The 72,089-nt window shown below is 47.4% G+C and overlaps 1 protein-coding gene across 1 annotated transcript; it reads left to right on the top strand.

The window, feature by feature from the left end:
- Positions 1–22,049: 22,049 nt before the first annotated feature.
- Positions 22,050–60,998, top strand: LOC138504281 (surfactant protein C-like). The gene is made up of 6 exons (XM_069624668.1): positions 22,050–22,312; positions 23,075–23,218; positions 36,558–36,695; positions 52,220–52,327; positions 56,885–57,032; positions 60,556–60,998. The coding sequence occupies exons 1-6, from the start codon at positions 22,271–22,273 to the stop codon at positions 60,663–60,665; spliced, it is 690 nt and encodes a 229-aa protein (XP_069480769.1). The 5' UTR covers positions 22,050–22,270; the 3' UTR covers positions 60,666–60,998.
- The last annotated feature ends 11,091 nt before the right edge of the window (positions 60,999–72,089 follow it).

The following is a 72,089-nucleotide window of genomic DNA, read 5'->3' as shown; positions in this document are numbered from 1 at the left end:
TCAAGATAATTCATGTGGGGTTTAATTGCTGCAGTTGCACGGAAGTCATGAAATTTGGCTAGAATGTCTCTCGAAAAGGGACCAGCCTAATTGCAATTTACAATTCCAGCCGACTCTAAGCTCTCACGCTACCCTAAAATGGTTTATGGTAGATTTCCAATGATTGCTGTAAACTGCACCTGCATTCATCCTCCAATGTCATTGAGTTTCTCTCTTCGGGACTGGTTATCTAGGACTCCACACTTCTATGCCCATTCTGCAAGGGGGATTCTTGCAACGTCTCAATTTCGGAGCCAGTGGATTTCATGCCACCTGCACATGATTCTATACGACAGTGGATGTACAAAATGGCACCCCTGCTCTGACAGTGAGGCAACCACTGATTGGTTAGCATTCTGGAAGGTCTTTACCTTACGTGCATGCAGTCCCATATAAAAGGGATGTTTAAAATGGCACCGCTGGCCCGACAGACAGGTGTCCGCTGCGCATAGCTAGCACACCACACAGCGCATCACGATGGTGTCTAAAATGGTAAGTATGCACATAGATCCACAGAAATGGACTCGGCTAATAAGAGAATGCTCATTGTAAATAAGGGACATATCACAAAGGTATTAGAACAGAACACAATAAATATATTGAACAATGAATGTAGAGAGCATTAGGCTCATCGTTGCTTCTCCATTCTGTTTTAGAACACTGTGCATGACAAACAGAACTTCACCAAAGAAGTTGGATATTTAAAAGTACGGGGAAGGGGGGGGCGGCATGGCCTGGGAGGACCCGAGAGAAGATGCCCCTCTGAGAGCCTCTGCACTCTGGTGGAGTTTTTCCATATATTCAGTAGTTTACAAGGCTATCAGTTACCCATATGACAGATAGCAACGCCACTGACTCAGGTAACATGGATCAAATGCAGCAGCTAATGCAGGCCATGCAATCGCTCACTCATGAGGTCCAGAATTTGAAACAAGAAAACACGAACCTCAGACAACAGGTAGCCCGGCTCACGCTGGTCCAGAACTCCCCACTTCCAGCTACATTTCGAAGACCGAATCATCCAGAATATACCAGCTCTGGTCGACTGCAATGCAGCCGGCAATTTTATTGATGACCAATGGGCCCAGGAGAAGGGCCTAGGTCGTATTGCCAAACCAGTGTCTATCCCCGTCCAAGGAGTGGACAGAAGCCCTTTAGTGTCAAGACCTATTAAGGAACAGACTTGCATGTTATTTTGTAAGATTTTGTCTCATACAGAGCAGATCAGCTCTGACATAATGACAGACCATTTTCCTATAATCTTGGGTTTGCCTTGGCTCCGCTTACACAACTTACACAATCCCTATGTGAATTGTACAGCAGGCACTATTTTCCTAGGTTCCAAACAGTGTATCACCCATTGTATAACACAAGGTTCCATTGGGATTAGTTTCATTCCGTCCTGTCCTCATGACACCTCCCCTGTGATTTTCCGCCAAATGTGTGGAAACCCTTCTTGGTATTCCGAATTCACTGAGATTTTCTCTTCACCACAATTTGCGGTGCTACCCTCTCATCGAAGGGATGATTGTCATATCGAGTTGGTACCTGATCAACACATTCCTTTCGGGCGCATGTACTTCCTTTCTCAAAAGGAGAAGCAGATCTTGAAGGAATACCTCCAGACAAATCTTCAGAATTGATTGATTGCTGAATGCACCTTACCAGCGGGTGCCTCATTATTTTTTATCCCCAAGAAAAACATTGACGAACTTCGTCCATTTCTGGATTATCGAGGCCTCAATAAAATCACAGTACCAGATCAACATCCGATGCCTCTTATCCTGGACATATTGGAGGCGGTGAATGGAGCAAATATATACCAAGCTTGATCCAAGGGGAGCTTACCACCTGATACGGATTGCAGAAGGGGACGAGTGGAGGAAAGCCTTCTGCACTCCGTTCGGACAATATGAGTACCAGGTGATGCCGTTTGGGCTCTCTAATGCACCGGCAATATTTCAAAGGTTCATGGACCATTTGTTCTCTGATGTATTAATACACTGTGTAGTCATATACTTAGGCGATATTCTGGTGTTTTCCCCCACAGAAGAGGAGAATGTCAAGCATGTACAATTAGTTCTAGGACGACTTCAGTCAAATCACCTCTATTGTAAAATGGAGAAGTGTGAATTCCATAGTTCCCAAGTATCTTATCAGCTCAAGGTATTTTGCATGGATCCGTCCAAAGTCTCAGCGGTTCTTGACTGGCCACCACCTACCTCAGTCAAGGAAATCTACCGTTTTGTGGGATTTGCTAACTTTTATAGAAAATTCATCCCAGACTTCTCTTAAACCATTTTGCCCCTCACAAGACTGCTGAAGAAGGATGTTCCATTTCTATGGGATTCTCACGTTCAGTCCTCATTTGAACGTTTAAAACAAGCCTTTTCGATGGAACCCATACTCATCACACCAGACCAGAACAAGAAGTTCATCCTAGAGACGGACGCTTCCCATCATACCATTGGAGCGGTCTTATTGCAAGAAAACGACATTGGACTAGAATCTCCTGTAGCATATCTTTCTAGAACCTTAAACCTGTCAGAACTAAATTATTCGGTGCTTGAAAAAGAACTACTGGGCATCAAGAAGGCCTTCGAAGAGTGGAGGCACATCTTGTTAGGGTCTAAACACCCCATTGAGGTTTGAACCGACCACCAAAATCTAAAGGTACTACAGTACACCCAGACCACCAAGAGCAGACAGGCCCGGTGGGCTCATTTCTTCTCACCTTACAATATACTGTTTACCTTCCTTCCGGGCAGACAAAATCTGCGGGCCGATGCGTTGTCCCATAAAAATCATCCTACAGTCAAGTTCCAGTCTGAGAAAATCTTCCCCAAGTCAGTGTTTGTACACGTCATCACAGATTTTCTACACTCAGTTAAACAGGAAACCCTGGCTCATGCAAGGGAATGTCAAACCATGGCCCGACTACATGACTTAACCTCAGAGGGAGGCTACTACTTTGGCAATCACCAATTGTTGACTCCAACTCCCACACTCCAAGTTGAGATAATGCACATGTGTCATGACTCCCTGGCCGCTGGACATAGAGGGGTTTCCAACACCTTAGCCCTAATAAAAAGACACTTTTGGTGGCCCACCATGACTACGGATGTACGAGATTATGTCTCATCTTGCTCCGTTTGCCTACAGACCAAGACTCCTTTACATCATTCATCTGCACTCTTATCCCGTATGCCCATTCCTGATAAACCATTTCAGATCATATCTTCTTATTTTATCGTAGACCTCCCTCCTTCAGAACAACACACCGCCATTCTGGTCGTCATCGATTATTTCAGTAAGGTGGCTCATTTTGTTTCATTACCAGGGGTCCCAACAGCTTCTCACATGGCTAGGATCTTCATCCAAACCATTTTTGCTAGACATGGGTTTCATGACATGATAGTGTCCGATCGGGCACTCAGTTCACTTCCCAATACTGGCAGAAGGTTTGTTCTCTTCTCAATATCCTCTGTGCCCTTATTTCAGGATACCAACCACAGACCAATGGTCAGACTGAGCATCTGAACCAAACTCTAGAAGGCTACCAGCGTTGCTTTATCTCTGTTGCTCAAGACAACTGGGTTAGCCTTCTACCATTGGCAGAGTTTGCATATAATAACTTGCCTCATACGACTCTGAAAGCTAGCCCCTTTTTCTGCACATATGGTATCCATCCTGCCTGTTTTCTGACTGCGATTCTGTCCACCTCTCACATGACCGATGTGGATGCCTTGTCATGGACATTCATCAAGGTCACAAATTGGCTCGCAAGGCCCTCCAGGATTCTCAGGATCACATTAAATGGTATGCAGATTGGATTAGGCAGCCTGCTCCGAAGTACTTGGTCGGGACTTTGCGTGGTTGGCCTCCCGTTTCTTACCTCGACATCTGGTTCCATCCAAATTGTCCCCATGTTATTTCGGCCCATTCAAGTCTTCAGCTGATTGGTCCTGCGCAGGTGCGCCTCCATTTGCCTCCCTCAGGGACTCGTATCCATCCGGTTTTTCATCTGTCTCAGGTCAATCCTGCTCCTCCGGATTGCTTCCAACGTGGGGCCTCATCTCATCCCCCTTCTGTGTCCACCGCTACCGGCCCGGAGTTCAAAGTATCAGGCATTTGTGACTCCTGTTACTACCCGGGTCGTCTCCAGTACTTGGTGGACTGGAAGGGGTACTCTCCTGCGGACAGGTCTTGGGAGCCGGCGGCTGGGGTTCATGCACCCCGATTGGTTCGTTGTTTCCATCGACTGCATCCGGGCAAGCCTGGCGAGATGCCTCTGAAGGGGGGGCATACTGTCAAGACCCGTTGCCGGCACAGGTTGTGGCCATTCCGTCAGAGTACAAGCCCTGTATCTTCTTTGCTGTTTCTTTCTCCCAACATGGCCACCCGTTCACTCAATTTATTCAGGGCATTGCACGCAATAGTCACTGATAGTGCTTTGTCCCGGTCAACCTGCGCATCCGACATATCTGCAGTGGATGCCCGCGGCTGGACGTGTCGCTACTCCTTTTCCAGACGCTACATGAGTTCGCTACTGGTCTTAGACTATGTCTGTCTTAATCTATCGTGCTTCCTTGCTTCGAGTAACTCTATCTTTTTGCATTATAGTGTCTCTGAGCCCTTTGTTGACAGCTTAGTTTGGGCTCCTATGCTATCGGTGTTCAGACTGCCACCCACTCTGCTCGGAGCTTGACCGGCATTACGCTATCAGTATTCTACCCCGAAGAAGTCTACGCCTTCGAATTGCAGGCGGGATCACTCTCACCAGTGATATGGTAAGCGCGAGCCATAACACTTTCCTGCTAAACTCCGCTCTTCACGCGATCCGTATTCATGTATCCTGTCATTTCAGTCTGCACACAATCCATGGTAGAGCACTTGCGAGCACGATACCCTCGGCTCCAGGATCGATCTTCTACTCACGTCCTTTCAGTAGCAAAGGGACTTATACACAGCACATGGTCACAGCCCATCCAGATTGTCCCGTCCTGAGAACCTTTGCACCGCTCCACCATTTGAAGCACAGGGGAGACTCCAGACTGCACGCAACTCACCTGTGAAACCTTAACCTCAAGCTACATCCAACCCCAATCCAGATACCAGGGTTTTTTACCCCAGAGGGTTTCCCTGGCTCCTCTGCGCTGCTCAAATTCCAGTCACACAGGCTGGGGGCCACAGAGGGGGCGGGGATTTCTTGCTCTCAGCTGCTTCATTGGATCCAGGTTGGTGGAGTTTTCCATACATTCAGTTGTTTACAAGGCTATCAATTACCTATATGACAACCCCTTGCAAGGATACCCGCTGCTTCCGTGGCTGATGACCTCTCTGAGGAATCCCCATACGCAGGAGATGGCATACAACAGGGTGCATTGAGGACCAGGGTTACCATTAAGTGGACCTTTGGGCTCTTTTGAAGGCACAATTCCTAGTCTGGGGTGCTTTAATGTACAGGCCAGAGAACGTGGGGCAGATAGTCCTGGCCTGTGCAATGTTGCATGCTAGCTGTGTCAGATGGAACATACCCCTGCCACCAGATCTGGACATTCCTCTGCCAGAGGATGATGCTAATGATGCAGCATGAGCTGGGCCCATGCATGTGCACATGGAGGCCAGGGAGGGGCACATGGCCCATCGAGAACTCATAGATAACTTTTTCTGAGTACCCCTTTCACTCTGCACTTCCCTAGCACCTTAGTGCATATGATGCACAGATGCAAAATCAAACACCCTGTGCAACCCCCTCCCCTCCCCACACACACCCCCTCTCTCCCCATACCCCCTCCCAAAATAACCCCCTCCCCACACACCCCTTCTCCACACACCCACCTCCCCATCCCATGCCCCATCTCCACCTCCCCACACCCCCCTCCCAGCACAAACCCCTCCCCTAATACCCCAAACACCCCATAGTCACAAAGTGAACCAAAATGTTACACCAACTGTCATTTGTGCTGCCTCTTCGTCACAGGGCTCTTGGCTGGACTAGGTGTCGAAGAAATCCGCTGGGAGTGGCGCTTTGGGCTGCCCTGATGCGAGTTCCCTGGGGTAGTGATGGTCGATGGCGGGTGAGACGTCTGGGCCCGCAAGTGCCCAAGAGTGACTTGCAGGGTGTGCGAGAGGGACTGAGCCATGGCTGAGATCCCCTCATTCCCCTCGCGGATCCTTTGTGCTAGGATGAGTAGGGCAGTGGTGGTATGCCTTGTGCCTGTTCACTCCTGTAGCTGCTGGCCTGGATGCACTCACACAGCAGGCTCAACCCATTAAGCTGCTCCTGGGCAAGTGTCGTCATGGCCCCATGGCTGTCCTCCATTGCACGTAACCACGCATCCATGTCCTGGATGCTGGGCATGGGTAGAGGAGGGGGCAGTGGCGTAACACAAAATGTGGGGGCCCCCCTGCGAGCCATGCTGAGGGGGCCCCCCAACTCGGCAACAAATCACAGGTTGCGCCACACTCTGGGCCGGCCTAGACTGTCACGCTTGCACAATACGCATGAACGTGCTGCTGAAGGGGTATGCCGCACACTGCACTAGGAAAAAGATACAAATATGTGTTTTAATGCAATATACAGCACACTTTCTGAGATAAATTGGCTATAAAGCCAGAGTGTTTGCAATTGTTTTGTAGGGTAACACAATCCAATACATGCAAGTCACCAACAGTGCACAGGAACATTAATGCTTCCAACTGGCTGCACAATGTAGACCAGTGTAAACACGTAATAACATTATAGTACAGAATGCCAGGCCACATTTAGACATACCTAGACTGTTTTCAGCAAAATGCCAGTCAAAGCAATAACACTCATCAAGAAGAGAGCACACAATAAAGCATGTGTCTCCATGGCCTCGAACAACACGGCCAAACTCTTTAAAATCTGCAAGGAACTGGTCAATCCGGTTGTGGTCTATACCTCTTCTGTTCCCTCCCATGCCCTCTGTACAGCTCTGGCCTCTCATTTCTCTGCTAAATCTCAGGACATCCTGTCCTCTATGTCCTCTTCCTCTCTCGGCCCATTTTGGCCATCTCTTCTCTCCTCCTCCTTTTTCCTCTTTCTCTCTGACAACACCTGACGAGGTTTCTAGACAAGTCCGATCTATGAAAGTGTCGTCCAAACAGGTGCTCCGCTGCTCCTCCAGAACCATCAAAGCCCATATTGACACCCTCGCTCCAGCCTTGGCCGATTTCTGTAATCACTCTTTCGCCACTGCAATGTTCCCCTCTCCCTTTGAGCACTCCCTTGTGCACCCACTCCTCAAGAAGCAGTCTGCTGATCCTACCTGCCCGGAAAACTATCGCTCAATCTCCACCTTTCCTGAGCAAACTCTTGGAAAAGCTTGCTATCTCCCAGCTTACTCTCCACACTGAATCTGTTGGTTGTCTCCATGACCATCAGTCTGGCTTCAGAGCTGCCAGAGGCATGGAAACTGCTCTCCTTAACACCTCTGCTGCTCTCTAACCTTGACTCCAGCATTCCTTCTATTCTCATCCTTCATCTTTCCTCTGCTTTCGACAGGGTCAACATCGCCATCCTGATCAATCGACTCTGTGAGAACCTGGGCATCACAGATCAGACCCTAGAGTGACTGACCTACTTCCACTTGGACCGCCACTCCGCTCCCAGGTCGATCGTGGTCCCATTCTCTCCGCCACCTCTCTCTACCTGTGGCATTCCCCAGGGCTCTATCCTCTCACGCTGGTTTTTCAACCTCTACTTGGCCACTTTGGCCTCCCTGATCTCTACCTTATCCTCTAAATTTCAGTGTTGTGCGGATGACTCAGCTTTCCTTCAGGCTCCCCTCATCCTCCTCTCCTCTCTTGCTCATTCCTGACTGTCTATCCACGATTCAGGATTGGTGTGCCTCCAATGATCTCTGCCTTAATGCCAGTAAGACAGAGATCCTTCTCATTGGGACCCTTGCCACTGCGTTTCCTCTCTCACTATAGCAGACCACCTTGGGCCCTCTTCCTTTGCCTTCCTGCGAGGCAAAAAACCTTGGTGTCATCTTCAACGCCACACTCTCTTTCTCTCCTAACATCTCGGACATCACCAAGAAGTCCCACTACCAGCTGCTCCTCCTCAAAGGGACTCTTCCCTTTCTCACTCTCCACCAGAAGCTCACTGTCTCTAGGCTGGACTACTGCAACAGCCACTTTCTCAATCTGTCTTCTTCTAGTCTCCGTCATCTGCAAATAATCCAGAACAGGACTGCAAGACTTAGCCTTGGCCTCAAGCCCTGGGATTGTATTTCTCCAGCCCTGAAATCTCTCCACTGGCTGCAAGGATCAAGTTTAAGAACCTTTGCATTGCCCACAAGGCTTTCTGGGGCCAGTGCCCACACTAAATCCAATGCTCTCTTCCAAAATACCTTCTTTCTCTAACCCTTCACTCAGCTACCTCCAACTCTCTAAGGCTTAGACATTTCTCCAGGCAGAGAGTGGGGGTAGACCTCTCTCCTCTGCTGGTGCCTCCAACTGGAATGGCCTCCCTGCCCCTCTCAAACTTGAGGCGGACAACCTGAAGTTTCGGAAGCAGCTAAAAGCTTTCCTGTTCTCTGCTGCTTTCGCTCTCTCTCCCCCCCCTGCTGACCTACCTGACCTACCTGTCTGCTGTACTGACTGGCTGCTTGGCTACCCTCAGAGTCTCTCTGAGTTCAGGCTCTTTCTTGATTGGTCACCCTTGCACTGCCTCCGGGCCTACCATGCACTTAGGGGCTGTAACTGTAACCCTGCAGTCCATTGTTCTCCTTGCACAACCAATAGCTGCTCTGCCCTGGCTGCACTTACTGAGAGCATTGCTGCCCTGTTTCCCCCTCCCCTCTCACTTGCACTTCCCTGCTCCCTTTTCCCTTGCACTTCTCGTTCTCGCAATGACACAAGGCCTAGTGAGATCGTTTGTCTTGTCCTCCCTCTATCATCCCTCCCTTATGTACACTTGTGTACAGGCGCGTTATAAATGACTTAAATTACATCATATCATTGTATCACAGATGCCCAGAAAAATATACAATGCCGCAGTAAGAAATGGCTAGAATGGCAGCACCCAAATGCCAATCTAGCCAGGTAATTAAAGTTAGCAGGACTACTTTATCAGAAATGTCCAGTTAAAAGAAAGTCATACCAAACTGAGGAATGACTAGACTGGCTGCATCAAAATGCCTCTCTAGCCACTAATACCACATATAATGCCTGCTTAGCCTGGACATGGACAACCATTATGATTTATCACACAATCCTGCCCCCCCACACATCCACTCTCCCTCCCACCCACTACCCCAACCTCCACAATCAGCTCCTTGGCCCAGAATTACCTCTGCATCCCTCTTCCTTGTCCCAGAGCTTACGTATGAGGCTCCTTGCCTCATAGGTAAGTACTGGGATGAGGAACAGTGGGACTAGGAGTGATGAAGATTACAGGTAGCTAAATCAGGCATTACCTCCATGTACCTCTACCTCTTCCCAGTACTTTTGTATGAGGCAGAGTGCCTCAAACACACGTACTGCCTCGTATATAAGTACTGGGACGAGGAAGAATAGGGCTAGGAGTAAGCAAGGCATTAAACACAAGTAGTAGCGCAACACCATTGAGTTAACTGGGCTTCAGCACTACCCCCCTGACATTTTGGGCTATATTGACTCAACTTGGCTAACCTTTAGAGCAGTTGCCAGACCGAACAGGACACAGATTTTAAACGGCACCTGGTTTTTGCTGTTAACAAGAACCCAGCAATTACCAACGTAAAGCATTTCACTGTTAGTACCTGCATTCAAATGCCACATTGTTTAGGCAATTGAAATCGTGATGTGGGTTTAGTACTTGCATGCCAGGGGAGTGATTGGAAGGGTAGAGAGGGAACAGGAGACTTATAAGAGAGAGTTAACTGCTTGTAACATTGAATCTGCACTAGAATAGTCTCATTAAAATGCTTAAATAATTTGGATGCGCCCACACAAATAAGTTTCCCCCTCCCCACCGCATGTGAAGTTAGCGCCTCTCCCAACATTTGAAGAGTTAGCCCCCCCGAAATGAAGGTTTTCTTGTGCCCCTGTACACAAGCACACACACCATTCACCTTATACACACCCAGTCATCCACACATTTAAGTGTGCACCCTTTCACCATACACTCACACAGGTAGCCACCTATACATTTAAGTGTACACCCTTTCACCATGCAGGCACACCCACACAGCCACCCATACATTTAAGTGTGCACCCTTTCACCATACACACACAGGCAGCCAGCTATACATTTGAGTGTGCACCCTTTCACCATAGACTAATACACGCACACCTCATGGAGTTGAGGGGGGCCCTATTACTTAAAAAAGAAATTGGGGCTCATTACGGGTCCAGCGGTAACCGTGCCGGTGCTACCGGCAGGTTGCCGCCGGACCCATAAAAAATTACTATGGCCTGACTTCCCGGTGCCACCGTCCGGCGGCTGGGAAATCAGGTGCTGGTAATTTCATTAAACCCCAGACTCCACGGGAATGGGGACACAGAAGCACCTGCACCATTGTTAACGGTGCCGGTGCTTCCATGACAGGTCTGCCTACCGTGGCTGCTGTGCCTGGCAGGGTCAGACCTGTCGGTCACGGCAGCCCCACCAGGCAGACCTGTAATATGCTGGTCCGGAAACAACAGTGCCTGTAAGCTTACCAGCACCGTTGTTTCCGGACCGGCATGGTCAGAATGAGCCCCATTGTTTCTTTTTTAAGTCACTATAACTTCATTAAGAAATTATTTCAGTTAAGGACCGAACCATAATCAAAATAATTTCTTTATGATGGCTGAGTGGCTTCAAAAACAAACAATTTCTTTTTGAAGGCATAGGGCTCCTCCCCCACCCCATGACATGGAGGCCTCCAGCCTAGGGTCTTCCATGTCATGGGGTACGGGGGCCCTCAGACTTCAAAAAGAAAGTTTCTTTTTGTAGTCACTCTGCCTTCATAAAGAAATTATTTATGTTACAGAAATGTTCTTTATGAATGCAGAGTGAATTTCAAAAGAAACTTTTTTTTTTTTTAGAAAAAAATATATATATATTTTTTTTTTTACTGGGGCCCCCTCCCAGCCATGTGCTGGTGGGGCCCCCCACACCGCGGGCCCCCCCGCACCGCGGGGGCTGCGGGGGCCCCTGTTACGCCAGTGGGAGGGGGGCTGTGCAGTGTTACAAGGCTGAAAGACGGGGTCGGTAGGGGGTGTGGTTGTTGTCATCCTCTTTCTCCGTGCTGTACCAGCCACGATGGTGTGCAGGGTAGAGAAGGGATGCTGGGGCTACTGACCACAGGTGTGGTTCTGGTGGCAGCTGGCGGAAGTGGTGGCACAGCTGACGGTGGTGGTGGCACAACTGGCACTTGTGGCGGCACAGCTGGTGGTGGTGCTGGCACAGCAGGTGGTGGGGGTGTTGGTGCAGCAGGTGGTGGTGCTGGCACAGGAGGTGGTGGTGCAGCCGTCCCAGGTCTGCCTGCACATGCTGGGCCTGACAATGATCTAGGCACGTCGCTGTCAGAGGATGTACCCGTTTGGAGGAGATGAGCATGCTGTTAGTCTTCTGGGAGTCACAACTACATGCTTGCATTACACTCATGCTACATTGTGTGTGTTCTGCTCTTGTCATGCTGTTTCTTTGGTCTATTTGCTCCGATGTGTGCTTCTACATGTGTGCGGTGGGAGTGCACATTGACTTTTGGTCTGCCAAGGTCACTTGTTGTTCTGTGTGCGGTGGGCCTATGATTCCTGTCCTGTTCTCCCGTGGCATACATGTCCGCTCGTCATGTGTCCATTGTGGGGCTGTGCATTTTTGCTATTGTGCTTGTGCATGGCTACATCTGCCTGCATCCCCTGGCATGTGTGTGTGATTGGTCGATTTGGCGTGGCTGACACGTATTAAACTTGTCCCGTTGCCCAGTTGGTGTTTCTCTGGGTGGGGATGCATGTATTTTGACTCAACATTTGCATTTACATGGTGTTTTTTGTACTTACCACCATCGCCTCGTGTCCATCCTCTGCTGCCCTGAATTCCTCAATTACCTTCATGTGAAAGATGGAGCTGCACTCATCCTCCCAGGGCATGAGGGTAAGGGATGCCACTATCCCTCCTCCTGTGGCAACAGATTCCCTCCTAAGGGTGGCCAGGATGTTTCGGACCCTCAGCCGCAAATCGTACAATGGGCGTAATTATAGGGTGGTACAGTGTTTATGTGTCCCCCAACTTTTGTGTCATGCCAATTTGTCCCCCCCCATCTTTTGGCAGCAGGGCCGGGGGGCCGCATTGTGACCGCCAACCTGAGTTGACCACACGCTGACACAGAAGCAGAAAACGAAACCAGCCTGAGTTTCATTTTCTGCTTCTGTGTGTGCGCTGTAGCGGGCCGGGTCAGTTTGTAGGCGTTCCGCAATCCGGATGGCAACATGACTATATAATATTTCATTGGCTGTTTGTCAGCCAATGAGATTCGTTATAGCGGGTGTCGGTGATGACGGGCACGCTGCTGCTGCGCGCATGCATGCGCGTCGGTGGCAACCACCTTTTGGAGTTTTCCAACCTAGGCGAGCTCTGAAGGCACCCTGGTCCCTGACGAGGCACGTGCGCACAGTTTCCCAATGCGGTGATGGTCGGTGCCTTCTGCCCAAGCTTGCAAGAAGTTGCGCCCTTGTTGCGGGCACCCGAAGAAGATTTGTCGAGTCGATTCAAAGCACAGCAGGTAAGACTCGAGTTTATTAATTTCTCACCCATTGCAGTGTGTTTTTCTCTGCCTCCTGTCCCGTATATCTAAGGTGCCGGGCAGGCACCTATAATTACGCGATGCTGATATATGTTCATTTACCCTGTGCCCAGTCCTATTTGGTTTTTTTGCATTCTTGCACCTGTCCTGTGTGATAATTCCACTATAATCTCAGGACTATGAGTACCAGAATGCAAACAAAAAGGAAAATGTGGATAGAATAGACTGTTCTCATGTGACAGTGGCCAACTTAAAATGTTGGCCTGAACAAGAACAACATTGTTTTGATTTGTGACAATAGCTCCATAGCGCCTAGAGATCTAACCTACTGTTTAAATATGCCCCCTGTCAGGAGTGAGCCTTCCATTCTGCACTGCGTTTCTCATCCTACTACTCTTAGGTTTGCTTATCCATAATGGCTGCGGCAAGTGACAGAATGCAAATAAATGAGACAGGGTAGAATGTTCTATTCGCATTGGGACACTGCGAGAACTTGAGGTGTCTGCACAGCCTAAGTGCTTCAATGTGTTATCAATATAAGTGACTTACTTTGTCATTATTTTCAACAGACATGCGCTATGTTTTGAATTATGTGAATAAAAGGCAGCGTTTTTCAAGCATGCCCAAAAATCAAGCCAAAAGTATTTGGGTGACCTTTTATTTCACAAATGTACTAATCAGGTGCAGTGAGCCGTGGTGAGGACTTCGTTTTAAAATGCATTTGACACGTGACAGTTTACAATCCGAACTTTGCTGATGAAATAGTTAGTGGTGATGAACTTGGCCCAGCCACCCATTTCCCAGGAATTGTTGGTTGCAGGTGGAAACACCCACGGACCTGCAGGTTTGCGGCAATTCTAAGACATGTTGGGCCTTAATATCATCACGTGAGTGATGATGCTGCACAACCACGCCACAACATCACTGTAAAAAGTGCAGCGCTTCTTCTGTCACTGCTGCGTAGCTGGCAACAGTGACTTGCCTGCTTGGTTTTCCTGGCCGCCCTCACCCCTACATCTAGATTTAATCTGATACTCCAGCAGACCCCACAGCCAACATTGACATATGCCTGGCATAGGGGGGGGGGGGTAGGGGTTTCTAGGCACTAGGCTGCTGGAAGAGCAAAGTTTACTTTTGCTGACTATGACCCCCATCAAAATTCAGAAACCTATCTGCTGCGCTCAGCAGGGTCCATTCTTAGCCAAGCTGTGTAGCTCTAGGCCTTCTGTAAAGATAGCTGAATGCCTAACTCTTGAGTACAGTGCAGAGTTACACTGCTTCAGATGTAGCTTCTTGCTTTGTATGACTTCATCACCTTTAAAATGTATGCCCTATTTCCCTCTGCAATATGTGGCACTACAAGTGTGTTCCTAGTTTGTGACTGGCTGTTGTTAAGGCATTGTGTTGATGGGTGCTCACGTTTTGCGAAATGCGTTTGTGTGTCTCATCAATGTGTGGCCTAATTTTGGCCTTTATATCACTTTGCTCTTTGGCTGAAGCATAAGGTATTTTGGTGGTTTTCAGGCTGTTTTCTAACTCATATGTAGGTGATAAAATACCACCCGCAGATTATTAAGAAATATTTTTGGTATGCAATGCCATCAGAGTACCGTGCACAGATTTTTATTTCCACATGGGTAAACACTGCATGGGCCATCCAGTTTCTAATCGGGAAATCTGTAAACAGACTGTATTTCAAACAGTGCCTGTTTTATAGTTACAGACAGGCTCATTATGAGGGCCACTGAAGGGAGTATTTTGCTCCCAACCTTCTATACTTTGACACAAGTAGTGTGAAACTCAAAGAAACACCTTGGAAAAAAAGTAGTTTCAAAATGAAAACATTACACAGGCCCATCAAGTGACTGCCACATCCAATCCAACGATCAGTCCCATCGTAAGAGTCCGATCCTGTAGAGACTTTTACACTTCCTCTGAGGCTCAGGGCTCAGATATATACTCTTCTTCTTCTCTCTCTGCAAAAGTTGCAAACGTTTAGAATCGAGCCTCTTGAAAGTTGAGTCCCATCACCAGTCTGGAAACCTTAACATGCTCTGAAGGCCAATACCAAGAACATTGACTTCCGAGGCCAACTTAATGGCTTAATTCATCTTTTATAACGCACTTAAAACCTCTAAGCACTGTAAGTGATAAATAAGATGAGGGGCCAACCTGTGACACGCCAGGTCATAGTAAACTTAGTCTTAGACATGTGTATATTTAAAGAAAGGTAGATGGAAGTGGACTGTGCGTGTTGTTCTTTGATTCAGGGGGGTGCAGTTTTGTCAAATGTAGAGCCTATCTTGGCATGATTCTGGCATTGTGCAGGATGCCTATTGTGCCCTCTTGTGTTGTGTGTGGCTCGCTTTCTCTCTGCGCCTCACGCCCGCTCTGGTGTGGCATGGCAGGGCGAGGAGAAGGGAGTGCGCCTGGCTCACCAGAGCAGTCTTGCCAACAGTATCTCCATAGGGTTAAATAAGAGCCTGGCCAACTCTGCTGCCGTTCATGCATATAAAGCTGAAAGCATTTGCAAAAGTTGGGGTACTAATAATGCACTTGCGCAATCTCAATGTCACTTGGCCTAGAAAGATCATTGTCTCTGTCTTCCCTCTGTTCCCCCTCCCTTTGTCTCGTGACGCCTTGAAACACTTGTGGATAGGTGTGTTATACATGCCATATCATATCATAACTCTTGGCTATTCTATGTATGGTGTTCACTTCAGCATCCCTGAAATTATATTATTAAACATGAAATAATACTTTATTTCAAAATCGGTTATCTTATGCACAGAAATCATCTATGGTCTTATTATTAAAAATGTGTTCCTGTTTATAAAACAAAAACACAAAAAAAACCCACAAAAAAAAAAAAAAAAAAACGCATTGTAGTTTGCCCGCTATTATAGTTCAGCCGCATGATATGAACAAAGGAGTTCCACTTTTTTTTTAAAAAACAGAGACATCAAAAGACAAGTCTCACACCCCATACCCCTCATTCTTTGTGCTGACAGCCTTTCAAGTGGGGCAATTTATAGATTTGGCTCACTTAACAAACCATTGTTTTTACACAGTATGTTGTGCTTAACATTTCAGTGTTAAGAACTGAACATGGGGCATTTGTATTCACCAGGCCAGCACATGTATCAGCTGACCAAGCCTATGCATTCTTCAAAGAGAATTTAAATGACACACAGAAAAGTTTAAAACTATTTTCTTTATTTTATTGTCTCTTCATTTGACACACCGAAACGTGTTTTTCTGTATATTACTTTTTAGTTACATCTGGCGCGTCCCTGGAAAGGTTAACTCTAATTTTCTTGCTTAAGTATTCTAGTGGCTGCTTTGGGACATGGACTAAATGCATCTGCTCAGCATCAAAGGTCTTTTAAATGTCTAAACAAGCCAGCCACTGCCTAGTGCACACACCAGATGGCAACTCAATGTCACTTGGCACCTTGATTAGGAAAGTAGAGTTAATTGTCTGTCACTGTGCAGACAGTAGTCCATGGCAAATCGGTGCAGCGATATGTGTGCAGCAATGATTTGTGCATTGCACAAGTCACCACCCTTCTGGTTAATGGCACCTATGTGGTGCTCCCTTATGTAACAGCACATATACCTGTTTTTGTCTGATGTGCCCAATGTCCATACAAGAGCACACTGGAATGTTTTGTGCATATGATTCTGATGAGCATGCCATACTGTGCCCACACTTAAACACATAAAGCAAAGAAGTTGCCTCAAATTGCAAATCCTCTAGGTCAAACACCCTTTCTACACTGCAGCACCAGGATTTTCACCAGCTGCAGGCCAGCACTAATAAGAGATGCTAATGCCAGCTCTGTTAGATAAAGCATTGTCCTGCTCTTTTTTGCCGAAATAATCCCTGAGGCCTGTGAAATAGTGAGGAGGTAAAGGCTGAGGAACTGTGGACCCTTTACCATGCATTAGAAGCCAGTTTTGTGTAAAACACTTCATCAGCTTATTACTGGTCAGGCTCAAGTTTGAAAAAGCTACAATCCTTTCTGTGTAGCCTTTCTGTGCAGTGTTTATTGGGTCTCTCTTGTGCAGTATCCTGTTTGTTTGTTTTATTATTTATAGCGCGCGCCAGACCTGAGGGTATCAGAGCAAAGAAAAGGCAGGAAAATTCTTAGCTTGGTTACAGTACTGTCTTGGTTACAATCCTGTCTTGTATGTAGATATTATTCCCTATAGACGTTTCTGTATTGGGGTTGGGCATTTCCACACTGAGACATAAGTCCTCCCTCCTCTAAAATTCTTCAGAAACAATTCTTCATAAACAATAAGCAAAAGAGCCCTTTTACCCCCTGACATCTGCAACTCCGGAATGAAGATTTGTATTGAACTACATTTGGATCACATTTGTAGCTCATACATCTATTTTCTTAATAATCTTTAGGTGAGGAAGACAGAACGAGTGCTTGCAGGAGTCCTTCCGGCACCACTTTGTGTGCTTTCAAGGACATCCTTCTTAGAGATCAGGGCAGAGAGAGGAGACACAGGAAAGGCAGAAGCTGAGCTAAGTGAGATAAGAACAGCCCTGAGCTATAACCTGCTCTATGTATCCTTTAGTGTATTCTTGGCTTGCGGGATGCCCAGACCTCTACTCACAGTGTACTGATTTATAATCCTAAAATGTACTTGCTGAGCGAGTCTGTTTTTGATAGAACAGTGTTTTTGACTAGTTAGCGATACAAATTATGTTACATATCTACATTTCAGAGCAATTCACTACATACATCCATCCAAACCAGAAAGAGTGCAGATGAAGCGCCAAAGGGAAGGCCAGCCTACCATTGAAGCCTTTTTCAAAAGACCGGGCGTTAACCCTGCAGATCGTACAAAAACATCATCAATTAGTGCTCCTCATGAAGAAGAAATGCATACTGAGTGTAACGATGAGCATGAATCAGAACCCCAAGTTGAATCACAGTCACAACCAACAAACTGTGCTGGTGATGACATCCCTACAACAAGTTCTTTCACACCAAATAGCACACCGTCTCCAGGTGACCATGTAACCAAGATGTCAATCCTTACTTTGCAAGAGCCCTTTCAACCACCTAGTGAGGAGATACCTCCACAAGAATGTGTTCAAATAAGCCTGCGATTTCAAAGTGCCTGGTACAAAGAATTTGAGTGGCTGCATTTCAGCCCTGATTTGAAGGCAGTGCTGTGTTTCACTCATACAAAAAGTGAAAAAATGGGGTTTGCTTGCCTTGTCAAGGAAACGTGAGCCAACATTTTCTTCAGGAGGATTTTCCAACTGAAAGAAGGCACGTGAAAGGTTTGCAGCTCACAAGTCATCTGAAACTTACCAGCATGCATCTTGGAAAATGGTACACGCCCTACAAAGACAAAGCATTGATTCTACTCTGCAAGATCAGTCAAGGAAGTCACAGGAACTTTCAAGGAAATGCTTATATAACTTGTCATCGCTTTGCGCTATCTGGTCAGACAAGGACTGCCACTGCGGGGTCATCAACTGGATGAGGGAAATTACAATGAGTTACTAAAAAGTTTCAGCGGCTGTGAAGGGAAACGTTCAAAACGTGGCTACAGTGGAAGCATGACTACACCAGTCCAGCAATACAGAATTAAATCATCTGTTCAATGAGTCATGAAATAATCCGTTCCATCATAGCCAACATTAACTGCAACTCAATGTATTATTCTATTATTGGAACTCAGGACTACTCAGGAATGGAACAAGAAAGCATATGTCTTCGTTATGTGGACTCAGACATGAATCCTCATGAAGAGTTTGTTGGCTTCTATGAGCCCAAGGATATGACGGGGGATTCTATTGCCAACCTAATTTTTGAAGTGCTTGTTGGTCTTCCTCGTCCTGTTGCTCTCCTCCGAGGTATGACATTTGATGGCGCTGCTAACATGTCTGGGGCATATCACGGAGCCCAAGCTTTCATTAAAAAGAAACAGCCACTAGTCTTATTTGTACACTGTGGTGCACATTGTGTGAACCTAGTAGTGAAAGAAAGCTGTGACGTGAGCCCCTTGCTACGAAATGCCCTAAATTGGGTAAATGAGCAAGGGAAGTTATTTGGTGAATCCCTAAAGTTCAGAACATGTTTTCAGCTATTGCCCACACAGAAAATGTATCAGTCAACAACATAAAAAAACTGTGACCTCTTTGCCCTACCAGGTGGACAGTCCGACAATCTGCAATTGAAGCTGTCCTAGGACAGTATGAACTTGTCATTCAAAGCCTACAAGGAATAGAGGAAAGTACTAGAGAAGCAGCTACAAGGGCAAGTGGTCTCCTGGAGCACTTTCTGAAAGGAAATACTATTCTTCGTTTAACTCTAATACAATCATTAATGGAACCACTCACAATACTAAATAAAAGCTTACAAGAGCGGAATTGCACTGTATCAGACATGCTGAAAAAACATAATCTCATACAAGAAAACCTAACGAGGCTCAGAGATGAGTCACATCTTCTCGTGTTTTTTCAGCAAGCAGGGGCAATAGTTCAAAAGCTGGATTTAGAACCAATCACCCCTCCACAACCTAGAAGATTACCAGTAGGTTTAGCTGGTAATGGAGAACAATAGACTGCCAAGACAGCTGAGCAGTTCTTCAAAGTAGAGTATTTCAAAATCATCGATATGGCCCTTTCTCAGCTACAACACCGGTTTAGTCAACCAGGATTGCAAGAATTGTCCCAACTGGAAGAAATACTTCTCAATGCAGCGAAGTGCAGTGCTGGCCTCACCGATGATAGCATTAAACATTTAAAGTCATATCCAGACATCAATGTTAGATTTCTGAAAGTGCAACTGGAAATGCTCTCGCACAATTACACATACACTTCCTTAAATGAGGCTGTGAGACAGTTCCAACAACTCGGTAGTGATGTTAAGAGACTTTTTGGTGAGCTGGAAAGATTTCTTAGGCTGCTGATGGTCATCCCTGTAAGCACATGTGAAGCGGAGAAGAGTTTCAGTGCTCTTCGTCGCCTAAAAACATGGCTGCGCTCCACAATGACACAGACTCGTTTGAATAGTGTTGCCTATTGCCATGTGCAAAGTCGCCTAGATCAGGTGTCTTTAGACAATATTATCCAGCAATTCATTCATGGAAATGAACGCTGTCAAGCTACATTTGGACACTATTTCCGAAAATGGCATCTTCAACCAGGGTTCAGTCTTGGGTAAGCTTCTGTTTTCTCTCTTTACGATTCTTCCATGTCTTGCTTTTGCTCCTCTTCCTTGCTGGCCCCTAAACATTGGAATGCACTCCTCTCCTTCACTCTCTCTCCTCTTTTCCACACTTCCCTTCTCGTCTCAAAACACATTTGCTTTTTTGCTGATTTGGTTGTTTCATTTATTTCCAATTGAACTGTACCGTTTCTTTTACTTGTTAAACACTTGCGTTTTCTGCTCAATACATAAAATAAAATGCAAATAATCAGGGATGCACTATATTTGTGTAAACTGTCGCTACATCTAAAACAATCAAATAAAAGATGTTACAAGTAATTAATGAAATCAGAATAAGCAACCTAACGCGCTGTTCTTGCAGGCATCCATTTTATATTATGTCTATATGCTTGTTTGAGTCAGTGCCCTGATGGCAATAATCAAACACCAGCTCCCTTCAGCCTGCTTGCAGGCCCTAGGTCGAGGGGGAGCAGGCATTTTTACTGTTGTCAGTGCAGTGAATTCTAAAGACCAACTGTGGTGTTATAAGTTTCAGAAGACTGGCGTATCTTTAGAATTTAATTTTAAAGATATCCATCAGTCTTATGAAAGTTATAACCGAGTGCGTCGGCAATGGACTCTTGTCGTTTAGTACTTTAGTCTTACCCCTCAGTGCCAACGTCTGCCCACTCCACCCCGGCCCTTTTTTTCAGTTGCATTGATGTCCCCCCCCAACATTTTCAGCAAAGTTACTCCACTGCAGAGTGTCAATGTCAACCACATCTCTATGAAACACATGCTTGGAAGGCATGATTCCTTCAATGTGAGATAAGGGGTCACTGAACCCACTTTTACATTCTCTGACAAAGTGGGATTGATACCCTGCACTGGGTAATGCTTGTATATCAACTCGGGGGGACACGTTCTTCCGGATCATTCCATTCCTGCTCGACTGTTACCTACACAGTTCTTAATAGCAGAATCTTCTTGCCCCCATACCTTCGACCATTTCTGAAAACACAATCAGAATAATCATACCTATACCAGCTTCCTTTTCATGTGCCGGATCTATTCCTTAGTGACATGCCAGGGTAAGACTATTGCCTAGCAACGATGTCAAATATTTCGTCGCTCCATGTCATTCCACCTACATGCTTTCTGGACCAACCTCCTGTGTGCAAGACAGCAATCGTAGCTGGGTGATTTTCCCCAAACATGTTCTTTCGTCTGGTCTTCTGCACTGCACGTGACTTCCTAGTACTGCCAGACGTCACAATGAGCATCACATTGTATCCCTTGAATTCCCTTATACAGGAATAAATTATGGAGGAGAGAATATTTAGAGGGTCCACTCAACTGGTGGCCAATCCCTTGGTAGAGTCCTTTCATTGAACAAAAAGCAGGAGTCATGATGTTTACGGACCCTCATACCGTAAAATAGGCCAAAGTTGGAGAGGCATATACACCAGATATGAGGAAAAAAGATTGGGTGAGGGTTCTATACGGATGGCAAAGCCTTAAACTAAGGAAGGAATGTGTTGAGGCAGGAGGAAGAGGGAGTAATAATTAGGGGGTTGTGATGGACTTCTAATCTATTAAATGGAACTAAGTGGCTTATAAACCTGGCTGTTCTGACTTTTCATTGAAAGCGGTATACACAGTAACCTCAAATGGCGACGCACCGCCAGCCACCATCTTCCCACATTCAGTGTGCGAAAACCCACAAATAGATTCAACTCACGGATGTGGGCGATGTTTATTTAGTGCTCAGCCTTAATTCCTGTCCTAATCTGATCCTGTTCTTGGTTGTAAAAAAATTCTTTTAAAGTTCGGGCAAGAACTTAACTTACTCAACACACACTAAATGACCCATTTGTTTGGCTAATCCATGAAAGGTTCTCAGCTCTTTCGGATGTTCAGCAGAACTTGCATTCCCCTGTTTAAGGTGTGTCCATTACATACACACATGCCCTTACATTTTTGATTTTATAGAAAAGGAACCAGTGTAAATATGTGAGCAGAGCAGAAAAACATGTTTCCACCATTGCCAGAAAAGAGCCGACACTGAGACGGAGTTTCCAGTAAGTGACAGAAAGAAACATCTCTAGAAATACCCTTTTCAATGACACCTGTCAAAGAGATGGCATGCTGAGTATGTGCTGGGCAAACACATATTTTGATTACTTCCTGGTGTATTCTGTATAAAACAGAGGTTTCCACCAAGTCATCATCATTGTTCAATCAATGCTCTAGAAGATCCGACCAGCGCCAAACCCACGACTTCTCGAACCAGCCGGCAGGATGGAAACAGGCAGCAAACTCGATCTAGTGGAGTCCCCTCCAGTAAGATTTTGTGTTTAACTTTCTTTACCTTATTCTGTTGTCTATAATATAAAATGCATGCCCTCCATTTCTAATGCTCTCATACACAATGTCAAAGCACGAGGCGCCATCGAGGTTGGAGGTGATGGGTGGGTTAGCAGTGGGGGACAGAGGGTGTTTCATCGCATAACATGGACATTTCCTCTGCAAGTCACCAGGTATGACTCACCAATAGCAGCGTCTAGCACAGGGTTCTGCAACCTGTGGCTCTCCAGATATGTGGACCACGATTCCCATGATCCCTCGCCATTGACTATTTTGGCCAGGGCTGATGGGAGTTGTAATCCAAAACATCTGGAGGGCCAAAGGCTGTAGTCTCCTGGTCTAGCCCTTTGCTGCTCTTATCCACCAACAGTCACTATATCTGTAAATTCACAAGTTGCAATTACACCTTCAGCTGCTGATGTCATTCCCTGTAATGTTTTCAAATGTGGCTCAGAATACAGATACAGATCTAGATACCTTGTGTTTGGGAACTGAGATGCCTTTGAAAAGTATTCAATTGTTTGCAAAACATATAATCTGTACAAAAAAACGAATAAAATAATATTTCATTATTAGAGTTTGCAATGTATGTGTAGTATTTTAGCTGGTCCACAAATGTATTGTAATTTGACTGTCAATCTATTGCATTTGAAGCGATCTTGGTGTCTTTGCATTGCCTCTGGGCGGCAGGTTCCCCGGCTCCATGCTTCTAACACTGCCTCTCCTCTCCCCCTGCAGGTTTACTCCATATCCCCCAAGGGCTGGACCCCTGAAAAGAGGAAGAAGGTGGTGATTATCTCTGTGGTGGTGGTCGTCCTGTCTCTGATTGCGGTGGCCGCGATCCTGATTGGAGTCAAAATGACCCAGGATCACACAGAGAAAGTGAGTAGCCTTGTGTATTTCCAGCCAGACTAACACATCCTAAGAACAGACAAGGATATCTGTAAGGGGAGCATCCGGCATGGCAGCACTGAGGGAGAGGGTAAACTATTGAAAAAGCTGTTTTGTTCAGGGGAGGGCTTGGGGAAGATATAGCTCACCCAATGAGTGACTATAGTAAAACATAAAGGGTGATGGCTTGAAAGTTTAGAATCAATCTTAACCTCTCGCATTGATCTGGGCACCCTCCAGACCTTTGTTATTTGCCTGCCAAGCCATTGCAAAAGGGGAAAGACCATATGCAAATCAGGCTTGGTCTCACCCCAAAATGTTCAGTCCAGCCCAAACTGCTTTGTCACATTCCTTCTGCACGAGGCCACAAGCGTCCCCAGACATGTTTTGGCCCCATTGGGCCTCATCAGTGAGAACTAGCTTGGGTCTCTTGGCCCAGCAGGAATGGGACCCATGTTTGACATACCTGTCCTACTCATGGTGACTATAGCAAAACAAATGGGGTGATGGCTGGAAGCTGTAGCATGCATCGTAACCTCTGACATTGCTCTGAGCAACCCTCCAGACCATTGCTCTTGCAAATGGTCTTTCCTCCTCTGTAATGGCTTAGCAGGCGAAGAACGATGGTCTGGTGGATTGCCCAGACCAATTGCCAGATGTTTAAGATGAATTCTAAACCTTCCAGCCATCACCTCTTTGTTTTTGCTTTGTCACCCCAAGTGGAACGGGTATGACCAGATGTGGGTCCTGTGCATGCTGGGCCTAGAAACCAAAGCTACTCCTCATGGATGATGCTCAATGAGGCTGAAACATGTCTGGGGATGCTTGTGGTCTCGTGCAGAAGGGATGTGACCTAGCAGATTGGGTTGCACCATGCTTGATTGCATATAGTATTTCCTCTTCTGTCATGGCTTGGTAGGCGAAGCACAATGGTCTGGAGGATTGCCCAGAGCAATTACCAAATGTTTAAAATGAATTCTAAACTTTCCAGCCATCACCTCTTTGTTTTTGCATTGTCACCCCATGCATGGCCACAAAAGAAGGCAAGACCTAATCAGCCATGTCCTCGGTTAACCCCTTCCCACTCCGACAATGCCACTAGAGTCGAGGCTACCTGGCGTAGACTTCACTGCATGACACTGAGTGCCAGGAGCAGTACTGTAAATAACAGATGTTACTAGAACCTAAATATATGATACAGCTTTTATTGAATGCTTAAGGCTAAAAGGCAGTTATGGTCCTGCCAGAATTCCCAAATGTACTTGCATGTGGCACAAAGACCTCTTCTTTTGCATGTATATGTGCATGTAGCCTCATGGCTGGATGCCACGTACATGGTAGAAGTAACTGGTTTCTCTTTTGCAGCTCAAGTGTAATATGCATTAAAAGTAATTGCTGAATAGGAACATTCTGAAGTTCACCAGAGCAAGTAACGCAGACACCACCTCCTATCTTATGACTTCAAATCAGTAATTTGTTCACATGCTTGTCCCTTACAAAATGCTGAAACAGAACTCTACTAATATTATGTTCCTTAAGTGCTGATTTTTTTGGTATCAGGTAATGTTATCACCACCAATAATATCGCCATATATATGGTCGTGGGGTAAGGCTATAGGCGATATTATTGGTGGGGATAATTTATGGGGTAAATGGGACCAGGGTTGCGGGGGTGTCGGCCGCAGGACCATGGCTTAATATTGCCGCAAAAATATAGCGATATTTTTGTATGGTGATATTTTTGCAGGGAGATTAACACATGGAACCGTATTTTTAGCGCATTTATATTTGGATTCTTGTATACATTATAAATGTTATAATTGCTGAACTACAAGAACCAAAATGCAATATGGTATGAACCTATGATGAGTTGTTAATTATTATTTCAAACATGTCATGGGACAACTTGAGAACTGCTTACTGCCCTGTGGGTTGCACTACTTTCAATATTTAAAGACACACGGGAGAAGCCTTTGTGAGAAAGTTATCCGCTTGCTGCTTGTAGTCATTGTTCGATAGAGGCTTGCAGCTAGTTGTTATGTATAGCAAGACTAACATTTGCAGTTTCACATAAAAAGTGGACCTGTTTGTGCACATTAAACGACGAGCATTAACGCATAGCAGGAGCCAAGACGTGTCAGGGAAAGAATCTTTGAGTTCTCTGTTGCAGTCCCTGATAACACTGCTGCCCATTACAAACGCATGTTCTAAACAAAGCGATAGTGTAACTGAAAAGGATTGGCAGCCCAGCGTGACACCTACTGGGGGTGCAGCAGAAGCAGCTGAGACACTTTCTACCACTTTCAGGGCTCTCGTGACAGCTCCTGCAGAGGCACCACCTGGTGAGAAAAACCTCCAGGACCTACACACAAAATCCTGTCACCTTCACTGTGGGGGTCTGGAGCTGCCCCCTGTTAGTATACCAGTGGTGTCGTCTTATCTGCTCACATATCTGCAGACCCCAATCCGAGCTAATATGCAGGCCTTTGACCTGGGGGTACTAGATATAGAGATGCCTGGGCAAATAAACCACCAGACTTCAAGGGCTGCCCGATCATGCCCGCTTGCAAGCCCTTCATGCACTTGACATTCTCCACATCTGACTTGGAAACCCAAGCCAATGATCACAACACTCCAAGACACCTCCTCACTTTTGCAGGACTATGGTCCACCTAAGAGGCCTGGCATGCGCCCACGCTTCCACCACAGAACACCCTTCCCCTGCTGCATCCCTCTCCCCCTGTGTTTGTAGCATCTATTTCCCACTTTTCTACCCTCTTATCTTCCCCCTCTCCCATTTTCCTTCCTCGAGCAGACTAGGGTCTGGATAGCCCTGGTCAGGGGAGTTGCTAGGTCTGGAAAAGACCCGGGGCTAAGCTGATGTCGGAACTGTTGGGACTGGGGGCTAGCTAGTCTTTTGGCTGTAGCTGCTGAGATTCTATCCGGGGCTACAACCAAAAGATCAGGGGCTATAGCCCCCTTAGCCCCCCCCTAGCAACGCCCCCCCTGGTCACCACTCCACTGACAAGCCTCGTAGTTCTGAAACTACCAAGGTGCTGATTTGGCACATCATCAAAGCCTTTTACCATAACAGAACGTAACATAACATGCCGGTGGAGATTTCAAAGTCCCAATGGATATTTACTTTTGGAAATAATCTTTATTCCTGGGAATAAGGTTTTTACCCACATAAGAGGATCGTGTAACAGAAGGGAATCAGCTGCTAATAGTATCAGCCGCTAACACTATCAGCCGCTAATAGTATCAGCCGCTAACACTATCAGCCGCTAATAGTATCAGCCGCTAATAGTATCTGTCCAATGAACCAGCACTTCTCCGCTGACCCTATCGTACTGTAACACTGTGCCCTGGCATGCTCGAGAGGTTCCCTCTCTAATGCAAGACATACACACACAAGAGACTCCAGCAGGAATATGGGCCTCATGACAAGATTCAGCAGTATATCGGTGGTAAATCTGCTGAAATACCGCCAAATGGAATTACTGTTACCACCACATAGTCCTGTGGATATGCAGTGGGATTACAAATGGTGGTAGGCAGTGTAGGTCCCCATTTTGATGAAGAAAAATCCTCTATGACAAATCCTATGGAATCTGAGATCCTACAGACTTTTCTGGTGCATTGACATCAAATTATGCCCACAGCAGTAACAGGCATATCCAGGAGCGGTAGAGCGGTTCATAGTATGGCCAGGCAAGCTACCCCTGGCATTCCACCAAACTATCAAGGCTTCTCAGCTACTGCTTTCTTGCCCACCTGGCATTCATGCATTCCACTCACGTCTGTCCAACCGACTCCCGGCTACCCCTTACCCAAGCCTTCTGCTCCTCATTGGCACTGCCATCTTTCCAAATGTTAAAGTCCATCGGGGCACAAGTCCTAAAGTCCTAAATAAAAAGTTGAGGGCATCCCTTGACATACGCAATGGGAAGTGATGTCACACGAAGTGAACATATCTTAAAGCAAAATAGTTCATTCAATTGCCTTTCCTGGTCAAGAAAGTGCAAAGGAAAAGCGAGCAAGCGTCTTTCAGAGAATTAATCATCAATTAGTAAACATTAACCTCAGAGAAGATATTTCTCCTGCAAAGTATCAGTGGTGAGCCCCTTTTAAAACCAAGAACCTGCATTGAAATATTCACTGCAAAGCAAAATCCCAACGTGAGGCATTGTATGCCAATTGCGCTCGTGCTTTCACGTGGTCTAGTGGCCAATTTTCTGGTTTGACAAATTGAGGACCGAGGGTCCAATCCTGCCTTCAGCACTGGTCATAGTGGATTCGTTTTGTTTAGGGAAAAGGGGGCAGATGCCACCCACCCACGTGTAACCTCGACTTGTACCCAGTGAAGTCCCTATCATGGAACCTAGCGTTTTAAGCTCCTCTCTCGGTTTCACTTTAATTCTAAGTTTACTTAGAAGTGTCTTTTCTCTCTTATGCTGTGCACACAACAGACGAGCAAAAACCTGCCTTCTGTGGGTGGCACAAGTCAAGAAGTATATCAGCCAGTAAGTGTGTGTATGCGCTGGCAGATTGTAGGGGGGAGTCCAGGGAGAGCGTCTGCTTAACATGAACATGCATCCCTGGTTCACAAGGGGGTGCGCTTTTGTGTGTGCCAGTCCATGCGGCTGTCCCCCTGTGAGTGGTCTCCCCCGTCCCAGGCCAAGCACAGGGTAATCGCAATACTGTCTGGATTGAGCGGCCCCCGGTGTAAACACTCACTGAGCGCATGCGCGGTCCCATCATTTATGGTAACATTTCCATCCTGAGACACGAGTGGACCTGAATAACATTACACGTGCAGCGGCAGACCCTTTAATAGTCGGCATCCAGCAATCTCCTCAGTCGACGGAACAAATGTAAGCAAGCCAGGTAACCCATATGCATGCCGCCGTAATGGAGGACCATAACATCTACTACTGGAAAAGTGGCGAGGTCTTTGCAAAGAGCATGCATATCGGTGAAATTGCACTCATACACAGGGTTCCACGAAGCTTCCACTCCTTCCAAACCAAAAGTGGCTTCAAAGTGTCTTTTCAGGGCTTAGGTGTGCACATATATGACAAAGGGATCACCTACTGTGAACACAATGCGGTTCACCATGTCAGCCACCCTCAGTACGCAGAGTATAATGTACAACAGTTTCACCTCCCCGCCCTGTTAACCACTCCCACACTTCCTGATTGGCTAATCCCCACACTGCCATGGCAATTGGCCAAGGTGGTGTAAAGGGCAGATTTTGGCACGTGCGCCTCCCAAAGTAGCATGAGGGCCGCACCCCTGTAAAGCTGGAGCAGTCCTTCTTCCCTTTGCACTATCTTTTCTGCAGCTGTACTTCATTGGGTTAAAGCACGTCCACTACACAGTTCAATGAAAGTATGCAGATTTCTCCACCCGCATACATCCACATAGCCACCAGGATGTGCCACGTGTACCCCATGAAAGTACTGCCTAATCCACTACCTTTTACGGGATAGTGAGGGTGCTGGGAGGTTAAACAATATCAAACTGGGTAGGGGATGCAGTCTTGCATCGTGCATGTGTAAAGGTTTTCATTTTTTATTTTGGGTTCGATGTGAGTGTGAGCAATTCTTTTTGTATTTTCTCTTTATATGCATTTCTGGTTGCCTCTCCTCACATTTTTACCACATTCTGGTCAAGGCTTTTTGCACAGTGTAAAAGAAAATGGCATTGCCAATGGCGCTCAAATAAATGCCATTTCTACGGAACCACTACATATTTTGCGACTTCATGATCTCATAGTGGGTGGAGAACATGCCAGCAGTCTGCATAAACAAGCATAATTCTGTTTATAGCACACCTTCCGACCTCTGGCTGGGGACAGATTACACCGTCATGGACCCATACTCCCCTTGGCAGCAGGAAAAATACACATCACTGCGGTCAGCAACCTCTTCAGGTGACGGATTAATCGTCCACACGACATGTAACCCAAATGTAGACTTCCATAGTGCACCATGAAAAAGTCAATGTTCGTAATGGACGCCACATATCTGCCCAGGCGAGCCACCCCCCCAAACCTGCAGCCACCCTGACAGGCCCACAAAGTGTCCACTCCTTCCAAACCGAAATTACCAGCAACGCCTCTTTGCACACAAAACCTGTGCAGATGGCGCACAAAGGTATCACCAACGATAAGCACTCTGCGTCTCTCCATCGCGACCACCCTCATGACACTGTATTGGGACGAAATGGTACCACCCCTTCCTGTGAACCACGCCCTAAACTCATAATTGCCTTTTTCCCACAATTCCATTTCCCTTTCCACATTGCTCATAATGACAGGATGTGCACGTGCGCTTTCCCATCGACAGTGAGGGCCGCAGCCCAGTAAAGCTCAGACGATACTTCTTCCCTTTGCACGGTCACTTTTTGTAACACTTCCCCATTGGGTGCTGTCAAATATTCAAACACGCATGCAGCAATTGCATACAAAACCTATGCATTGCACACTGTCATTTCTATACACTACTCCATATTGAGCATTAAACAGTCTTACTACACATTCCGTTTGATAGCAAAGACCCTCTACCAGAAACTTCTGCTAAAGAATGCACGATTGCAGCATCCACAAAGATCCTAAGATGCACCCAGCACACCTTTGGCCATGCACACAACATGGTAGCCCTTTCCACACCCACCACAACAATATACATTCAAGCAAGCGACCATGTTGGCACCTAACATTATGCCCATACGTAACATACGTAGCGGCACTTCTACCCAACTCCCCCACACCATAAAATACCCATTCACGAAACAAACCGTGTCTCACTTAGAAGAATTCACAAACATACCACAGCCTGCACCACCCCTATTCACTGCTGCACCACCCCTATGCACTGCCATTCACAAAGTATTGTGTGACTGCCAACCTATGCACAACAGCTTCACAACATTGGGTCCTGCTTCAATAAATCGGCACACAGCAGAGTAACCAACCACATTTAAGCTGCTCTTCTACTATACCCACTTCCATACTGACATTACATACACACTGCACCCTGTGGCCACACTACACAACTTCTCACTTCACCCTCTCCTGCCGCACACCAAATACTGTAGCATATTGCAACTATTACCAGAACCACGGAATGCACAATAAACACTTTGCAACTCACTTGTGGTGCTGTAGCACATCCACAATGTGCTCATCACCCATTCTCCAAAGATCGCCACCCTGTGCCTCATGCACTGTGAAACCTGCATTGCTCCACTGGGTGTGCTCCTTACACACATTCCCTGCACCGTAATGCAACCATGATTGTCAGCATGTCACCAACTACCACTATGCACATATGCACCACTGGCACCAGGACTCCTAACCAACCTCCACACCGCAATGGACATGCACAGTGTTACATGCAACAGTAACCAAAATGTGTAAACATTACACTATCTCCGGCACCCTTACGTGCTTTCATTCATATACTATTGTCTTACCCTCTCCAACTCAGAAAGAATTGTGTCACTGCCAACTTCACCACAACATGTTTACTACATAACCCATACTGCACACATTGTGCACACACCACACTATCCAAGCACCTACAAGCTGCCCTTCAACCGTACCCTCTACCATACTGACAGTATGCAAACACTGCACCCAGTGCCCACACTACATGACTTTGCAGTACAGCATCTCCAACCACAGCGCATGCATGCAACTGTGTGCCCAACTACTGCATCCTATCCGCAGCGCACAGGCACCCACACTTCCACCCAACCTATGTCATGTGCAATACACCCCCCTTCTGCAATTGACCTGCCACCACTCACCATGAAAAGAGGTCGCTGCAAACAGGTTGCGGCAGAAGCTATGGGGCCGTTACGACAGCTGCCTCCAATCACCACACAAAGTACTCGCCTGCATATGTCACATGAACCACTTCTCACTCCCCCACCCGTTCCCTCCCTTATTGATGCCAGCACATTCCGTTCGGTACATTTTCCAAACCCTTCCGCCGATACACCATGGCGGCTTTCCCAAAAAATGTTAACGCACACCACACTTCCTTCCAGCCAACCACCGGCCGCGTCCAAACTTCTCTGACAGCACGCCATACCGCGAGCCAATGACACTTCTGTCCGCGGACCCAGATATCACAAATTTTCTGGGATGTGCATTTCAGTTCTTTGCAACAAAAGTACTGGTCCGGTTTCCACCAAACACACAAAAGCACGCTTTCTGACACAAGCCCCTGCTGCAAATTTGGTGAAAATCCGTCTGGCTGTTCGGCCTGTAGCCGCACGCAAAGTTTTTCCCCATTCAGTCTATGGAAGAAAAAGAATAATTTGGCACCCCCGCTCTTCCTATGAGTTTACCAACTTAACCATAACTACCACGGCCGTGTAATAAAAACATCACCTATTGTCAAGTTTCAATAATGTAAATGGTGCTGCTAGTAACTTCTATTGGTTTTCCCCGGGCCGGGGATTATGGGATTGGTGGGCGAATGTCTACCTGGGTTGCCCACATTGTCAACAGCGTGTCATCCTGAAGGGTTGGGAAGGGGGCAGGCCTGCACTATTGGTTGGAGGGTTCTGTGGGATATGTTTAATTGTGCTGGAGGAAGGCACAGATTGTAGGCAGCTAACTGCCGGTTTGCATGTGCTTTCAAAATAGAAATGCCCCTTGGAAGTTCTTCGGTAAGAACGCCTTGTTAAATGGTCTCCTAAATAGGCTACTAGTAAATCGCACCCACTTTAAAAGCTCTGCTTTAAGAAAGCAATCAGCTGTGGTTAAGAGGCCTGCAGCGCCTATTGGGCCACTGGGAGGGGGGCATTTGTCTCGCCAGTGTCGCAACAGGATGTTAACAGGTGATAAGTTGACTCAACAGAAGAAACAAAAGGGAGCCAAACCTCGAGGTAAAACCTGTCATCATGCATGGTGCAGCGTGTACCGCTCGTGTGCTGAGAGTGCGCTGCAGCAAGGTTACATACTCTGAGCCGAAGGCCCACGCGGCAGCCTCCAAGAAGAGGGAGTCAACGACACCCTCTGAGCAGGGCCCCATGAGCGCGGGGCCAAGTGCACCTAGCTCCGGCCGTGGGTGGAAGTGTAACCTAGAGCACTGGTACTTGGTAACACTAGTTAATTTTCATTTTGAAGTGTGGACCTTTAGTTGAAAGGGTCACAAAAGAGCCACATTTAAAATCATGCCTGCTTGCACGAGCAAACACTGCCCATGAGTCACGGCCTGCCTGAGGCGCACACACAGGGAGGTTGGGTGCTGTGCAGCCAGCACCTTAACGACATGCAAACACACTTCTTGCGTTGCCAGTAAAGCCTTTCTTATGCGTGATGGCCAGGACATTTCCAACTGAAAGACCCCAAACAGCACCAGCTACCTTCATATCTATGCACACTTTCAAATCAGTTAAAGAGAGCAACAGAATTAAACCCCTTTTTAACGATGTGTTTATACTCATGATGTCTACTAGCTTGACATGCAAAAAAGGTTGCTTTATGTCCATAGTCAAATGTTCTTAACATTACGCATAACAAGCTGGAGGTTTGTTACGAAGAATCTCCATACCTAACTTATTTCATGACACAACTTCCTTCCGTGTGCCTCTCAAAGTAGTGAAACTACCATTGTGTTAAAAAGGAGATGTTTCAGGCTTGCATTATTTTGCATTCTGGGACTTATAGTTTTCCTTTCAGTATGTCAAAAATAAAGCTACAGTAATACTCTCTGAGCTAAACATGTTTCTATAAGGATTCGTATGTTGTCGGGTTGCTGCAATTCGTGTAATTTGCAAGTACATTTCATAAGGCAGTATTATTTTAGACATTGAAATCCAAACGTCAAATATTTCTACCACGTAAATTTTGGTAGGTGTGTGGCAAAGTGCTTCAAAAAATCCCACATTCCCTTTTTTGCCAAAGTGTGAATCCTAGGCAAAGGAGCTGATCTCACTCTTACATAACTGCACACATTAGAGTCCTTATAAGTTCACACTATATGCACAAAAAATGCCCTAACAGCGGGGCAGATTTAATCATTTTAGGGACAATATATTGTACTGTTCTACTCCTGTCAGCGACCGCCAGTGCCGCCACCTAGAACCACACCACTTCAGATGACATGCAGACATATAGGCCCTCATTACAACCCCGGCGCTAAACCATGGCGCTATTAGCACCATGGTTGGTGCCGGTGTTGTAACGAGTCCGCCTTGGTGGAATGGGGAAATACCGCCCCATTCCAAGGTTGGCGGGGCGGTATTTCCCCATTTCACCTTGGCCCTTCCCCATTCCCATATTCCCCCCATAGGGCTCAATGGGACTGGGGAAGGCGCTAAGTATGGTACCGCATATTGCGGTACCGTAATTAGCACCGAGGTCCCTTTGTGGCACCCTACTTTAACGGCTGGTAAAACCAGACGTTAAGGTCGGGTCCCGCAAAGGGTCCTCGTAATCAGGCGTTAAGGGTTTAACGGCGCCGACACCTTTTACGGCGCCGTTAAACCCCTAACACCAGGGTCGTAATGACCCCCATAGTCTCACCATCCATTCAGTGCACCAGAGATGTGTGCATAGCAAGTAACAGCAGTAGAACCAATCCTCATGTCCTCCTCTGGCGCCAGTGCCAGTCACGGAAGTTGCTTGGGCATCCAAAGCACTGCCCCAAATGTGAATGGGTGAAGCCCTGCTGTATGGCCTGTTATGCTATGTTATTGAATCTTGCAGAGCGTGCCTTGTGCCATTTTCATGGTTTCTAGGAGCTTCAGGAACTGCAAGATGTAGGGTAGAGGACATATTTAGTAGCAGGGCAAGATTGCTTTGTTGCAATGCTGATGTGTGCAGATCTGAAAAGAGATGGCTCTTGGTAGGGAGCATGTTTTAGGTATTTTGTGAGCTGTCTGTAGCAGTGCTTAATGTGTGCTCCAGGATGTTAAAGTAATTGTGTGGTTGTCTGTCCCGTCTGCCAGAGCAGTCCTTAAGGTGTGCAGAGAGCTGTCTTGGTGTAGCTGCAGTGGGTGAATGTGGTGTTTAGGGAAATGCAGTGCTCCTCCTGGTGGTGTACATTCCACTGTGCAATATGGGCTGTTTTGGTGGCAGAGCTGTGTGTCGAGATATGTTGTTGGTTAGGGAGGGATGGAAATTGGTAGTGACGTGGTTATTGTTACCATCTATTTTTTGCAATCAGTGCCAAACTTGATTGCATGGACACCCCATGGAAGCGCAGGAATTTGGGGCTTTCAAAGTGCACTTTAGACAGCAACCATTAAACCACCAGAGTACCACTCGCCTCTTTTCTCCCCTTCACAACTGCATGTATCACAACATAGCCACACATTATTAAAGCAATGAAGTCCAACGAGAATGTTTAGAACCAAAGTTTATGTGCCAAACATTAACAAACACAATCAAAGACATATGTGGGAGAGGGGGATGTCCAATAGGTGATCAGTATGATGTGCGGTGAAGGGTCTTAAGTGGGTATGGGTCTCACTTCCCCATACCGTCTGTGAACAACGGGAAGCTCTTTTATTATGCGATTTCCTCACCTGCGTATCTGGCAGTTCATCTGAACACACTGCATACAATCACTGATCATCACTGATTGCATGCAGCGGTCCTGCGGAGCCGTCCACACACAGGCACAGAGTTGAAGAGAGCACATAATAAGGGCTTCCCATACAGAGATCTCTTACAAACATGTCAACATGCCCCATTTCATTCGGGAGATACTAGTCCTGTCCTGGATTTAACTTTGCATTCTGGGACTTGTAGTCCTGGGTGTCTGCATTATAAATCTAGGACTACAGTCCCACAATGCAAAGTTAAAACCAAGACTGGACTTGAATCTCCTGAATGGAGCATGTTGGCATGTATGCTCTTATATTATGATTCCCTCACTTCCGTCTATGGACGCCTTGATAGAACACACTGCATGCAATCAGTGATGTGCTCTCGCAGTGACATCTTTGTTTCAGTTGCCTTTGTTTGGACCCGATTTGCAGTTTTTAATATACGATGCTAAACAAGTGGTGTTGCATGCACAGAAATCATATTTTGATCAAACATTTAGGCTCATTGAGAAGTATTTGGTCGGGGCTAGTTCCAAACTCCTTTTGGGTTATAGATGGGTTTCCTTTTCTGGCAAGCCTGAACAGTACACATATGCGCTGATATGTCTTCTGCTTTGCTACACTAGCTTTCTACGCAAGAAAGGGCGGGAAGTTATGCTTGCATAAAACAGACACATAGCATCCGTTCGTCCTGACAATCCTGGCCACGCTCACCTTCCTTTCGAGTTGGTTGGCTCATAGCAAGCAATATGGCTTTCTACCAATTCCCCATGCCTCAAATTAGTGTTAGCTGTCCCTGCTTTTCTCCCGCATAATGCCCACTATCTTTCTTTATGCCAGAAGTCTGAAACCTGTGGCTCTTTAGATGTTTTGGACTACAACTCTCGTGATCCCTCGCCATTGACTATTAAGGCTAGGGATAAGGATAGTTGTAGTCCAAAACATCTGGAGAGCCAAAGACTGCAGACCCTTGCACTATATGGTACCTTCAGCGATGCACTCGGCTTACTCTCTGACCCAGCAGTGCCTTAGAACAAACAAAATCCCATATTCCGCCTCAAAATTCAGGTCCTTTGTCCATGTAGCACCTCGCCACTCGTACGTCCTCGCATGACACGTGACCACCACCTCACCCGCGGTGGCCCGCCTCCGGTCACCGGGGCGGGTCACGTCCTGTGTCGGGGTCCCCCAACGGCGCACACCGGCACTGCGGTCACGCAGTTGATTGTAGGCAGGGGTTCAACCTGCACCGTCCAGATCACCGGACGTATTACCCCAAGGCCAGAGACCAGCAGTAGCAGCCTCGGCACTGGGGGCACACAGGCGAGGCTGCAAGGATAGGCCGTGACCACGAGCAGTTACCCCCCACGGAAAAGACACAAGTTGCCGCTTCCTGGGGCTCTGCTGCACTCCCTTGTGCGTGCCAGCAGAGCCCCTTTTATTAGAGAGGCGTCATGACGGTGTCATGAGGCTCTCTCGTATTAGAAACACTAGACCCACACATAACATCACCTATATGCGACATCGTCCTCCTGGACCAACGAAGATACTATACGACAAAACAATATCACAATCGAAAACGGATTCACATTTCTGGGTAAGATGACCCCAGAAACTAAGAAAACACAAATAAGTGCACAAAATATGTATTCTAGAAAACTTGACATCATCTCAGCTTGCTCATTGTTTTCTTCACTACAAAAAACGTGAGTAAATTTAACATTAATCTTCACGGAGTTTCTTTTCATTTCAGATTTTTCAGATGTCTTTTAAAAACCCAGACGGCTCTAACTCCCAGCAGACAGCCACAGTCAACAAGCAGGAGAGCGTGGCGACGTTTTACGTGACCGGGAAAAACTCCTCGTCCACGATCCTGTACGACTACACCAACGTAAGTCCTGGAGCTCGCCTGCTTAGCAGGACTGTGAAAAGTTAACACCACACACGGCGCCATTTTAAAGAGATGAACTGCGTTGCGCACAGCTCCAAATTACATGGAGTTCAGTTATGATGGTGGACTCAGCTTGATTTTCCAATCACGAAAATTGTATCTCAAAATGCAGAGCGTGGCAGACGTGATAGTCTCCGGCGTTAGACCGGAAACTCTGGGCTTCCAGGCTCTTCTTATTCTTCTTCTTAATTACTGAAAGCGTGGGCAGACCCACGCAGGCACTTCCCCATCCAATAGGATGATGTGCACCAATCCACCAATTAACACATAGCCCACATAAACTCACAACTCCTCCCACCGCCCCGTCTGCCTCACAAAATCCAACAACACACTGCTCCTCCTCCTGCCTCTCACCTCGTCACCTCCCAGCAAAGCCTTCCCACTCATCTCAGCCACACCCAGTGCAGACAACCGAACCCTCATCAATTCTCTCTCTACAACATGTCTCTTGCACCTGAGCAAAAAATGCCCCACAGTCTCAGGCACCCCACACACTGCACAGTCCCTCGACTCACGCTTCCCTACTCGATACAGTCATTCAGCCCCACATGTCCTATTCTCAACCGATTCAGCATCACCTCCTCCCCCCTCCTCCATTCCAGACTCCCCGCATCCACCTTCACTGACACTTTCCCACGGACACCGAACATCCACCTGCCCTTCACCCCACTCACCCACGTTTCCTGCCACTCTTCTATGACCCGTCTCACCACCACAGCATTTACCTCATCCACACTCAAAGGCAGCCTCACATCAATCGCTCCCCTTCTCATACCCTCACCCACCGTCCGATCCACCAACTCATTACCCAAAATGCCACTGTGACTGGGAACCCACGCCAACTCCAAATCCATTCCCCCACGCACACACCGATCAATCTTCCTCCTGATATCCAGGCTCTTCTCTGTGTCTCCAGGCAAGAGCGTACGTCTCCAAGTTTACGGCAGTGCCGCCAAATTCCCCGACACCTTCATCTGATTGGCTATAAACATACTACTAACGGACAATGACATGGAGGTGTTTGGGCGGATAAATAGCATTGCGAGCAAATCCTGCCCCCTTTCTGGCATCACACTGTGGTGTTTGCCTTTTATTTAAACTATGTGGACGAGGCAAGTGGGTGGAGTCTTGTGTGGGTGTGGGTGGGGCGTTGGGGTGACATAGAGTTCCGGGTTTTTCTTTTTTAAATGTAGGCAGGTCTGGAGCATGGAACAATGGTGACTCGTAAATTGTGAACCTTCACTGGTATTACTTCTATTTAGAAAGTTACGAAGTTCTGTGACATGTATTTATAAACTACTGGTACTGCCCAGAGTTGCCCGGGTCTGTAGCTGACATGCATGCGGGTCTGCTACAGACATTCCAACATTCTGAATCCCTTGAGAGGGAGATTTCAGCACCAAAATCGAGAGCATGTATTTTCCCCATAGGAATGCATTGGGGATATTGTTATTTTAGGCAGGAGACAGTAACAAATAGTACAGTTTTTAATGAAAAAATCGGGAGTCTCCCGCCTGAATCGGGAGGGTTGTCATTTATGCTGCTATAGCCTTGTGTATGTTTTTTAGTGCCATAACTTCCAATTTTTGGAAAAGTTGCAAACTCGGCAATCTCCCAAAATCACCTATCCTGATAGCATAGGGCCGGACCCTGCCCTGTGCAGGGCAAATGGGTGGGGTTGGTCAGATTTCACCATCGCCAGTACACCCCAGAATGGTATGCTGACCTTGGGCCAAAATTTCAGCCCCCCAACTGTTGTGGAGCTGGAGCCAACAATCGCAAAATCGCCAATCTCCCCAAACTGCCCATAGTGATAGCACAGGGCCGGACCCCACCCTATGCAGGGCGAATGAGTGGGGTTGGATAAGTTTCACTATCGGCAGTGCACCGCAGACTGTTATGTCTATGGTAGGCCAACATTTCATCCCACCAACTGTTATGGGGCTGGAGCCAACCCCGAACATAGAAACACACATTCACCAATATATATCTCTAGGTAGAGAGCATCCCTAGAGAACCAAATATTAAGATTATTAGTTTAGTAAGTGAATGGGAAGGTGGGAACAGAGCTAACAGTAAAGTAGTTTACTGCTGTGATATACGCATAAAACTACCAGAGAAATAGCAATACCAGAGAAATTCAATATGAGTTAAGCTGGCCACACTGATTGCAAAGTGATGCACTCATCTTGACCTCAGCCAATTATAAATGCTATCAGTGTGAGGGTCTATTCATTATTCCAGGTGGGAGCCGTGGGTGTCAGCAATAGATGCTTGCAAAATGAAAAACAGCAAAATGTGCAATTGGCAAGATTTCAAAAGCCGCTGGCAATTACTGTGACTTCACTAAACTTTCACAGCTGAAGCGATCTATTGCATTTTCCTGTTATATTTTGTTTAATGGAAAGAGGAGGATTTGGTGGATTTTCAAGCTGATAAAGGGTCAAGGATTTGGTTAATCTGAAAGCGAATGCAAGAGGTTCTGCTTGATTTTCAGACTGTCGCAGCGGCACTTGCTTGATGTAAGAGCCTCCTCTTGGAGAAATAGCTCCTTAACACTTAGGTGCCCACCCCCTCCAGTCCCCAACTAACATGGGACTGGGAGATCTGCTCTCCTGTTTCCTTCCCTTGCTGCCATATAGCCCCCCATTCCTGATTATTAGCTCCAGGCTTGCTTGCTTCCCTTGCCGCCATATTGCCCCCATTTCCCATTGCGAGCTCCCGTCTCGCTTTCTTCCCTTGCTACCATATTGCACCCCATTCCCCATTGTGAGTTCCGGGCTTGCTTCCTTCCCTTGCTGCCATATTGCCCCCATTTCCCATTGCGAGCTCCCGTCTCGCTTTCTTCCCTTGCTACCATATTGCACCCCATTCCCCATTGTGAGTTCCGGGCTTGCTTCCTTCCCTTGCTGCCATATTGCTCCCATTCCCCACTGCGAGCTCCCAGCTCGCTTCCTTCCCTTGCTGCCATATTGCCCCGTTCCACATTGCGAGCTCCCGCCTCGCTTTCTTCCTTTGCTACCATATTGCACCCCATTCCCCATTGTTAGCTCCCAGACTGCTTCCTTCCTTGCTGCCATATTGCCCCCTTTCCCCATTGTTACCTCCCGGGCCTGGTTCCTTCCCTTGCTGCCATATTGTCCCCATTCCCCCTTGTTAGCTCCTGGCCTGCTTCCTTCCCTTGCTGCCATATTGCCCCCTTTCCCCATTGTTAGTTCCCGGACTGCTTCCTTCCCTTGCTGCCATATTGCCCCCATTCCCCCTTGTTAGTTCCCAGCCTGCTTCCTTCCCTTGCTGCCATATTGCCCCCTTTCCCCATTGTTATCTTCTGACTCGCTACCTTTCCATGCTGCCATATTGCCCCATTGCCCATTGTTAGCTCCTGGCTCGCTTCCTTCCCTTGCTGCAATATTGCCCCCATTCCCCATTGTTAGTTCCTAGCTTGCTTCCTTCCCTTACTGCCATATTGCCCCCATTCCCCATTGTTAGCTTCTGGGTCGTGTCATTCCCTTGCTGCCATATTGCCCCCATTCCCCATTGTTAGCTCCCGGCTCGCTTCCTTCCCTTGCTGTCATATTGCCCCCATTCCCCATTGTGAGCTCCCAGCTTGCTTCCCTCCCTTGCTGCCATATTGCCCCCATTCCCCATTGTTAGCTCCCGGCTCGCTTCCTTCCCTTGCTGCCATATTGCCCCCCATTCCTCATTGTTAGCTCCCGGCTCGCTTCCTTCCACTGCTGCCATATTGCCCCCATTCCCCATTGTGAGCTCCCAGCTTGCTTCCCTCCCTTGCTGCCATATTGCCCCCATTCCCCATTGTTAGCTCCCGGCTCGCTTCCTTCCCTTGCTGCCATATTGCCCCCCATTCCTCATTGTTAGCTCCCGGCTCGCTTCCTTCCCTTGCTGCCATATTGCCCCCCATTCCTCATTGTGAGTTCCGGCTCGCTTCTTTCCACTGCTGCCATATTGCCCCCATTTCCCATTGTTAGCTCCCGCTCGCTTCCTTCCCTTGCTGTCATATTGTCCCTATTCCCCATTGTTAGCTCCTGGCTTGCTTCCTTCCTTTGCTGCCATATTGCCCCCATTTCCCCATGTTAGCTCCCAGCCTGCTTCCTTCCCTTGATGCCATATTGCCCCCTTTCCCCATTGTTAGCTCCCGCTCGCTTCCTTCCCTTGCTGCCATATTGTCCCTATTCCCCATTGTTAGCTCCTGGCTTGCTTCCTTCCTTTGCTGCCATATTGCCCCCATTTCCCCATGTTAGCTCCCAGCCTGCTTCCTTCCCTTGCTGCCATATTGCCCCCATTGCCCCTTGTTAGCTCCCAGCCTGCTTCCTTCCCTTGCTGCCTTTATTGCCCCCTTTCCCCATTTTTATCTCCCGACTCGCTTCCTTTCCTTGCTGCCATATTGCTCCCATTGCCCATTGTTAACTCCCGGCTCGCTTTTTCTCCTTGCTGCCATATTCCTCCCATTCCCCATTGTTGGCTCCCGGCTTGCTTCCTTCCTTTGCTGTCATATTGCTCCCATTCCCCATTGTTAACTCCTGCCTCATGTCCCCTTGCTGCCATATTGCCCCCATTCCCTATTGTGAGCTCCCGGCTTGCTTCCTTCCCTCTCTGCCATATTGTCCCCCATTTTCCATTGTTAGCTCCCGGCCTGCTTCCTTCCCTTGCTGCCATATTTCCCCCATTCCCCATTGTTGGCTCCCAGCTTGCTTCCTTCCCTTGCTGCCATATTGCCCCCATTCCCCATTGTTAGCCTCTGGGTCGTGTCCTTCCCTTGCTGCCATGTGGCCCCATTCCCCATTGTTGGCTCCTGGCTCGTTTCCTTCCCTTGCTGTCATATTACCCCCATTTCCCATTGTTAGCTCCCGGCTCACTTTCTTCCCTTGCTTCCATATTGCCCCCACTCCCCCATGTTAGCTCCCAGCCTACTTGCTTCCCTTGCTGCCATATTGCCCCCCTTTCCCTGTTGTTATCTCCCGCCTCGCTCCCTTCCCTTGTTGCCATATTGCCCCTCTTTCCCCATTCTTGGCTCCCAGCCTTCTTCCTTCCCTTGCTGCCATATTGCCCCCATTCCCCATTGTTAGCTCCCGGCTCGCTTCCTTCCCTTGCTGTCATATTGCCCCCATTCCCCATTGTGAGCTCCCAGCTTGCTTCCCTCCCTTGCTGCCATATTGCCCCCATTCCCCATTGTTAGCTCCTGGCTCGCTTCCTTCCCTTGCTGCCATATTGCCCCCCATTCCTCATTGTTAGCTCCCGGCTCGCTTCCTTCCACTGCTGCCATATTGCCCCCATTCCCCATTGTGAGCTCCCAGCTTGCTTCCCTCCCTTGCTGCCATATTGCCCCCATTCCCCATTGTTAGCTCCCGGCTCGCTTCCTTCCCTTGCTGCCATATTGCCCCCCATTCCTCATTGTTAGCTCCCGGCTCGCTTCCTTCCCTTGCTGCCATATTGCCCCCCATTCCTCATTGTGAGTTCCGGCTCGCTTCCTTCCACTGCTGCCATATTGCCCCCATTTCCCATTGTTAGCTCCCGCTCGCTTCCTTCCCTTGCTGTCATATTGTCCCTATTCCCCATTGTTAGCTCCTGGCTTGCTTCCTTCCTTTGCTGCCATATTGCCCCCATTTCCCCATGTTAGCTCCCAGCCTGCTTCCTTCCCTTGATGCCATATTGCCCCCTTTCCCCATTGTTAGCTCCCGCTCGCTTTCTTCCCTTGCTGCCATATTGTCCCTATTCCCCATTGTTAGCTCCTGGCTTGCTTCCTTCCTTTGCTGCCATATTGCCCCCATTTCCCCATGTTAGCTCCCAGCCTGCTTCCTTCCCTTGCTGCCATATTGCCCCCATTGCCCCTTGTTAGCTCCCAGCCTGCTTCCTTCCCTTGCTGCCTTTATTGCCCCCTTTCCCCATTTTTATCTCCCGACTCGCTTCCTTTCCTTGCTGCCATATTGCTCCCATTGCCCATTGTTAACTCCCGGCTCGCTTTTTCTCCTTGCTGCCATATTCCTCCCATTCCCCATTGTTGGCTCCTGGCTTGCTTCCTTCCTTTGCTGTCATATTGCTCCCATTCCCCATTGTTAACTCCTGCCTCATGTCCCCTTACTGCCATATTGCCCCCATTCCCTATTGTGAGCTCCCGGCTTGCTTCCTTCCCTCTCTGCCATATTGTCCCCCATTTTCCATTGTTAGCTCCCGGCCTGCTTCCTTCCCTTGCTGCCATATTACCCCCATTTCCCATTGTTAGCTCCCGGCTCGCTTTCTTCCCTTGCTTCCATATTGCCCCCACTCCCCCATGTTAGCTCCCAGCCTACTTGCTTCCCTTGCTGCCATATTGCCCCCCTTTCCCTGTTGTTATCTCCCGGCTCGCTCCCTTCCCTTGTTGCCATATTGCCCCCTTTCCCCATTGTTATCTTTCCATGCTGCCATATTGCCCCATTGCCCATTGTTAGCTCCCGGCCCGCTTCTTTTCCATGCTGCCATATTGCCCCCATTCCCCATTGTTAGCTCCAAGCTCACTTCCTTCCCTTGCAGCTATAATGCCCCCATTCCCCATTGTTAGCTCCTGGCTCGCTTCCTTTCCTTGCTGCCATATTGCCCCTATTCCCCATTGTTAGTTCCCAGCTTGCTTCCTTCCCTTACTGTCATATTGCCCCCATTCCCTATTGTTAGCTTCTGGGTCGTGTCATTCCCTTGCTGCCATATTGCCCCCATTCCCCATTGTTAGCTCCCGGATCGCTTCCTTCCCTTGCTGTCATATTGCCCCCATTCCCCATTGTTAGCTCCTGCCTTGTGTCCTTCCCTTGCTGCCATATTGCCCCATTCCCCATTGTGAGCTCCTGGCTTGCTTCCCTCCCTTGCTGCCATATTGCCCCCATTCCCCATTGTTAGCTCCCGGCTCGCTTCCTTCCCTTGCTGCCATATTTCCCCCATTCCTCATTGTGAGCTCCCGCTCGCTTCCTTCCCTTGCTGCCATATTGCCCCCCATTCCTCATTGTTAGCCCCCGGCTCGCTTCCTTCCCTTGCTGCCATATTGCCCCCCATTCCCCATTGTTAGCTCCCGGCTCGCTTCCTTCCCTTGCTGCCATATTGCCCCCATTCCCCATTGTTAGCTCCTGGCTCGCTTCCTTCCCTTGCTGCCATATTGCCCCCATTCCCCATTGTTCGTTCCCAGCTTGCTTCCTTCCCTTACTGCCATATTGCCCCCATTCCCCTTTGTTAGCTTCTGGGTCGTGTCCTTCCCTTGCTGCCATATTGCCCCAATTCCCCATTGTTAGCTCCCGGCACGCTTCCTTCCCTTGCTGCCATGTTGCCCCCATTCCCCATTGTGAGCTCCCGGCTTGCTTCCCTCCCTTGCTGCCATATTGCCCCCATTTCCCATTGTTAGTGCCCAGCTCGCTTCCTTCCCTTGCTGTCATATTGCCCCCATTCTACATTGTTAGCTCCTGTCTTGTGTCCTTCCCTTGCTGCCATATTGCCCCCATTCCTCATTGTGAGCTCCCGGCTTGCTTCCTTCCCTTGCTGCCATATTGCCCCCATTCCCTATTGTGAGCTCCCAGCTCGCTTCCTTCCCTTGCTGCCATATTGCCCCCCATTCCCCATTGTTAGCTCCTGGCTCGCTTCCTTCCCTTGCTGCCATATTGCCCCCCATTCCCCATTGTGAGCTCCCGGCTTGCTTCCTTCCCTTGCTGCCATATGGCCCCCATTCCTTATTGTGAGCTCCCAGCTCGCTTCCTTCCCTTGCTGCCATATTGCCCCCCATTCCCCATTGTGAGCTCCCGGCTTGCTTCCCTCCCTTGCTGCCATATTGCCCCCATTCCCCATTGTTAGCTCCCGGCTCACTTCCTTCCCTTGCTGCCATATTGCCCCCCATTCCCCATTGTTAGCTCCCGGCTAGCTTCCTTCCCTTGCTGCCATATTGCCTCCATTCCTCATTGTGAGCTCGGGCTCGCTTCCTTCCCTTGCTGCCATATTGCCCCCATTCCCCATTGTGAGCTCCCGGCTCGCTTCCTTCCCTTGCTGCCATATTGCCCCCCATTCCTCATTGTGAGCTCCGGCTCGCTTCCTTCCCTTGCTGCCATATTGCCCCTTTCCCCATTGTTAGCTCCCGGCTCGCTTCCTTACCTTGCTGCCATATTGCCCCCCATTCCTCATTGTTAGCTCCCGGCTCACTTCCTTCCCTTGCTGCCATATTGCCCCCCATTCCTCATTGTGAGCTCCGGTTCGCTTCCTTCCCTTGCTGCCATATTGCCCCCCATTCCTCATTGTGAGCTCCGGCTCGCTTCCTTCCCTTGCTGCCATATTGCCCCCCCATTCCTCATTGTGAGCTCCGGCTCGCTTCCTTCCCTTGCTGCCATATTGCCCCCATTTCCCATTGTTAGCTCCCGCCTCGCTTCCTTACCTTGCTGCCATATTGCCCCCCATTCCTCATTGTGAGCTCCGGCTCGCTTCCTTCCCTTGATGCCATATTGCCCCCCATTCCCCATTGTTAGCTCCCGGCTCACTTCCTTCCCTTGCTGCCATATTGCCCCCCATTCCTCATTGTGAGCTCCGGCTCGCTTCCTTCCCTTACTGCCATATGGCCCCCCATTCCTCATTGTTAGCTCCCGGCTCGCTTCCTTCCCTTACTGCCATATTGCCCCCCATTCCCCATTGTTAGCTCTCGGCTCGCTTCCTTACCTTGCTGCCATATTGCCCCCATTCCTCATTGTGAGCTCCCGGCTCGCTTCCTTACCTTGCTGCCATATTGCCCCCCATTCCTCATTGTGAGCTCCGGCTCGCTTCCTTCCCTTGCTGCCATATTGCCCCCCATTCCCCATTGTGAGCTCCCGGCTTGCTTCCTTCCCTTGCTGCCATATGGCCCCCATTCCTTATTGTGAGCTCCCAGCTCGCTTCCTTCCCTTGCTGCCATATTGCCCCCCATTCCCCATTGTGAGCTCCCGGCTTGCTTCCCTCCCTTGCTGCCATATTGCCCCCATTCCCCATTGTTAGCTCCCGGCTCACTTCCTTCCCTTGCTGCCATATTGCCCCCCATTCCCCATTGTTAGCTCCCGGCTAGCTTCCTTCCCTTGCTGCCATATTGCCTCCATTCCTCATTGTGAGCTCGGGCTCGCTTCCTTCCCTTGCTGCCATATTGCCCCCATTCCCCATTGTGAGCTCCCGGCTCGCTTCCTTCCCTTGCTGCCATATTGCCTCCATTCCTCATTGTGAGCTCGGGCTCGCTTCCTTCCCTTGCTGCCATATTGCCCCCATTCCCCATTGTGAGCTCCCGGCTCGCTTCCTTCCCTTGCTGCCATATTGCCCCCCATTCCTCATTGTGAGCTCCGGCTCGCTTCCTTCCCTTGCTGCCATATTGCCCCTTTCCCCATTGTTAGCTCCCGGCTCGCTTCCTTACCTTGCTGCCATATTGCCCCCCATTCCTCATTGTTAGCTCCCGGCTCACTTCCTTCCCTTGCTGCCATATTGCCCCCCATTCCTCATTGTGAGCTCCGGTTCGCTTCCTTCCCTTGCTGCCATATTGCCCCCCATTCCTCATTGTGAGCTCCGGCTCGCTTCCTTCCCTTGCTGCCATATTGCCCCCCCATTCCTCATTGTGAGCTCCGGCTCGCTTCCTTCCCTTGCTGCCATATTGCCCCCATTTCCCATTGTTAGCTCCCGCCTCGCTTCCTTACCTTGCTGCCATATTGCCCCCCATTCCTCATTGTGAGCTCCGGCTCGCTTCCTTCCCTTGATGCCATATTGCCCCCCATTCCCCATTGTTAGCTCCCGGCTCACTTCCTTCCCTTGCTGCCATATTGCCCCCCATTCCTCATTGTGAGCTCCGGCTCGCTTCCTTCCCTTACTGCCATATGGCCCCCCATTCCTCATTGTTAGCTCCCGGCTCGCTTCCTTCCCTTACTGCCATATTGCCCCCCATTCCCCATTGTTAGCTCTCGGCTCGCTTCCTTACCTTGCTGCCATATTGCCCCCATTCCTCATTGTGAGCTCCCGGCTCGCTTCCTTACCTTGCTGCCATATTGCCCCCCATTCCTCATTGTGAGCTCCGGCTCGCTTCCTTCCCTTGCTGCCATATTGCCCCCCATTCCCCATTGTGAGCTCCCGGCTTGCTTCCTTCCCTTGCTGCCATATGGCCCCCATTCCTTATTGTGAGCTCCCAGCTCGCTTCCTTCCCTTGCTGCCATATTGCCCCCCATTCCCCATTGTGAGCTCCCGGCTTGCTTCCCTCCCTTGCTGCCATATTGCCCCCATTCCCCATTGTTAGCTCCCGGCTCACTTCCTTCCCTTGCTGCCATATTGCCCCCCATTCCCCATTGTTAGCTCCCGGCTAGCTTCCTTCCCTTGCTGCCATATTGCCTCCATTCCTCATTGTGAGCTCGGGCTCGCTTCCTTCCCTTGCTGCCATATTGCCCCCATTCCCCATTGTGAGCTCCCGGCTCGCTTCCTTCCCTTGCTGCCATATTGCCCCCCATTCCTCATTGTGAGCTCCGGCTCGCTTCCTTCCCTTGCTGCCATATTGCCCCTTTCCCCATTGTTAGCTCCCCGCTCGCTTCCTTACCTTGCTGCCATATTGCCCCCCATTCCTCATTGTTAGCTCCCGGCTCACTTCCTTCCCTTGCTGCCATATTGCCCCCCATTCCTCATTGTGAGCTCCGGTTCGCTTCCTTCCCTTGCTGCCATATTGCCCCCCATTCCTCATTGTGAGCTCCGGCTCGCTTCCTTCCCTTGCTGCCATATTGCCCCCCCATTCCTCATTGTGAGCTCCGGCTCGCTTCCTTCCCTTGCTGCCATATTGCCCCCATTTCCCATTGTTAGCTCCCGCCTCGCTTCCTTACCTTGCTGCCATATTGCCCCCCATTCCTCATTGTGAGCTCCGGCTCGCTTCCTTCCCTTGATGCCATATTGCCCCCCATTCCCCATTGTTAGCTCCCGGCTCACTTCCTTCCCTTGCTGCCATATTGCCCCCCATTCCTCATTGTGAGCTCCGGCTCGCTTCCTTCCCTTACTGCCATATGGCCCCCCATTCCTCATTGTTAGCTCCCGGCTCGCTTCCTTCCCTTACTGCCATATTGCCCCCCATTCCCCATTGTTAGCTCTCGGCTCGCTTCCTTACCTTGCTGCCATATTGCCCCCATTCCTCATTGTGAGCTCCCGGCTCGCTTCCTTACCTTGCTGCCATATTGCCCCCCATTCCTCATTGTGAGCTCCGGCTCGCTTCCTTCCCTTGATGCCATATTGCCCCCCATTCCCCATTGTTAGCTCCCGGCTCACTTCCTTCCCTTGCTGCCATATTGCCCCCCATTCCTCATTGTGAGCTCCGGCTCGCTTCCTTCCCTTACTGCCATATGGCCCCCCCATTCCTCATTGTTAGCTCCCGGCTCGCTTCCTTCCCTTACTGCCATATTGCCCCCCATTCCCCATTGTGAGCTCCCGGCTCGCTTCCTTCCCTTGCTGCCATATTGCCCCCCATTCCTCATTGTGAGCTCCGGCTCGCTTCCTTCCCTTGCTGCCATATTGCCCCTTTCCCCATTGTTAGCTCCCGGCTCGCTTCTTTACCTTGCTGCCATATTGCCCCCCATTCCTCATTGTTAGCTCCCGGCTCACTTCCTTCCCTTGCTGCCATATTGCCCCCCATTCCTCATTGTGAGCTCCGGTTCGCTTCCTTCCCTTGCTGCCATATTGCCCCCCATTCCTCATTGTGAGCTCCGGCTCGCTTCCTTCCCTTGCTGCCATATTGCCCCCCCATTCCTCATTGTGAGCTCCGGCTCGCTTCCTTCCCTTGCTGCCATATTGCCCCCATTTCCCATTGTTAGCTCCCGCCTCGCTTCCTTACCTTGCTGCCATATTGCCCCCCATTCCTCATTGTGAGCTCCGGCTCGCTTCCTTCCCTTGATGCCATATTGCCCCCCATTCCCCATTGTTAGCTCCCGGCTCACTTCCTTCCCTTGCTGCCATATTGCCCCCCATTCCTCATTGTGAGCTCCGGCTCGCTTCCTTCCCTTACTGCCATATGGCCCCCCATTCCTCATTGTTAGCTCCCGGCTCGCTTCCTTCCCTTACTGCCATATTGCCCCCCATTCCCCATTGTTAGCTCTCGGCTCGCTTCCTTACCTTGCTGCCATATTGCCCCCATTCCTCATTGTGAGCTCCCGGCTCGCTTCCTTACCTTGCTGCCATATTGCCCCCCATTCCTCATTGTGAGCTCCGGCTCGCTTCCTTCCCTTGATGCCATATTGCCCCCCATTCCCCATTGTTAGCTCCCGGCTCACTTCCTTCCCTTGCTGCCATATTGCCCCCCATTCCTCATTGTGAGCTCCGGCTCGCTTCCTTCCCTTACTGCCATATGGCCCCCCCATTCCTCATTGTTAGCTCCCGGCTCGCTTCCTTCCCTTACTGCCATATTGCCCCCCATTCCCCATTGTTAGCTCTCGGCTCGCTTCCTTCCCTTGCTGCCATATTGCCCCCCATTCCTCATTGTGGGCTCCGGCTCGCTTCCTTCCCTTGCTGCCATATTGCCCCCCATTCCTCATTGTGAGCTCCGGCTCGCTTCCTTCCCTTGCTGCCATATTGCCCCCATTCCTCATTGTGAGCTCCGGCTCGCTTCCTTCCCGTGCTGCCATATTGCCCCATTTCCCATTGTTAGCTCCCGCTCGCTTCCTTCCCTTGCTGCCATATTGTCCCCATTCCCCATTGTTAGCTCCCGGCTCGCTTCCTTCCCTTGCTGCCATATTGCCCCCCCATTCCTCATTGTGAGCTCCGGCTCGCTTCCTTCCCTTGCTGCCATATTGCCCCCCATTCCTCATTGTGAGCTCCGGCTCGCTTCCTTCCCGTGCTGCCATATTGCCCCCATTTCCCATTGTTAGCTCCCGCTCGCTTCCTTCCCTTGCTGTCATATTGTCCCTATTCCCCATTGTTAGCTCCCGGCTCGCTTCCTTACCTTGCTGCCATATTGCCCCCCATTCTTCATTGTGAGCTCCGGCTCGCTTCCTTCCCTTGCTGCCATATTGCCCCCCATTCTCCATTGTTAGCTCCCGGCTTGCTTCCTTCCCTTGCTGCCATATTGCCCCCATTCCCCATTGTGAGCTCCCGGCTCGCTTCCTTCCCTTGCTGCCATATTGCCCCCATTCCTCATTGTGAGCTCCGGCTCGCTTCCTCCCCTTGCTGCCATATTGCCCCCCATTCCTCATTGTGAGCTCCGGCTCGCTTCCTTCCCGTGCTGCCATATTGCCCCATTTCCCATTGTTAGCTCCCGCTCGCTTCCTTCCCTTGCTGCCATATTGCCCCCCATTCCTCATTGTGAGCTCCGGCTCGCTTCCTTCCCTTGCTGCCATATTGCCCCCCATTCCTCATTGTGAGCTCCGGCTCGCTTCCTTCCCTTGCTGCCATATTGCCCTCCATTCCTCATTGTGAGCTCCGGCTCGCTTCCTTCCCGTGCTGCCATATTGTCCCTATTCCCCATTGTTAGCTCCCGGCTCACTTCCTTACCTTGCTGCCATATTGCCCCCCATTCCTCATTGTGAGCTCCGGCTCGCTTCCTTCCCTTGCTGCCATATTGCCCCCCATTCCCCATTGTTAGCTCCCGGCTCGCTTCCTTCCCTTGCTGCCATATTGCCCCCTATTCCCCATTGTGAGCTCCGGCTCGCTTCCTTCCCTTACTGTCATATTGCCCCCATTCCTTATTGTTAGCTCCCGGCTCGCTTCCTTCCCTTACTGCCATATTGCCCCCCATCCCCCATTGTTAGCTCCCGGCTCGCTTCCTTCCCTTGCTGCCATATTGCCCCCATTCCTCATTGTTAGCTCCCGGCTCGCTTCCTTCCCTTGCTGCCATATTGCCCCCCATTCCTCATTGTGAGCTCCAGCTCGCTTCCATCCCTTGCTGCCATATTGCACCCATTCCTCATTGTGAGCTCCGGCTCGCTTCCTTCCCGTGCTGCCATATTTCCCCCATTTCCCATTGTTAGCTCCCGCTCACTTCCTTCCCTTGCTGCCATATTGTCCCTATTCCCCATTGTTAGCTCACGGCTCTCTTCCTTCCCTTGCTGCCATATTGCCCCCATTCTCCATTGCTAGCTCCCGGCTCGCTTCCTTCCCTTGCTGCCATATTGCCCCCCATTCCCCATTGTTAGCTCCCGGCTCGCTTCCTTCCCTTGCTGCCATATTGCCCCCCATTCCTCATTGTGAGCTCCGGCTCGCTTGTATTGATCCTGCGATCTGATTCCCCCGTTGTGTGACTTGTAAAGTCCTCCGTGGCTTTCCTTAGCTAGGTCCGTGCTCAATAAATACCCTAATAATAAAATTAATAATGTAAAATCATGTGGCGGGACAGAATCAGTCAGTTCTTTGCCCAAAGTTATCCAAGGGATCCATACAGAATTCCCTCTCCTCTCCCATGTGAAGTGAATGGAATGTGTGGGCAGGAATTGCACGGTCTTTCTATTTTTGCCAAACAATAATACAAGCCGAGCATGTCTTTCTGAAATAAAGAGTAAACATACCATGAAGAATTTCACTTCTGGTACACCTCATCTACCCGCCCTAAATTAACAAGATTTTTCTGCACACAGCAAGCCACCCAAGCATTCCAGGATCAGAAATGAATGGTCATTCCAGTGCCAACTCGGTCACTTGTTTTGAAAATATTTTGGTTCAAATCCATGTTCAATCTACCACAGTCTAATGCAGATGTTGCCTTCCAGCTCCAATGGTGGTGCGCGGTATAGATCAATCCAGCAACGTCACAGCATCCAACAATAACGATACACCACTAGTCCTTGTTGGATGGGCTCACCTCAAACGTTGGGATTGGGACATCTTTCATTTCGCAAATTCGAATCTTAGCGGGTATTGATTTTTCTAGTGTAAATTAATTCATTGATTGCCATTAAATTGGGAATTACTAGCACCTAGCATTACAGTGCTTAAAAGTGTGAGGAATCCGGCATGAAGCACTGTATGAGACATATATTTCCGTTTACACCTATTTTTTCTGGGTAGAAATATGAGGGAAAACAAACAGTATTTTAAAGCTCTTTCAGGAAGTGTGGTGTATTGTCCCTCCCTTGGGAAAATGGACATAAAGCAAAGTGATTAACAGTCGCAAAGTGAACGCTCGTGTTTCGTAAAACAGGGGGGAAGGTTATCAGACCTCCTCAACCATCAGGCCCTCCACATTCTCTGGGGTCTTCACTAGATCTCTCCCTTAATGTGCTCGCAGCAGTAAAGCAATGTTCAGCATCACCCACCCCCAGTAACTCCCTTCAGCCTTTACCATGAGGTGTTGAGAGGGAGATACTAGTCATTTCACTCTGACATTTGAACACATGTTCACTCCACCAGCAGCTCTGTAGTTGTATGACAAGAATCCTAGTTACTGTCCTGTCGCCCCTGGAAACAGACCTCCCCCCCTTTACCTCCATGAGAGATGTCTTGAAGAGAAGCAGAGGGATTTTACTAATCACATTGTTGCCTTTGCACAGAGCCTGATCTGCACCAGGGTGGATTCCAAGGTCTGCTACATTACCAAGATGGACAAGAGCAAGATCCCCAGCCTGGATTCCATCAGCAGTAGCTTCCAGAACATGCAGGTGAGAGCTGCCTCTGCACAGCAGGGATACCGGCAATCCCCTGTGGATGGGGAAATCGGCCCGGAAGTCAGGCAACCTCTGTGCAAGTACCTACCCATGCCTTCGCTGTACACACTGAGGCGAGGGGCATCTTTCTACTTCTGTCGACTCTTAGGGTGGCCACATGTGCTTTGCCAACAGGAGGAGGCTTCACACATCAGCCCTCCCCCATCCCCCCAAAGGGTTTCTACTTCTTCTATTTATTGGGTGCCAAAGGAGAGTTAACATGATGTCACTGTATGTGTCCAATATGTTGCCGAGGTCAACAACCCATCCGTCCAATTAAACACAGAAATGTCCAACTGCAACAGTTTAAATAACACAGACACTCTGAACATGTTTAATTTCGTACACAAGGAGCTGGTGTCCAATTAGTAATCATATCTATTGAATACATATTGTTTTCATGTCCATGCTTAAGACTAGCTTTGGGTAGTAATATTTCTAGTTCATGCACTGATCATGGCGGATCTCTGCCCTGTGGGCAATGCCGCAAGGAGCCATTCTGTGTGCAAGTGGTAAAGGGCGCAAAGAGAGCCCTTTCTTAGCCTGTATTTGGGGGAGTACATCAACAGAAGGGATAAGGAGGATTAAAGACAGGGCAGGGAGCAGCCAGTGAAATTGATTAAAAAGTGCATCTTACAAAGGAAAGGTTTAAAAACTAAAAATATATATGCAGGAGGAAATGCTTTATATTGTCGCGATAATACCGACATTCAACCCCCTGTGAGATATAGGCTTCTTGCAAGACAAGAGTTCAGAAGGTGTCAGTGAAAGAGCCCTCCTTGCTAAAGAGGTCCGAATGTGGGGTGGGGGAGAGGATCAGGGGTAATGCTGATACATCAGTGCTCATGGAGAGGGTCGTGAGTGCATGGCAGGCATCCCCGAGGAAGGGAGGGAGGCAAAGGCAGAGGCCGGACCACATGCAAGGCTGGGGCTTGCCATCTGCAACTCTCCAGATGTTCTGGACTACGACTCCCATGACCCCTCACCATTGACTGGGCATGCAAGGGGCGATGGGGGATGCAGCCGAAACATCTGGAGGGCAAAAGGTTGCATGAATTTGACAAGTGCAGGCATACCCTCATATTTTAAATTAAAGGTCAGAGTTACCCCTATAACAAAGGCTCTTTTCCCCCAAAATATCCCTGGTATATTGGACTGCCTGCATCATTGTTAGGGCATAAGCTTGTGTTTTTCTCCATAGTCTGTCTTGACTCTAACATTAGTTTGCACTGGTACATGGTCTGTCTGTGGAGACAGACACACCCTTCGTCCATGCAGACTGGCATGGATGCTGCTTTCCGCTTGCCCATGAAACTAGAGTGAGGCATTGCACTGCCCAATGCCGCTTCTTGATATGCCAAATGAACACCTGGGAGGTGCATCAGAGAAAGGTAGATGGTTAGGAGGGAGGGCACTAACCAACGGCATTGCATCACGTTCTGAGCCAACTTCCAGGCTTCCACAAACCTCCCTTTTGTAGTTGTGGCTCTTAGGTAGTGCTGAAAGTCCTGCCTGTAAGCCAAAACTAATGATGGAAAAAGGAGGTAGGCGGGTGGTGAGATGTGGGGAGCGACACACAGACTGTGGGTGTTTGGTTCTTTACCGACCCATTGATCACCCTGGTGACGCGAGTCCCTATGGGAATACTCACCTGTTATAGACATAAGTACATCAGTGCTGCAGGTGTAATAAAAATATCTTAACCAAGTGTGCCTTCAGCCACTTGATTTATAAGCAATGTGTGTGCCCTCACATCCGAAGTCCTATTAAAAACAAGCATTGACAAAGCAAACAGTTTTGGCTTGTGTATAGATGTTAGCATACATGCCAACATTCCGAGGCACGTGGGAGGGAGATTTCGTCCGAGAAATCAGGAGATGTACATTTCCACATATGAATGCGTTGGGGCTAGAATTATTTTAGGTGGAAGAACGTGAAAAATAGCAATACTTTTCACTGAAAAGCCGGGAGTCTCCCGCCTAAATCGGGAGGGTTGGCATGTATGTATTAGATGGGCACTTGCCAGGCACTTGCTATCATATCCCCACGTAGTCACACTATTTGTCATCTGCTGCCGTCTTATGGGCAGGAAGTGCCCTAATGGCAGTGCCTGGCAAATGCCTATCACCTGCCTACACAAAAGCCCAAACTGTTGGTTTTGCCAATGCTTGTTTCACTCGCCTTCTCCTGGCTCCTACAGCGGTTGCTCTCTACTGTGTCTTTGGCTCCTTCTCTGCAAGGCCTCCAAAGAAAGGTGGCTTTTTCAACTGCCCATCTGTTTTTATGACTGCTGTTTTATTTTTTCTAGAATGAAGCTCGTTTGTGCTCTGAGCTTGTTGCATTTGGGCCACAAAGAGCTTTATTTTAAAAGAAATACTCCTGGCTACATGGCTTGGGTGCTGGTAGTCATATAGGCCGCTGTAGTGGGCTATATTGGCTTTTAGAGACATAGGACAGCTCGTTAAATCTGAGTAAAATGTCTGTCATTGCCCACCAGGGTAGGCTCCCGGCAGGTACAGAGTGAAAAGGTCTTTTTTATTATTTCTGACTATATGGTGCTTGTAACTGGAATGGGGGGGGGGGGCGGGTACTGAAGTGAATGGTGGCGAGCAAAGGGAGTCCTGGGGGGGGGGGGGTCACCGCCCGAAATAAAGAGTAAAGGAGCGGGATAGATTGGGATAGAGGTCGGAACGGGATAGATTGGGAAAGAGGTCGGAGGTGGAAAAAACGGATATTCCAGAACCGGCCGTAAAAAAACAGTCTTTTTTGGGCGTGACCATTAATATTCGAGAATTTCACATAGAACCACATCGCAATATTGCATCTGGCCGGGGGTCCAGGCCCCAGAATCCTCACACAGATTCACTGATAAGAGCACATGCCAGATGCAGCCATCTTTCCCCCAGGCTCCGGTCTACTGAGCTCTGAGAAGAGTGGGAGTGCATGGCAGCCGGGTTTGGTGGCAGGAGATATAAGCCCTCCTTTCCATGAGGAATGAGTGGGGCATGGGACGAATAGGTTGATGCCAGCAGAGACAAAGCATGCAATGCCAGCTGGCAGAAAGGAGGTGGCAGACGGAAGGTGGAGGTTTGTTGTAGGGAGACCAAGTGTAAAAATGTTCTTAGGCTGAAGGTTGAGTTTATTGTGAGGTGGTAGATGGTGGCAAACAAGGGCAGGTAAAGAAAGAAGGGGCGTGTGGTGGAGTGGGATGGGGAATGGGAAAGAGCTGAGTGGGAAAATGGCGACAGGAGAGACAGGCAAACACTTCCTTCTGTGACGGATAAGTGAGCAGGATGCATATGGAGGGTCGTGTCAGGGGAGACAGGTAGTATTATCTAGTGCAGGGGCGTGATGCCCCCCGCCCCCAGCCCTTTCACCACTGCCTCTCTGAAGTAGAGGGGACTATTATATGAACCCTGTCAGGGAAGTTGTGAACGTGGTGCCCTGACAGAACATTAAATGTAGTCCATGAGGGTAGCCATGAATAGGAGCGTGTCGCAGATATGCGTTCCACGCCCGCAGTCCTAATGACCATCTCAGACGCCCAACCAGGGTCGGACTGGGACAAGAAATATGCCTGGTCACCCAAAATAAAGTGGGCCACCCCTCGCCTCACGACCCTTAACCTCTGATGACATCACCGGAAGTGATGTCATTTGCCCCATCCCAAAGTGAAATCCCGGGAAGTGATGAAACACGACCTTTCACCCCTTGACAAAACAGGAAGTGGCATCAAATGGCATTGTTCCTAAGTACACCAAATTACTGTGAATCCAAGCAGACGTCCAAGGCCAAAGCATATGTTATTGTATAGCACTTGCGCTTAAGCTCTTTTTTATATAACAAATATGCATACAATATCACCGAACCTGTGTTGGTACTCATTTATCGACCTAAGAAGGATGAAAGGCTTTTTGGAAAGAAAAAAAAATGGGAAAAAAATATATATTTTCTTTTCAATTTTCTTTTCTTCCAAACCGGCCCAGGCATGGCCATAAACCGGCCCTCACTCCCCAGCCGAAAGGCCGAGGGGCCAATCCGACCCTGTGCCCAACTCTTGAGTCAGACCTTGCTCCAACTTGTAGGTTTCTTGAGATGCATTGGACGCATTGCAGAGAGCCATACAATCCTGTGCAGGCCGCGAGAGAATATTGTTTGTTCTACAGAGTAGATATTTAGATGGCTTCATTAGACCTATAAGCTAAATGTCAGTGTCTCATACAGAGAAAAAATAAAAAACACAACTGATGAGTGTGACATTCTCTGAATTGTTACCTAGCAATCATTTTTAATTTCACAAAGACATAGGCCATTGACACAGGAGGGTAGCTCAGGGGCAACGTGCTTGCCTTGCAAGCAAGATGACACGGAACAACACAGGTTTGATCCCCGGTACTGCTTAGAAACGGCAGGGTATTAAGCGTGTTATAAATAGCCAATCATATCATCACATCACAGGTCTTCTGGGTCTACCCTATGCTCTCACTGACACGCCTCTATCTGTGCATTTAGTCCACTTCCAGTATCAGCCCAACGTCGCAGGTGAGCAGCACCTACACCGCGCAGAAGGAGGCCGTGGTGGATCGCACCGTTTTGGGAACCAATGTCAACGTGCTCTGCAGCGGTGTCCCCATCTATTGGATTCAGGAAACAACAGCAGGTAATTACCATCTTGCTATCTTTACAGGTGGGAATGAAGAACTATTGTTGAATTGTATTAAGTAGACCACTGTAACATTTCAATCCATAGCTTGATTAGGTCCGTAAGCCAAAAAAAGTCACGTGGGGGCCGGCTGCTGAAAGAACGCAGAGTTAGGTTTTTCTCTTAGCTCAACACAGAGTTAACACAGAATCATTAGAAAAGCATTGGGCCAACAAAAATGACCAATTTCTACTTTTAAAGAATATTTCACCCAAGTAGCTAAAAGGATGGATTGATGCTTCAGATGATAGTCAATCTATGAACAGAGATCAGCCGAGGGCTGGTTTATTTTTGCATCCCGACGTTGTAGCACCTTGACATGGCAAGACATTCACCTCTGCACCTTGGTTTTCTGGCTGCCAATGAGCTTGAAAATGTTTAAAATTCGTAAACCGGAGTGAACATCTAGGAAAGGCAGCCTGATTGCTTTGATATCTTCTACAAACGTTAATAAAACAAATCTAGCAGGTACCAAGTGCTATAACTCTTGGATCAATGGACAACGCTAAGCCACAGTACAGGTTCCCGTCTCCTTATTGGGTATAACATGGAGCCAACGGGGCGGAGTTTTGGGATAGGTGTAACTGGGCCAGCTCCCCTTAGAATCATGCTTCTCCACAGTTCTACCCTCTCTCACCTAAATGGCTAACTTCTCAGCGGCATGCAATCACCCGCAGTCTCTGGGGCTTTCAGTGACCCGCACATCTTCCTAGGTAATGTGTAGAGATTTATTTTCCCTTGGGTTTGACCGGTCACAATGTTGTGGTGGTCTGTCTGGATTTATAGGATAATACCCGGCATGTGGTATTGGGTATTGAGCATTAGACTCCTATGCGTGGTGTTGGACCATGTATGAACAGGCTCCTTTCATCCCCTATTGGCAGCGCGAGCTGGGATCAGCCGATTATTCTTCCAAGACCTCAGCCACAAACTCACCCCTCCACCACTGAATAATTCCACTCAGGGAAGAGGATTCCATTCCTTTCCTCTGCATCCCCTCTTTCATCCTCATCCTCTTCTCTCCTGTCTCCTTCCTTTTTCATGTTCCTCCTCACCTCTCCTTGGTCACCTTTTCGGCATCCCGGCTGTTCCACCACACAACTCGTTCCTTAACTCCCCACCTCTCCCTCCTTTCCACTTCCTCGGATATCTTTATTCATTCTCTAGCCTCCACTCCTCGTTTCTCTTTCTTGACCTCTTCGCCTTCTCTTCCCTCTTGTCTTCTCCAAACTTTGATCCATCTCTTACCTCATTCTATCCTCTTCTTTTCCCCACCACACTCTGTTCTTTTGCCTCCTACATCTTGTTTACCACTCCTACACCTCCTCCCTTTGTCCATCACATCCACGTTCCTCTCTTCCACCCCTACTTCTACTCTCTATTCTCCATCCTCTGCTCTTCTCTGTCCACCACCTCTGGTCCTTTCTTTCCCATCTCTGCGCTTCTCTGTTTCTCTTTCCTTCCCACTTATCTTTCCCACCATCACTCTTCTGCCTCCCTTCTGTGCTCTTCTTTCGTCCTCCGCCACTCTTCACTACCTTTGCTCTTCTCTCTCCCTCTCCCACCTCCACACCGCTCGCTCTCTTCCTTTCATTCTTGCCATATGGCCACAAGCAGAACTGGACCTCACTATACGCACTCCTAACTCGCACCCTTCTCGAAATCCTGCTCTCCTTATGCAAGGTTGGCCTTGGAATGACTAATAGTTTAATTGTGTACAGGTGTGAGGATCATGCAAGTATAACTATGGTTTTGCTACTATTAAGATGGATTGTACATTCACTGGATGCTAACACTCAGTTAACAGCCAGTGCTGCAGCTCCACTACCCAATGTTATTTTAATTCTTGTTGCCGTCTTGGATTCAATCTCTGGGTGGCTGATGTTACTGAGGGTTGTGATGAGTGGGGTCTTCTCTCTTTTATAACCAAGTAAGGTTTCTGGCACGTCCGGGTCAGCATGGGTTGGGCCGTGCAAGGTCCATGTACTGCTCGGCGACACCATGCACAGGCTGTTGTCTTTCATTGAACCAAGCAACCTTATCAATATTATGAGATCAACGAGGCCTGCTTTGGTGGATCCCCAGACCATGTGGTCCTTTGCGCTAAATCTGCTCTGTACTCCACAAAGTGACTTCTTCTGATACCACCAGCGAGCATTAAGGCCAACAGTTCTAGAACCATGTACGGAAGCTTCGTACCTATGTAACAGTGCCTCCCTGAGCTTGCAATGAATCCTACCTCACTGAAGCTGGATCCCCTGTGACATTCCCTAGTATTTGAAGTTGATTCGTAACTGAAAATGAAGGTGCAAGTTTAACATATTTTCCTCATCTCACATGATCCATTAAACCTGCTACGCAAAATCATGATCATCTTTACTGAGGAGCGACTTTGCCACTGGGTGATGAAAACTCCAGTTGAATACAATACCTAAGTGGTCTTTGGTCGAGCTCAAAGCTGTACCAATGAGGCATTCAGTGTATTTGTGGGTTCCTGCAAGCCCGATCAATTTATCACCACCGTGCACGCCGTCCAATAACTCCATAGAAAAGCTGAACCATTCCTTAAAATCTGAGGCCCACCCTTCAAATACATCCATAGGAGGCCAGGTATCGTAACCTACCATTGCTAGCAAGTGAATGACCCACTTCAGACAGTACCAAGTTTTTCTGGCATTAGACCACATTGTCTTTGGAATTCCTCAAAAACATGCTTGTTCGTTCTCTGGCATTGCTACATTCTTGAGGAATTCTCTTCCACTTAAAGTCACGATTTTACTTACCGACTTACAGCTAAGAAGACAACTTTTACCAGACTTTGTAACTTTGAGTCAAAATCATCTGCGATGCAAACGTTCTCAGGGTGCCTGCTGATAGCAAACCATTCTTCAGTTCGTAACACGTCAACATCCAGGAAGCTTCTAAAGAAAATAAGTTTGCAGAACTTAAACTGACAAGCCAAACGAAGCAATAAACTGACAAGCCAAACAGTAACAAAATTATGAGCCAAAAAGGAACAGGAGAACCAAAAAGAAACAATAAACTGGCCAGCCAAAAAGAAACAAAATGATGAGGCAAAAAGGAACAGGCGAGCCAAAAAGAAAGAATAAACCGACAATCAAAAAAGAAACAATAAACTGGAGGGCCAAAAAGAAACAAAAAGCCAGAGTTTATACAAAGGTATGGTATCCATTCAAAGGCCTATCCTCCTGCCATAAAGACAGCTAGAAAACATGCATGATCATGTTAGATAGGCAATATAGGGAGAGAGAACCTGCCTGAAGCACTCACAACTCACAACCATCAAATTCCTTTTAAGTGGAGGCTTCTTGGTATGGAACCCCATTCAGTGTAATTATGTCATAGCAAGGGTATTCCCAGGGATAGGAAATATGGAGCACTGCCACTATATCTATGTAGATGATTCTCTGGTTTATGTTGCTATTGTTTAACACTATATTTTTATTCTATTTCTTTGCAGCGTCCAGAGCTCTCTATCGGTACTGCTACTACTACGACTGCTACCTTGTGTACATTGGGGGTCAACCTTACCTATACTGCAGATACATTTGCTACTATTACAACATATAGGGTTGGCTGCCTATTCATAAGAAGACATTGGATACTCCGGTGAAGGTTTCTAGTGTTTCCTGAATAAAAGCAATAGATCTAACAATCGAAAGATGGTTTATGTGAACACTGGTGTTGAGGACTCTTTCCTTTTCCCTAGAGGTGGCCCAGCTGCAGCACTCACTGTGGCTTCAATGCTGACCCAATTTATGCGCAATATCCGATCGTTTAATGCACTACCCGTAAATATGTTTGAGAAATTTGAATTTTAGCATTGCAATAGCGATATGTTTGCCTTTCAATATGGGACATATTGTTTTTCTTTGAAATATTAATAAACAAATGCTAAGATTAGTACATTTGTATTTATTCCAAGCCCAAGCTGCATAGCCTATGAAAGAGATATCACCAAAGTAAGGGAGAAGCCAGCATTTATAAGCTGCATGCCTCCATATTGTGTTAGTTATTGTTCTTTATAAAAAACCAAACAAACAAGGAAACATATAGAGCTATTCATTATTCTTTCAGACAATGTCACCAGATAACTTATGAAAACTCACCAAAACACTCAATTAAGCTCATTGTGACGCTAAAATGAATGTAATTTGATCAGTACAACATACAGTCAAAAATAATTAGATATGAGCCATGCACCATGCATCCAACTATAATTTAGCGGTTTGATTTTGAATTTAGTATTTTCTCTTTTTTCTTAATTTATTTAATTTTATATCTCAGACAAGATCAACATAGAAATTGTATTGCCAGGAAAACCTCCTGATGACTCACATCACATATGCAGTGAAGCACGTGTAGAGGGCTACAAATATTTACTAATTCAAAACTTAAAGAATTCGAGTTTAACATGGCCTACAAGGGCATACATGTTCTATGAGGATACACAAACTCTTTCAATTGTAAACTATTGGAATTCAAGTTTGATATGGAATATATGATTTGGAATACATGATCCATGAGGATATATGACATTATTTTGAATGCAAAAATACATGAAATTTAAGTTTGATCTGGAACACAAGATTGATCAAAATATAAGAGTAATATAATTCAAGAATTCACTAATTAAGAAAAAAAGCATGAGTCTCATTCTATCCTAGGAGGAAAAGGAGAATCAACATACACTTTATCAGCTGGGTGCAGTAACCATCCTATTTCCCCCGCGCTTCTTGTTACTGCACTTGCATGATCCGACTGACACAAGGTGTAGTAGGACCGTTTTTTTGTTTTTCATCCCTGTTTCCCCACTCCCTCTTTTGTCTTGTTGCGCCTTGAAACACCGCTTGTTTTATAGGCACATTATAAATAACCAATCCAAAAAAAAAAAAGGAATCTGTACACAGTCAACTTAGGTACATCAAAAGAGGGAATTGCAGGCCTGGCAAAATCCGCTTGACCACGTACATGATAGTGTAGATTTTCTTGCTGGCGATTACAATGAAATTCTGGGATGTTTGAAACTTTTGATGTTTAGTGCAAACACACTTTGCACTAATTTTCACATAAAAGTTTCATTGTGCGTGGCTGATCTCTGAGTGGCAGCAGTGCACTAAATGAGAAATTGGCTTATGGTGACATGCACCATTTTACAGAAAGTGCTGGGAAACATGTTGTGACCCATTTCCATGGGTGGAGTGCATTTCTCTTAGGTCGAGTAGGCAAACTAACCTGCAGGTCTAGCAGGATTTTAAATAATTCACAAAGAGTGGACTGGTGGCAACATAAGGCGGAATGTTCTGCAGTGATTGAGAAGTAAACATTGTTGCTTCCTCCCATTGCAGAGCAAATGTCTTTGAATAGGAAAGATCCAGCTTTGTATTAATTCCTCTAATATTCAAATCAGTGAGATTTTGATCTCTAATTTCTCGGAGGAAGAGATGCTCAGTTACAGCTAATCTATAAGTATCTAAATTGCCACGTGCCTCCAAACCAGGTGATGTTTCCTAGAAAGTCAAAGTACCAATGGTAGCAGAAGTGACATCACACAGCTGATAACATCCCTGGAAATAATGAAAGAAAAGAAAAGAAAAGGTGTAGGGATGCACTACTCAATTAATGAAATAATTACTGCAACAATTTAATAAGTTCCAAAATACTTCTGGTGTCCCGGGTATGTCCTTGGCTAGAGGAACAAAATGGAATGTAACGAAGAGCTCCTTGAAATACACAGAGATGCTCAAAAGCACTCTTGTAAGGATAACCCTTATAATTAATAATATGAATACAATATGTACTGGAATGTTATATCCTTTGTAATGTACTGGAATCCTTAAGAACTTCTAGTGTTCAGCTCTAATACATCACATTTTTCCCATATAAATAATGAATCAACAAATAATTCACTTCTTTTCGACAATAGTTTTCATGTCAATCTCTGAGACTATATTAAACAATCCAACAATGAAGGCTCGCTAGAGCCTGGTTATCACAACGTTGACAGTCTCTATAATTCAAGAGTAGGTGACTGTCATCTGTCTGATGTATCTTCAATAGCTCCTCTTGCGGGCACTACACGTTTCGGAATTAATAACTCCTTCTTCAGGTGGTTATGTGCTGTCTTCCTATGGTAATAAAAAAAAGTGGATGTAACTATACTACTGATTGTAATCAATTGCTCTCTGCTAATCCGAAGAATCATCTCCACCAACCTTTATCTTCAGGTTAAACTCACTATTGGTTCAAGCTGCCATAGAAAGTCATCTAAAAATAAAGTGTAGAAACTTCTATCTGTATTTAAAAGTTTCATAGCAACTATCCTCAAAAGTGTATAGTATCCAAAACTCTTATCTTACCCACTGTGTGTTGATGATGTATTAACCAGTGTGGTTGCTGTCTGAGATTAAAAATCCCTTCTAAGGCTCACTGATCCCTGTAAAGAAAGAACTAAAAAGTGGCTTTCAGTACCTTGTCATGTGCAATAATATTCCCAGGTAAACTGCTACTCAAGGTATCCTCTCCTTATAAATATTAATCTCCCGAGCCACGGGGCAGGAACAGCTGGAAAACCAGCCTTCACTCCCTGCGCTCCTGATATACTACTGGTGCTGCTCACGTGATACGTCACCCAACGTGCGATGTGGTGAAGTCACGTGAACGTCCACGTCACGAATCTGTGATGCAAATATCCTAACTGGATGCTGAGATGTTTCATAAATTCCTTGCCCTATATGGCATTTAATGTATGGCTACTGTACTTCCATATTTCAAGTGAAACGTGTTCTACAAAAAAAAATCATGTCCTGCTATGCCAGGAGAACGTAATGACATCACCCAGTGTGTGAATGCACCAAATCTTCATCTTAAAGCGGCACTCCCCCATTTCTCAACTACTTCGCTGCATATAATGTACGGTCATTGAAATATTCATTCTGATTGCGCCCTCGCCGGGTACTAATGGTTCATATACATGGTATAGGCACCATCACGTATGTCGTCTGCTCCCCTACCATAGTGCATGCTACGGCCGCATTTATCTTGACACATGTCCGTAGCATGTCCTACATCACCAGCGTCTCTTCCCCTTTTCATCACACTAGCAATTCCCTGGTGGCACAAGGTGCACTGGGAGGTTGGGGGGGAGGGGAGTTCCCCAACGTGTCCCTCCCCAAACCCCTTAACAGTCCCTATGTAGCTGCTGACTGGATGCTGGAAGGACAGTGTCTTGCACAATCGGAAAGGAAAATGGGCACTAATCAAGTCCTTGATTGCTTTCGATTTGAGTCTACCTTTTCTCTCTCTGAGCCAGGCGTTGCAAGGGCGGTCCTGGGATGGCAAGGGTATCTTCAGAGAAGTAACAATTGATTCTTCTAGCAGCACCCCATAGATGTCATTCATGGATGCTGCCTGTAGAGCCGAGGAAGCGCCATTAATAATTACAAGTAAGTGAGAAGCATTCTATACCTCGTAATTTGTTAATACCATGATGAGGGGGAAGTCAAATGCCATGACGTTGAGTGGAGGGGGATTATGCTTCGGGCGCGGGTATTGCCTATTGTGCAATTTGGTTGTTTTCTATGGTTAACCTGAGTGAATGTGATCAGAGAGGGTTCCATCTTGTAGTCTTTCAGCCCTCGTTGCAACGGGATTGGAAGATCCATGCTGCATCTTCTCCCGCCACAGCCCTTGCCTCTTTCTGCACTCATCACGTCAGTAATGTTCTGTTGAGAGTTTGTAAGCCCGCAATGGAGTCCCCATCACTTGTCCATCTTTCAGTCTCTTAGCATCCATTCGGAAGCTGCTGAAGGGCAGCACTTGGACAACTCCAATTGCTTATCCACAGATGAACATGCACAGCATGTGAGATGCCACATTGACAAAGTGGCGCATGTGTATCGCCCACCGCAGAGAACTCAATGCTTTCACTTTCGATGCCGTGTCCTCAACCAATCATAAAAACAGACTTTAAAACTGAGTGGGCATCAGTATGTAAAGATTTGTGTTTTTGGTCAATTCTCTGACTGATATGTACAGTGTCTGCAATCTCATGCTAGCACGATGGCATGTATGTTTCTCCGATTGCAGGGCTCCATTCATTCATTTTCTCTTCCCTGTCCTTGCACATCATTAAACCAAAGTGAGTCGGACGCCACATGTAAAGATATTTGTTGCCGCCATCCTCCCACAATTCTCAGTTTCTTCAATTTAATGGCACAAATACTGAAATCGCAAGAGGGATAAGGCGGTTCTCTGATCTGGCCTTCATCTCTCCATAGTATCGCTAGCGAGGGCCAAGAGGTGCGTAAGCTTGCAGTATCGCCGCTTATTCTGGGAGGATAATTCAGAGGCAGAACATTGTAATTGATCAGACTCTGCAAATAAATTGAGCTCTGTTTGGCATTGTTTGGACTATCCTGTTGGATGACCACTTATAGCAGAAGATGTGCTTTGAACCCCGTCTGATGTTTAGGGTAAGACATCAAGGAACAGGCCCCTTCCTGAAAAATAAGCCAAAGGTTGAGTAGTCAGAACCATAAAATGCTTTCTCGCAGGCAAACAGTGAGAATGATCACATTGGACTGCGGGGTGGCCACCAGAGTAATGGAATGCCCAATGTCAATTTGAAAAGAACACATTAGGATCATTTGATATTTAGGGTTTACAATTGTGCTGATGGAACAGAAGAGATGGATCCTGTATTGAATTCTATGAGAACAAACATGGCCCATCCCGGGACCTAATCGCCATGTACTCAAGCGCGACATAAAGTCATGATAGACGATACAAGGGTGGATTAGCAGATTTTAGTTTCGTAGTCTTCTCAAGAGAAACACACCTAAGAATTGCACAATATACTGTGATTCCCAGACATGAGGCTGGCTATGAAGTCCAACAATGTGTTCTCAGACAAGATACATATAGGGAAAGCGGAACAATCAACTTCAGTGTGTGCCATCTATATGCAACCCGTAGGCCTCTTCCATTGTTCTCAATTCACATTGGGGAATAATGTAATGTATGGACTAGTATAGGTAATATGCCGTAAGGAAGTCTAAGCCCCCACACTGCTGAATGTTTTCACAAGCTAGTCAGAGCTCTGACTCCCCTCCCCATTGCCAACCGCATTACACATTACCAAAGACATTGTCATAACAGAGGAAATGGGTTGGCCAGAGTGTGGTGCCAGAAATTGAATTGGGTCTCAGTTCATGTACTTCTATGTCTTTCTCTTGTGTTATCTCAGCCATCCGCGGCTGCTATGTAATCTGAGCGTTACCACCCATAACTGCATTGGCCTATGTCGTTGTGTGGATTTCTTAACTGAAATGTGATTCTAGGCACACTGCGATTTGCGACTCGCTTCTACATTACCCACTTCTGATGTAGTCCCTGTTTGGCACAAGCAGGCATGTTTTAGATTACCGCCTCACGAAACTAGGTGGCACCAGCAAGTAGAATTAGCAACATTAGATGGACAAGCACTACTTGAGCTGTGCGAGAACCGAAGTTGTAGTAGAAACCACTGATTTACAAAAAAATGTATCCAAGAATGTCTACTGCTTGTTGCAAAGTTTACTCACCAAGGTGTGAGAACACTACCAATGCTTGTAGTTTGTATTATGAGAATCATGTAGTTTGAGCTGAAATATTGTTATATTGTATACTGTTGCCACTGTACAATACATGGACCACCCCTTCCCTAGAAGAACCTGTGTGCATTACTGTATAAAAACCCTGTAAACCAAGGAAGCGGGGTTGCTTCGCTGTATACTGCTCAATCGTTGGTTTTGTGTCCTGCCTAATGAATTATCTTTATGCTGCTTCGCTGACTACCATTAAAGATGCTTACCAATCTAATTGAACAGTCTGTGGTTGAAGAGGCAACAGTTCAATAGGATTATTTAAGGTTTGAAAATGCCTTTTGGGAACTAGGAATACGTCCAGATTCTTGTACACCAGGCACAATGGGGGCTGAGAATAGCAGAATGTTCATTCAGTAGAGCAGTGAGGGATTCAATCACTTTGTGAGCTTCCATGAGATGGTGGTACTGTTGTCACTGGAGATGGAAGCTGTCGAGCCGACTATCAAGACCAAGAAATGCCAACTAGCCATTGTACTGAGAACTCATGTGTTGCCGCAGGTATTCTGATGATTCACAGGACCTCGTCACTTCTCCCCAGAGGAGAGCACTTCCCTGTGAGGCTAGGGAGATGAGCCTGCTATGCCGCATTCCCCCTAGGGGTGCCAGTCAGTGGGACCTCACAGGAAGAACTCCCCTCATGGGGACAAGGACTCCCATTCCATGAAGGAACTCCCTGCCACACTTTCCTATGAATCCCTCAGACCATCACTGCCCCAGAAGACACAACCCGAGGAGACCACTGTATGCTATTCTGATACCACTTCCAATATTAGGAACCAACACAAATCCACTGAGAAGAAGAAGAGTGGAGGAGTAATGCTGATTGCTCCTCTATGGCAAATAGGGAATACTGTGAAGAGTGGGAACTATGGAGTAAGAAAGAATACTCCAGAGAAAGAGAAGAAGGAAAACGATCCCCCGAAGGGGAGGGCCTAGCCAAGATGCATTAAAACCAAAGAAGGACTTCCATTAGGGAGTCGTGTTCGTCGAGAAGGTGAATCCTGGGAACTTCAAACCAGGGCATTCTGGGAAGTCCTCGTGGGGAGGCTATGGAGCACGAAGAAAGAAATCATTGAGGGTGCCGGCAGGGAGCGGACTCGTGTGAGGGGCAAGCTTTGCCAGGTGGTGGTATGACCTCATGGAGGTGGACCTAGTGGTCTGACAATGACACAGAGACCATCCAGGAAGATACTCTGCGGAGTCGCAGAGACCGAAGCAGAGAAGGAAAGGAAGATGCTGGAAGCATTCCTCGAGACGGTGTGATCCCAACCTCGCAGGAAGAACCAGTGACGCCAACCCGACAAGCTAGAGGTAAGGGAATGGCGAGAGATGCAGGATGGGCAGAGGGCAGACGCTAAACAGCAGAGAGTCTCATGAATACTGAAAGGGTCATCATTCTCATCCCAGTATCTGCAATAGTAGTAAAGAGTATAAAGAATGCAGGGAGACTCATCAGACTCACTCATTTTTCCGCCTACGTCTCAGTTACAGTAAAAGCAGCAAAACATATCGTGGAAAGAAATTGTAATGAGCTTGTTTACAACTCTCTTTTTGGGAGGCTAGCTCAGCGGCAACATGCTCGCCTTGGAAGCAAGACAACACGGAGCAACACAGGTTCCATCCACGGGTCCGCGCTTTGAAACCTCTGGGTATTAAGCGCATTATAAATAACCTATGATATTGTTAGAAATAACCTATCATAAAGAGTATAACGAATACCGAGAGACTCATCATACTCGTCCCAGTAAGTGTGAAAACAGCAAAGAGTATAACGAATGCAAAGGGACTCATCATACTCGTCCCAGTGGTTATAAAAATAGTCAAGATAGGGAAGAAAGTCAAAAGACTAGTAACACTTGTCTCAGTAATTGGGAAGACCAAGGCAATAACAAAGAAAAACAAAAGAACCTGCATGGTGGCTCCCAAAAAGGGAAGTACTTACAATAAAACAAAGTGATAAAAGAAAACAGATGGTCTCTGGGGATTGAGGGACTGTGAAACAAGTACAAGAGAGAGAGATATTGATGTAAAGAAAAACTAGAGGAATAAAGGTCAATAGTCTCGAGTAGGGAAACAAGGTACTGTAAATAAGTCAAGACAAGGGATACCTGAGAGAAGGTGGAAGGGTCCCCTTGAAGAATGAAAGGAATTGATTAACTACGCTACAAGGAACTATCTCAAAAGGCCTTTCCAGGGGAAGGGAGTCATTATCCTGGAACCTCTTTTTGTTTTGTTAGTTGATAATTAGTGGCAGGGCTAGAGTAGAGTCGTTTCTGGACAGAGGGCAGACTATTTTGATTTGGACAACCCCACTGACAACGAGCACCCCAGTTAGATTCTATTAAGTAGGGAAAACCCCAGTTTGGTAGGGATAGATAGGTCTTTGTTTTATTATTTGCATAAAACCTCAGGTAGAAATGCCACCCATTTTTCCGCCTCCTTCTGACTTACCATAGTAGCGAGAGGACATCTTTGTAAAAGTGTTGGAAAGGCCTCAGTCACAGGCGCAGACAATGTTACATGCCCCCCTGCGAGTGCATAATATTAGCAGAAATATGTGAAAGTAAATTGGTACAAAAGCCACCAGGTGATTCTGTTTGTTTCCTTTGATACAGGGGAGACATTCCACTTAAGAGCGCTAATGCTGACACTGCACAAAAACAGCTTTGTGACCAACAGCTGAATGGAGCCACCAATATTTTGTTCATATTTAGTGCACACATATTTATGCAGTGGGTATCAAGGCAATGCTGATCCAAAGGTCTGATGAGGTAAAGGGGATTGTACCTACTTTCCTTGAACACTTTAAGCGGTCTTAGTCTACAGTAGAAAAGAAACAACTTGCACCCGTTCAGGTCCCCCAACAATCATGGCCCCTATTATTAGGAACCAATTTTGGTATTTACATTATATAAATCTTCTGAAAGGGCCATAGCAAATGGAAACAGCGAGCATCAAGCGCCTGCGCTGGAGCATGTGTCGAAAGAAGATCATATATTGTGGCAGCAGGAAGATGGCAGACCAAAATCCAACCCAAAGCTTTCTGTGACATACCTTTTGTTATACAGTTTTGGTGGGGTGTAGGAATGTAAAAAAATGCTGTGGTTGGCAATGAACCATGTAATCATTAGACCACAGTATGTAATATTACTTCAGTGTGGATTTAAAATACACGGAAGCCCCAAATGGAACAGAGGCATTAATGGTTTATCTCCAGTTGGGACAGGAGAAAGAGGCGTATCTTTAAAAATGAGTCATAATGTTAGTATGAAGCCTAGAGGAGCAGCTGCATGTCTCTGCAGGAATTCCCGCCCCCTAGCTCCTGTATGTTGGAATCCTGAGATGGTGCTATGCTTGAACCAGCAGTTGTGACCATGCCACGATGAATATTCGAAAGAAGATACCCTCTGAGAAAGCCCTACCAAATGTTTGCCCGAAGAGACGACAATCTAAGGGAGGAACTACCTAAAGGAATATGAAAAAGAGCGAAAGAGGAGCTGGTGACGTCACAAGAGATAAGCGTAATGCCCTAAGAATACTGGCTGAAGAGAATGCATGGACCTTATTGAAACCAATGACGAAGTGAAGAATCGAGAAAACGTTCATGTGCGAAAAGAAGATTGCATGTGTGTGACGCAATGCAGAAAATGCAAGCTGTTCAATAACTGTTCAACTGCTGTAACGCAAGTAGACTAAGTGAGCAGAGAAGCTGGCTATACTTAGTGAATAGACTGCAGGCCGTATGGCAAATTTTTAGTATATAAATGTGTTTTTATGAGATTTGCGGAGAGCTCGATCGAACGTCCCTTGAAGTTTGTTGTAACTCCCTGTATGAGATAATTGTTAATAAAACAGCAAAACTTTGCCATCTTTCTGAGTGGGATTGGTTATTTGGTGTCAGAGTTATTCTGCATCGCCATCCATTGCATGCATGTTATCCAAAGGCCCTTATGCTCAGAAGCATCAGATATTCTCATGACTAATGATTGTTCTCTTTTTTTATTTATGTATATTTGAAATAAGCAAGCACATCAGTGCCAAGTCATATTATGCCTAGTTGGATCATCATTGCCAGTTTCCAGTAGACGCCCTTTTGATATAATTGCCGGTTTCCATTGCTCCTACTTAATCGATCATTAGATGTCTCCATTATACCCAGAGGTCATGCCGTGGTCTGTTTCGCATAGTTTGCTAATTTATACTATGACAACATTATGAGAACCCCTTTACTAAGAATGATAAAGGCTCAATAACCTCCTTAATGAGATGGTGCCTACTCTGGAGGGAATGCTATAGCTTTTTAGCCCTCAGCTTCCGTCCACAATGACAGTCCAGCACCAAAATACCAAGCATTTGCCCACTGAAAAAAAGTACCAGCAGCAATGGTTTCTTGCTTTTTTTTTTAAAATGAAAAGATAGTTGTTCAAATAGAATAGTAAAATATAATAAACATGTGTCATGTATGGTGTGCTACGCCATGTTTTTGCTAAGTGCCTGTGTTATCATACCAATACTATCTTTGATAGGCGCTGCCATGCTTTAAGAATGTGACACTTTTACAGGTTCGGTGTGGCAGGCTATGTTTTGTGATGCTACTCCATGCCACCTTTACACTTCCGTTTGCAATGCACTGTTGGGACTGATTGATGTCCATGTGCCATTACATAGGATGTTGCTTCAAGCTTTATGGTGCACATGAGTACATGTCATCGTGGTTGGTTATGTATCCTCATTTTTGGTGACGATGAGGGTTGGGGCAGCACAGCGGTCTACGGGTGAATTCCATGCTACACTATTTTTATTTTATTTTATTTTTTACATTTATAAAGCACACAAAGCAGCCCTTGGGCATCGCCACGCTGTTACAAGGAAGCTTTCTTAGTTGCAGGGGAATGAACAGCAGTAAACAGTCCAAGGTTCGTAAGGGTTACAGTGCAACCTGGTACCGGCAAATACATGTACAAGCGGTCCTGGTTACAGTGCAATGAGCAATTAGAACATGGCGATGTAGGTGGTTCAAGGGTTACAGGTGAACCGGCTACTACTAATAACGTATCAAAATGTACCCTCAGGTAAGAACTAGCAGTGGTGCTGGTGTGTGTGTGTGTGGTTTAGGTGAATAGCCTCGTTTTCAGGGCTTTGCGGAAGGCAGCATGAGAGGGTTTATTCCTCAGTGCGGGTGGCAAGGCGTTCCATTGTCTAGAGGCGATGAAGGGGAAGCTAGACACTATGTGGTCCACCTACGTTGACTGCTCAGCCTCGCTCCCCACTCCTGTGCACGTTGCCCGTCAGCAGCACACCCACTTGCACATGGGCACATCACTGTAATGTTGGGTCCCTTGCCTGT

This window comes from Ambystoma mexicanum, chromosome 11 (assembly GCF_040938575.1).
Source record: "Ambystoma mexicanum isolate Mex_15411 chromosome 11, UKY_AmexF1_1, whole genome shotgun sequence".
Classification (NCBI taxonomy): domain Eukaryota; kingdom Metazoa; phylum Chordata; class Amphibia; order Caudata; family Ambystomatidae; genus Ambystoma; species Ambystoma mexicanum.
This window is presented reverse-complemented; position numbering and strand designations above follow the sequence as displayed.

Excerpts from the sequence above, each read along its gene's own strand:
- LOC138504281 (XM_069624668.1), top strand. The coding sequence starts at position 22,271 with ATGGAAACAGGCAGCAAACTCGATCTAGTGGAGTCCCCTCCA. Across the intron at positions 23,219-36,557 it reads CCCAGGATCACACAGAGAAA|ATTTTTCAGATGTCTTTTAA; the intron begins GTGAGTAGCCTT and ends TTTTCATTTCAG. Across the intron at positions 52,328-56,884 it reads GTAGCTTCCAGAACATGCAG|TCCACTTCCAGTATCAGCCC; the intron begins GTGAGAGCTGCC and ends CTGTGCATTTAG.